Source organism: Ziziphus jujuba, chromosome 4, assembly GCF_031755915.1.
Source record: "Ziziphus jujuba cultivar Dongzao chromosome 4, ASM3175591v1".
Lineage (NCBI taxonomy): Eukaryota > Viridiplantae > Streptophyta > Magnoliopsida > Rosales > Rhamnaceae > Ziziphus > Ziziphus jujuba.
The window spans coordinates 6,008,057-6,080,145 of record NC_083382.1 but is presented as its reverse complement, the minus strand read 5'-3'; the positions used below and the strand labels follow the sequence as shown (position 1 = coordinate 6,080,145).

The window sequence follows — 72,089 nt, the reverse complement described above, 5'->3', positions numbered from 1 at the left end:
CTGAAATTTTGCACTAGCTTATTAAAATGGAGGTAAAAACACAATAGTATTGCCCCTAAGGTTGGCTCATATGATAAGGGACTCCATCAACTAATAGCAAAAAAAATGATAATCATAAAAAAATAAAGGTCTTTTATTGCTTAGAGATATTAAAAGATTCTTTAAAACATAACAAGAAAGTTATCAAAATTCTGGAATAGTTTTCATCCAAAGAGAAAGTCTTGAATAAATATTTCCAGAACCATAAACAAACATTGGTTTGTACATAATATGACAGATTGTTCACACAGCCACATCTGTAGACTGTAATATAAAACAGCCAGACTAGTTGCTTTGACTACATATTAAACAACTCAAAGCAATACAATTCAGTTCAACCTGAAACTATTATGGTTTGCCCACCTCTGGTAACATGTTGATCACCTCCATAATCAATTTTCCATTTGCCATATAGCTAGAAGTATAGATTGCTACATTTCTACACAGCTACCAATTGACTTTATGCTCTTGCACAATCATAGTATCATCATATTCCTTCCTTTGGCATCTACAATAATATCCTATTTAAAGACTGCTTCTGCAATTGTATTTCTTGCCAAAAATGTTCCATATGGATCCTTCTTTCAGAAGCTAACTCAGACGAATAGAGCAGAAACACAAAATCCAAATTCAGACATCTATTAGCATATGTTTTCCATTCTTATCAACATAACAGTCTTAGATAAATATGGGGTGTTCTTCCAGGTTGATTTAACATATCAAGTCAATTCACTCATGTTGTGTTCAGGAAGAGGTAGAATTAGCCAATATAAACCAATTATTAATGTTTTTATCAGTACCTAATTCACCTTTACAGAAATGCATGGTAAGAAACTAAAGAAATGCATGGTAAGAAACTAAGATAACTGCTTACTACAAAAGCATGTACACTGGGAGTTTAGTCACTTTTTTTTCTCACTGCAAGTTAAACCATTGCAAAACCATGTTGGAATCCTGAGAAATAATAACCATAAACAAGTAACTTTTATAGTATGTTGTTCTTACAAATGCCGATGAGCAATCAAGCGCTGGTAGTCTCGAAGCAGGGGCCCAAGCTCTTTAAGTGGTAAAGAACTTGGTGTAGATTTTCTCCAATGGTCGCGTAGCAACAGAGTTGCCTTTTTTCACCATAAAGAAAACTATTTAGTTAGAAGTAACTGACAGATCCATCAAAAAATATAGCATAGGTACCTGATTGTGCGAAAGCTGTCCATTACTAGAAACTGTTTCTCCAACCAAACTGGATGCTAGTTCCATAAATTCTTTATCTTCTGATTCATCTACGATTGGGATCCTTTTATCAGCAAGCGAAACTGAAATCCCTAATCTTTTCTGTAAATCTGAGACAGTAGATTTTTCTCTTTGGCCTTCCTGTTAAAGAGGATGAGCATCTTGAAAAATCTAGAACTCTATCGGTAAAGTATACTTAACGATAATTACAGAATCAAGTGAAATTAATGGACTATCAAGTTCAAGATCCAACTTCATGTAATGGATAACTAATTAGCAGACTTCTATGAATGTCCAAGGAAGCATTCAAACCATAAAATATGTATTTTTGTATTGAAATGTTCTTTTATCCTCTTGGTTCAATAACAAGCAATTTTTCTAGCACCTTGACCCCAGATTGGAAATAATCATTTTCTGATGCCATATCCTTATTTTGAGGAGGACTGACTGGTGATAATGTGGTCGGTCTCTTTGCAATTGGATCATCTGTAACACACAAAATGTGAAAATAAAAACATAAAAGAAATTTACAATTTAGCATGTAACTTAAGACTTCATGGGGCATTTTCCAAACATTTATTAAGAAAATATATAAATAAATAGATAAGCATTTTTCCCTCATGATCAACCAAAACATCACTAGGACTAGTTACCTCGCACCACACTTAATAATCCTTACAATATATATGCATACGTGCATGCATGTATTTTTCTTTCAGTTCTAAGACATTTCAACATATTCTCTTCACCCACAAAAAATGACCTCCTACCCTCTCTTTTTTCAAATTTCTTCACTCCATCTATAAGGTAGAGATGCTACGGAACCTTTCCATCACTATGAGTTAAAAGGATTATGGTCATAAAATTGTGGAAGAATCAAATTGAAAAGCGAATTTTTCACTTTATTGGGCAAGTTAGAAACCTAAGACCCATCCAGAACATTCACTGAGTAAAGCCTAAAGTATCAAGTCTATGCAGGAAATGATTCAAAAACTCATCCAAAGTAAAATTCAAAAAAAAAAAAAAAAAAAAAAGGACAACTACAAGAAACAAACCCGTACCTTCAGGAACCAACCACCACAAGTCACCAAATGTTGTCTTTCCATCAAAGCCCCCAAATAGTAGATAACGAGAACCTATACAATTCAGAGAATGGTATGCTCGAGCAGGAGGCAATTCAGTGCTAGTAGGCAAGCGCTTCCACTGTGCAGATACTAAATTCCCAGGTAAGGGGAAAAAAATAAAAAAATAAAAAAATAAAAAATAATGCTACAAATTAGTCACCAACTAATGTTGGTGAATAACGAACTACAATGTTGCAAAATCAAATTATGTTACAGGCTGTTGTTGAATCATAACAACTGTATTGAATGCAAACGAAACAATATTTCTACCTTCTAATTAAGAACTTACTCGTCTAGCAGTATAAATTTACAAAAGTAGAATAATTTTACATGCTAGTACGCCATATTTTTATTGGGCTGGACTCGCTAAGAAATTATCTTCACAAATTAACTTTTTTATCAGTTGACTGAGCTGTGCAAATAGTCATGTAAGCTTCACCACCGCAAATATCATGACAATACATCTAACAATGCTACTATATCTATATTGGCATGTATTAGAATGTTTCATCAAACTACAGGGGTGATTTTAGAGTATTGTAAGTTGTAACCACCAACATTCAACCAGGAACTGTACCATGATGCATAAATTTTTTCTACCCGCTTAAATTATTGCCAGCCTAAATTTTAACTAATGTTCCAAAAACTACTCAACATCTAGTATAAGTGTGTGCTGCAAACATAGGCTCTAATCATATGGACAATGAAGTTGCCACCAACACACACAGGAAGTGTCAACTCATTCTTGCCTTCCAATTTATTAGCTTCTTCTTCGTTTCCATATAGCTTTAACAATGGAGATGAAGATTTAAGCTCCACTTGCAACTTAAAGATGATTAACCATAACTTTTGGTAACATGGCTGCTATTTTCCCAATTGGTATAGTAACTTCAAGCTCTTTCAAGCAATGTTCCCCAACCTTATAGCATCATTAGCATATGAGTGAGTGAGTGTGTGTGTGTGTGTGTGTGTCCAATGTTCGACAATCTTATAGCATTAGTAGCATAGGGGGGGTGGATGGTGTGTGGTATGTGTGTGTGTGTGTGTGATGTTCACCAACCATATAGCATCAGTAGCATATGGAGTGTGTGTGTGTGTGTTGCTATGCAATGTTCGCCAGCCTTATATGTGTGTGTGTGTGTGTGTGTTGCTATACAATGCATGCCAACCTTATAGCATCAGTAGCATGTGGAGTGTGTGTGTGTTGCGATGCAATGTTCGCCAACCTTATAGCATCAGTAGCATATGTGTGACCTTATAGCATCAGTAGCATATGGAATGTGTGTGCGTGCGTGAGTGTGCATGCGTGCATGTGTGTGTGTGTGCGCCATATGATCTTCTCCTAGAGGGCTTAGTAAGCCTATGTAGTAACTTAGAAGGTTTACAATCTGAATTTTGCCATTTCACCATCAAAATTATCTCAGATTCAACAGATCAGATATTCAATATCAGAAGTCAACGTTGAATTATTTAACCCACATTGAAGAATGGTATCAAGCAAAAAGATTTACCTAATATACGGCTATTTAAAATTGTAATCCTGCACAAGTTAGCAAGAAGTATAACGGAAATATCGTAAAGGTACTCACCCCTGTCTAAAACAATGCAGTCATTGTAATAAATGTCATAACGACTCAACCAGCCACCAGTCCCATGGCCTCCAAATAACAATAGCTGCAAAAACTAGTTATGGTCAGGCAAAAAGTAAATCAACAAAAGGATGTCAGGATCCATGAGAAACAAATGAAGATACACCTTAATCATCATTAGCATTGCTCATATGATTTTAAGACCATATATAGTAGTTTCTACAGAAAAAATAAAGCTACATCCCACTTATCATGGCAAAAAGGAAAAACCATTCTTCAGAGTTACAGAAGATCATAGATATTTGCTCAAAGTTGTGGAGAAGATTAACATGTTTATCCAGCTAAGCATTATACCAGTGTTCAAGGTTAACAAATATATCTCTTCCTATAGCATTATGTATGAAGAAAAGTTAGAAGTGGATGACCATTCCCTAGTAATACAAACCTCTTGACTCAGATTAAATGTACTTATTATTTTTCTCATTTCTCCTTATCTTCCTTTACATGATTTTTTTTTTTTTTTTTTTTGGGGGCAATCATCATTGCATTGCAGACCCTGAGGAGTTGTAGGAGGACGTTATTCAGATTAAAAAGACATGAAAAATGTGTGAGAGAGAGCAGCACCCATCACACCTTACAATACCTATACCTAAATTTTGATTGCTCCCTCCTCATGTTACCAAAATTAAACTTGTTCTTAATATGTTTTCAACACAATCAACATAACCAAAATCAAAGCAATAGGAACCAAGAACCACAATTTAAGAAGCAAAATCAACAAAAGAAGTAACGGGCCTGGAGATGTCAATTACATGTAACCCTCCGGATGTGATTGTATGGCCGCAACATGGAGGAGGAGCTTGACCAGGAAGCTTCAATTGGGTCCATGCAGGCATTTCATTTTCTTCCTTCCACAACAAAGAGAAAACACAACTTAGTTGATTCAGAAACCATGTATTGCTATGAAGACAGAATTGATATATTACTTTTAAGTTAAGAATATATGCAGCCAGCACTAATCATGATCAACTAAACCATGAATTAAATTCAATTAACTTCATAACAGACAAAATGCTGTAAAGGGTGTATAATAAAAAGAAACATCCTCGAGTACAAGCCAACAACAATGCTCATGTTCAATGGCCCACACAAAACAAAAGAATATTGCATAACAAAAGAAGGAAAAAGAAAGAATATTAAGTAATAACCTTCTTCAATAAGACCCTTCAAAGCCCATAAATCACCCATGATTGGACCTCCACCTCCTACCACAGATAAAGAATACAACATCAACTAAAAAATACAATTTAAATGAAACCAGACATATTAGTCCACTCTATAAACGGAAGGTGTAATCCAAAACTACATTTATCAGCTAAAAGAAAATGGGGCAAAAAGAAACACTAGAAAGTTAAACAAAGTAAACTTAAGTCTGCGTATGATAGACACAATCGGGACCAAAGATATCATGTGCAAAAGAATATGCAAAATGTCCAATTTGACAGACATGTAATTTATATATAATTTCCACCTCTGAAAGATCTCGAACCTAAATTTGTCAGGGTGAATAGAACTTATTAAAAAATTAACAATAATTGCCCATTAGTTTCTACTCTAAACTCAATGCCACTCTTTCTTTTATTTTGCTAAAGTCTGTATATTAATGTTGACAGGTAAAGATCAAGACATTAACATGCTTTAACAATTTGGCACAAACAAGTAAAGAATAACATGTTAATGTAATTTTATGCCTTCTATCAATTTAATCATTTTGCATAAATCATATATTTACCAACTTTAAGGTTATAAAATGCAAATCTTATATTTGCATTTTCTCAATTTAAGCATACATGTCATGTACTTAAAAAGTCCTGCAAAAGACAGAGATTAAGCATATAAAAATTGAAACATTCATCCACAAAGAACAAAGTTTATATTTGTTTAGCTTAACAAAGCATAAATCCACTACATAATTTGATAGTATTTTCTCAAATCACTCCACTACCTTAGATGATTTATAGGATTCACTCAAACCCCTTAGAAGCCGAAGTTTTTTTCGTACTATAAGACCAACTTAGAAAACTCTCCTAAATATTTTGCATTAACAGTTAGGCTAACCAAAAACATTTTCCCTAAAGTCACAACGAAAACGTACCATATAAGACGTGAGAAATTGCAGAAAATGTGGGTCATGTTTTGGATGGATAACAGAAGGATTATAACGTGATAGCATGTGAATAAAAATAATAAATAACAATCTCATTAGCAGCATTCCCTTGCATTAGATCTCTTTCCATTCAATTTGTTGATCCATAAGCCAGCTATATACCAGACATAGTTATTGATGACGCAGCCAGGAGCATATTAGTTATATTGCTTACTATCTTGCCACATATGTAATCAGAAAAATCTATATTGCATAACAATTAGACGAATGGAGGCCCTCAAGTAAACACTTCTAGGAATAAGTCAAAGTAAGGTCTACTCGTCGTAGAATCGACCATAGATATCCTCTTTTTTCGGTATATTTGCATCAGGCTTAGACCCTACTAGTAAGAGAAGGTGTTCCCGAAAGGGAATGAAACCTGTCTAAGATCCTGTAAGGTCTACTGATAAAAAACAAGAGTCACTGAAAACCAATTAAATAAGGTTATGGTATACTACATCACCTCTGCCACCATATACCAGCAATCGTTTCTCAACCATGGTAACTGTATGGCCACATCTAGGCGGAGGTATTGATCCAGTAACTGACAGCTCTGTCCATTCAAGTGACACTGCTCAAGGAAGAAGACCAAGAAATATATCGTAAGACCATGTTAGCAGAATAATTAACCGAACCAATCACTATATATGCATTTTTTAGTGTCCTTGTCCAAAGCCTCAGAATAAAGAAGTTACTTGTGTCCATGACGTATACATCGGACAACCACTTCTTTCCATCCCAACCACCATACCTACAATCAAATTAGTCCTATTCAACAAAACATGAGAAACCCAACACCAAAAAATTAGCATTGCATCATTTAAATACCCACATAACGATTTTCCGGTTTCCAATAGCTGAAGCTGCTGCAAAGTCCCGTGGCGAAGGTAAGTCACCAAAACTGGTCAACTCTGACCATTGCCATATATCTGGAACAAGAGTCTCGGCATGTCAAATACTTAATTCAAACCAGCACTAAACCAAGGTTATCTAACATTATAAGCAAATGTACACTATGCTTGGTGCCTTTGAAAATTTGTTAAATTGATGCTCTTACCAGTATCTAAGACCCAAAAGTCGCCCAACCTGAGCACAGAATTTTCCATTAACGTTGGGTGTTTGAGAGTAAGTAACAATACTCATAAAGATATAAAGAATTGAGAATGCATATGAATATTACCTTTTGCTACCAGAACGGCCCCCAAAAATGAACATATTACAGTCAATTGCAACAGCAATGTGAAATGCACGCGGACTTGGACCTACTTGTCCATCAGAGCCACATCCAGAGCACTCTGGCTGAAACCATAATTTGTTATCTGAAACAATCAGAACCCATATTCAAACTTGTGCCAAAGTTTAAAAAGGAGACAAGTGAATTTCAAATTACAACAGCCTTTAAACAAACACATGTCTTCCATGATAAATGATACTATCGAAGCAACTGTAAGCACTAGAATTGCATACACAACGGATTCAGCCACAATGCAGTCCTTTTGTAAACTGCTCTGCCATTATTCCTAAAACAAAATTATGGTGTTCTTAAAATAAAGTTTTCTTTTTTCTGTTTTGTTGTATGCATGAAACCCAATATTCTCAATTGTAAAACAAAAAACAAAAAAAAGAAAACAAAAAAAATCAGAATATGGTCAAAATGATTACATTCTTTAACACCAGCAATCCATGACACTAAAAAATTTTGATAAAATTACAAAAAAACCCAGATGAAAAATATCAATTAGAAGTGCATATACGGGAAAAATCGATACAAAAGAAACAAATTGATGAAAATCAGAGGTACTAGGAAATAGAAAAACCTGTATCATAGACGACGATATCGCTGAGAAACTTCTTATCGAGGAGGCCACCGAACACAACAACCTTTGATTTCCCAATATTGACTGCAGTGTGACCACTGAGAATCCAAAAACAAAAAAATCAATACACAAAGGAAGTCTTGGAAATTGTAATTATACGAAAAAAATTATATTAAAAAAAAAAAAAAAGAGAGAGAGAGAAGGGGAATTGCCTGCGAGGTTGAGGAGGAGTTCCACCGAAGTCGGAGGAGGAAGCTCGAACCCAGTAATGCATTGTTTTTTTTGTATTTCTTCTGCTAGCCCTCTGCAGCTCTGCTTGATTTCTCTCGCACTAGTCCAAAAGAGTATTTAAGACAACTAAAAATAAATCTGCGTTTTTCTTACTGCTAATTGTTTTTCTTCTTACTTACTATTTATGGGTTTTTCATGAAAACTGAAAATGAGCCCAAATTTTTATTTTCATAATAATTTACCGATCCACAACAAATCATTTTACTTTTCAATTATAATAACTGTTGCATTTATATTTCCCAGAAAAATTGAAAAAAATTAAAAAATAAAAACTGTTGCCAATCAATTAATAGGCTTTTATTATAACTTTAATGAAATTTTCTTCCAAAAAAATATAATATAAATGTATATATAGAATAAATTAATTTGTAATTATCAAAAAAAGATTAATTTGCACTAATATTCTAAACTTTGTTGAGTTGAAATATCTTAATGTAATCAGGTTGAATATATATATATATAATGATGTATAATATTAATATATAGAGCTTATTTATGAGATTACCATATCAAAACGGTGTAATGATAAAGCTAGTTAAAATATTGATATCAATTCCATAATTGACATTCAATACAAAATATGAATTTGGAGAGAAGATGGGAAAGAAAGGTGATAATGATAAAGCTAGTTAAAATATTGATGTCAATCCCACAATTAACATTCAATACAAAATATGAATTTGGAGAGAAGATGGGAAAGAAAGGTGATGATGAAGAAATAGATGGGGTGGTGAAAGAAGTGGTGAAACTCCTAAGAAATAAGAACTACTTAAAATTTGTCTATTTGATTTTTTTTTTAATTATTATTATTATTTTTTGTTTTTGAAAGTTATTGAAGTGATTAATATGTTAATAACATTTTTTTTTGCCCTTTTGAAATATGTTAACAGATTAGCAGCTATATACAAAACTATATAATCAAATTTAAATTAAGTTTTTAATATTTAAATTAATGTTAAAATTTTATTTTTCAATTTTTAAATCCGATCAATTTTTAAATTGCATTAAATTTTAAAATTTAAAATTATATTTATTAAGTTTTAAAATTTAAAATTATATTTATTAAGTGTTGAATTTTTATAAAATTTATTTTGTTTCAATAGAATTTTAATATGCACAATTAATATTTTATTTGTTTTTAATTTTAAATTCTAATTTTTTATGTGCTCCAGAAACTATTTAAAAAATATATATCTAGTATTAAAAATATCAAATCGTGCTATCATGAGTTTTACTGCAAAACTGTGATCCCTATTGTTTTCAAATCATGTAGTTGACAAAATAGCTTGTAATCTTAAATGGTAATTAATATATTATGTAGTTTCTCATACAATTAATTAATTAAACAAATATGTTCGAAGAAGATTAATTATTTTGGCATCAACAAGCCAACTATATGAATTTGAAGGCCCAGGCTCCCATGGGCCCAAGAGCTTCAAAGTTAGTCTTTTTTTAGATCTTTTTCCAAATGAAGTTAATAGAATAGTCTATAAAAGAGACAAATTGAAAAGTATTTTATAGAATAGTCTATAAAAGAGGCTTACGATTGTCTTCCATCATCTTTTATCCACAACCAAAAAAAAATCCATCATTTGAATTTTATACACCATACAGAGTCATCTAGAAGGATGAATAAATCAAATACAAGGTAATTATAAATAATAATTTTGGTGATCTAATTTGAGATAAACCAAGCCATTTATTTCAAACGCATTCTATATTATTCGACCAATATATGATTTATTCTACTAAATGATTTACAGAAAAATTCCACTCTTATAAGCAAAATGCAAATCCATAAACAAAACATAAACTCATTAATTAGGGAATAAGATGTTAATGTTATTGCAAGAAGTAGCAGTTTGAATCTAAATGTTATAATTGAAGAACAAATTATATGACAATATAAACTATAAAATTTGTCTAAATGGAATAGCCTAATTGACTTATTAGTCCATCTTGTTCAAGGCCCATAAATCGGGTCGCATTCTATATATATATATATATATATATATATATATTTTATTTTTTTGCTTACTTATATATATGATTTATAATGGATGGAAAAATTTGAATTTAGATAATTATTTGAGAAAACGATCATTTTTATCTTTTAGTTGCCCTACGCAGATGGTCACATTTTATTTATTTGGTTTAATTTTTTGATCGTTTAAGTCACATTCTATGTTGGGATGACTAGCAAAACAATCGAAATTAAGATCACAATCAAATCTTAACGTGCCAAATGGTCCATTTCGTAAACATAAGGAACTGGCAAAAGACATAATGAGCTTTATATACAATTATGAAATAGGAGAAGAATATAAAAAGTCATCTTTGTCAATTACACAGTCAAAATTAATCGACATTTGCAGAAAACATTGATTTTTCAAAATCAAAATAAATTGTGAAGTTGTTAATTATTGAAAAACTTGAGTAAATGATTGTGACTAGAGCTGGCTCCAAAGATTTTCTATCAACTTATTCTTAAACCATCTCTGTATGTGTATTATTCCTATGTTCTTCTGTATCAATTTTCCAAAAATCGGGCTTAGTTTTTGGTTTAAAACTTTTTACCGGCTTTGGTTTTAAACTCCTTAGAAAATCTAAATTTAATCATTTAAAAAAAAAAAAGAAATTGTCAAAATGCTTTAAAAAAGTCCAGAAAAACAGCATATCGAGAGCTATCTCATACAACGTCTATCAAGAATTTGTCAATTTTCACCCAAAAAAAATAATAATAATAAAGAAATTGTCAATTGGATTAACGATGTACAATTATAGTGACCACAAACCAAGGTCATTCATAGTTGAATATATGGACTAGATCATTAATAACAATTCAAAGACTAATATGGAAAACTCTTTTTTACGTTTCCCAAGGAGAATAATAGCTAGAGATATTAAATTATAAATGGACCCATACTGGAATTATACTACTTTTTGGAATATTATTAGGATTTTATTACAATTATTTGATTATATGATTGCTTAGAATCTAACATGGGTAGGTGATATGTTTTTTTCCTCTTCTATGTTATCCACAAGGTTTGAGTAGTCATGACTGGTACGTTTGACAAATCAAAAGAAAAGATTAATGAAAAGAAATGACACTGAAATAATATAGCATAGCTATAATTTTATTTTTTACGTATATTTTCCTTGTATATTATGTATATTATATGCTTTTCTTTTAACGGTTCCGTTATTCCAAATCCTCCAAACCATCTTTTTTTGAAAAAATTGTTAAATAAATATATTTCCTATGTTTGGAAAGCCGAATATGTTCATATGATGAAAAAGATATAGTTGACTCTATCTCTCTCTAATATATATTCTCAGTTCTCAAGAAGAAGTGTTTTGCTAGTTATGATTAAACATATTAATATGGATTAAACACATACATACGATTTTTATACGACTTTTGATTCCATCTCTAAACCTGCTCAAAATAATTATAAAAATAAGAGTTGATCATGTATTAATTAATGAAATGGTACATATATATTTATATATATATATATATATACGGAAATTTTACGGTGAGAACGGTCCATATGAAAATCGCAGTATTAGTGACGGTTTTTCATAATATTAATGACGGTTTCTTAGAAAATCGTCACTAATATTATGAAAAATTGTCACCAATACTGTGGTCCGCATAAAGACCATCCGCACCATAGACAGACTGTATATATATATATATATATATATATATATATGTATATATAGATCAAAACTTTGTAACATTCCAGTATATTCAACAAATTAATTTTGATTTCCATCTAGCTTTATTAATGGTGAACCCTATCTATATATATATATATATATTTACTGCAAGGATATCCCTTTTAAGCACATGATGACTCAAGTATATTGATTTGTTTTTTTTTTTTTTCTTTTTTTTGGCATCGTGGATTAGGGGTTGTATCTGGAGAGTTGCTTTGGTTAATATGTCACGACATTCATATTAGACAAAAAGATAAACAAGTCATTGTTTTCTGGCTTTAAATTCATTATTCAGAAAAACAATAACTTTTAAATTGCTTCCATAAAAGGAAAAAAAAAAAACCCATATTAATTAAATTTCAACAATAAACAAACTCATGTAACACACTATTGGGTTTTTTTTTTTTTTTTTTTTTGAGCTGATGTAACCCATCATTGTTATTCAAATAGACTTAGCTGAAAAAGAAAATAGGACATGCTTACTTATATATTCTATAACGTCTACAGTTTTATTGGTTTTGTGAAAACATGTGATTAGGCAAGGCGCCGTTGTAATAAAAGAATGTTTTAAGGACCAAATGACCTATCTTCATATTTTGATAAATTTGTCATTTTAGGCACATTGATTTGTTTTAAACTTGCAAACAAATTTAGGATTAGACAGTACTCTTGGTCCAATAACTTATAAATTGCAATATCCACCTTTTTTATTCTGTGATTATTATTATTATTATTTTTTGGGGGGAAATTTTCTGTGTTCATCTATTGAGGCAAATTAGGGCCAGTTTGTGGTAAACCTAAGTCCAAAGCCACTTTTGAATATCTTTAATTTCTAAACAAGATTTATACTTAAAATAATTAATTACAAAAAATTAAATACCCTTGCATTGAAAATTGATTTTTTTTTTCAATTTTCATATATATATATATATATATATAAATTTTGCTGATAATGATGCTCCTCTTCATCAAGCTTGTGTTATGATGACATCGAAATTCTAGAAAAAAAGACATGTATAAATTCTTCTCCACATGAACATAATATCACATCTACAAATCACAAATGTACATAAAAATCAAAATTTCAGCCACCGTTGAATAAACATATATAAACTTGAAGTCATATTTCTAATACTTGTCAATAACTAAACTAATTGCATGAAAGCGAAAACTTTGGACATTGACCTCAAAGTCTAACAATTATATCTCTTCTCTACACGACAAATTAAATCAAAACAAGACTAAAATAGAGAGAAAATGTGTAGCCTTTATAGCTAGATGTTAAGTGAAATTATTTCAATATTACTTAAAAGTTTTAAACGACAAACATCAACTAAGACTAAAAGGAAGAAAAGAGACAAAAACTTGAACACTAATGGTAATGGAATGAACTTCTTTTAGTTCAAAATTTTGAACATGTTGCAATGAAACAAAAACACTTTATTCCTCACTTCTTGATGCATTCTGTTATACGTAACGAATTTAGAGGTACGACCGTGGTGAAAATGTGACACTAGTTGCAAGATTCTATTTTTTGTTTCTCTTTATTTTTTGTCAATATTTTATTTGTTTTTTCTGCATCGAGCATCTTGACTGCTTGTTATTTATATGTATATACAGCTAATATTCTACACCCAAAATAAAACAAAACAAAACCCCCCAAAAAAAAATAAATAAATAAATAAATCCATTTTCATATAAATTGTATATATAATAATCCATTTATGTATATCCAAGAAAGTTCATGTATTAATTGAAGAAACTTCACATTGGATAGAACTAGAACATGCTTCTGATGGCATATTTAGTTAGGCAAAATAAGAGATTTTTGTCTTACAGGCCGGGACAACCATTCTTCAAAGATATATATTACAAGGTCTGTTCGTAATTAATTAAGTAAACATCGGTTTTCCAAATGCAAATTTGGCCTCCAGTACTAAGCTATTTCATTGATTATATTAATTTATATTTTGGAAATATATATTATATTAATATAATTAAAACGATATATAAACATGATTGTAATTAATTTATACGATATCTGTCCTTGATTAACAGAGTTTTGCATCTCCTAGGTCAACGAGCTAATTTAGCCGTCACGAATAAGCAGCCTAAGCTATTGTATTGTCTATGAATCTATCAAGTTGAATAAAAGCTTATAATTAATTAGTCAATTCCCTATTTAACTTTTCCTTTATAATGTTCCCAGAAATATCATATTTAAGAAAATATTCCCCAGAAATATTAGATAATACGGACAGCGTAAGGATTTTTAGCTTATCAAAAAGAAGCAGCCAAATTTAAGACCATACAGCCAGTTAATGTCCATATATATTTAATTTTATACCAAAAAATAAAAAATAAAAAAGAATAACGAAAAAAAAAAAAAAAGATATATAATAAGCTTCTTTTCAAATTCTTATAATATATAACCCAAAGCTATATGTATATATAAATAAAAAATAACGGCCAATTTTTTTTCGGGACGAAAGAAAACCTCTTTATTATTATTATTATTATTTTGGGTCATAAGAAGACCTCTTTATTGAATCAATAAATCTTGAGACAAAATAGATATCTGCTTAGGTTGGTTTTCAGGAGTCTAGTTTAGTGGACGGCCATTTGAAGAGTTAGAGTTATGACACTTATCTCTGTATTAATGAACTTTTCAAGTCCAGATCTATGGTTAAAAAATCTGCTCTCCCAAAACAAGACAAAAACTAGAAATAATCAGTGAAAAGAATGTAAAATGTAGTGCTACATGTTTCATGAATCATAATCAACCGCAGCCTACTTATTAATAAATAATTCCAACATTTTTATAAACAAATAGGAATAAAACAAGTTTTCAAACATAAAATATTGGAACATCCATAAATTTGATTGAATGGTAAAAGTATTGAAAATACATCATTAAATATAGAATTCAAATCTTTATCTGGATGAAAAAATTTCTCCCCAATTTGTATTAAATATATATATTAATATTGATAACTGGCTTGCACAAAAGCAAAAGATATTAAAAATAAGATAAATCTTTTGGGTTAATTTTATTTATTTTTTGTGAAATTTGATTTAAATACAATTTCACCATCATAGTTTTAAAAATATCTTTTATCTCTTTTCAGATTGCAAATAGTTTTTTTTTTTTTTTTGTTATTTCATTTATACATTTTAAAAAAATTCCATTTACATTTTGTAAAAATGCTAGTTATAATTTTTAAACTAAATTAAAATTAATATACACCTCATGGGATCTAGATGGACTTTAAATTTAATTTGTAATATTGATCATTCTGTATATTTGCTGGTGCATATATACATATATATATATATATATATCTTACCATAATATACTATATATAGTAAAGTAAATGTAAAATCCTGTATTTCTTAAAGCTAGGAACTTCAAGAATAGAAACAACGTGTATTGCTCTTCAAAACCAGCATACATTAATTCGCATTCAAGTAAGCTCCTAGGTATAGTAACGCTGTAACAAAAAAATGATGGACATCTTCAATATTCTTCAATTCATTTAATAATATATAGATAATATTATATAAATATTAGTCATATATATATTATATTTATAGATATTCTTCAATTTTAGTCTTAGTCCCCACCCCTCACCGTATTTTCTGCAAATTTATACGCTGTAAATTAATTAAGGCTGCCAACAAGTTCCTATGAGACTCTGCTTTATACCGTCGCAATGTCCCCCTTAGCAGCCTTTCAAGAACGTCAAAATAAACAAAAATTAAAACCAACGACAAACTAATTACTTGTTTAATTGTCTTGAGATTTCAACGTTTTACGACATGTGGCATAACTTTCAATGACAACTTTTTTATTTTTTTATTTTTTTTGCCTTTTAGCAAAATAAAATTGTCTTAGAATCTCTTAATTTTTTAGCAATCTTTTTTCATTAAAGAAAAAAATTATTGCTTCATTTTTCTTTGTCTTCTGGGAGTTAAAGAGTAAATATTGGACAACTTTGCCCAAAATAAAAATCGGTTGGGTAATTTTAATGAGAATTTTTGTTTTTCTGTTAACTTTTAATTTTTATCCTTGTCATTTTTTTTTTGGTTATTTTACTTTATTTTTTTTGGTTCCCTTATGGGACTGAGAGTTAAGATTAATATGTTGGATGAGCTTTGCTTAGAAAGATAAAGGGCTGGAACAATATCATATATATTAATTTTACACATATTTATTTGTCCAAAATACAGGGCATTATAATAACAATGATATTTCTTAATCATCTATTAGACCTAATTTATATAAAAGGGAAAAGTGTGTATAATTATAATAGTAGTTATAATATTCTATTCATATTTAAGTTTCTGTTTGTATCTTTTCAAAAAAAAAAAAAAATGTTTCTGTTTGTTAATCAACACCATCCATTGCACTTGTCATTTCTTGCATATATAACCTTCATCATAATGATATAAAAAAAAAAAAATCTAATTTTTCCCCCCCTTTCTCTTGTGTTTATTTTCCATTACACTTAAATACTAATTATTTTCATTTTCTTAAAAATATTAGAAATTGGACCATTTTGCTTAGAACATAAGACTAGGTCCTAGGACCAAAGAAAGTAATTAAATTTTTTTTCTTTTTCATAAATCAAAATATAAATGTGGGCAGCATGTACTTCTTTGTTCCTCCCACAATAAATACATGTATATATATATATATATATATATATATTAGTAAGAATTTGGGTGTAATTTTGAAATTATTTATTATTATTATTTTTTAACTTTCCGTCAAGAGGATTGAGGTGTTAGAGAGAGAGAGAGAGAGAGAGAGAGAAATGAAAGTGGTATCTGACGCTTGAAACTGAAGCAAAGAAAAGGTTGATGAGGTGGAGCTTTCCGACGTCGAAGTTCGCACGTGTGTTACGCGTAGCCTCCAATGCAACACGTGTACACATTCACAAGCCAAAAAAATAAATAATAGTTCAAAACAATTATGAGTGATAACAATAAAAATTAAAAAATAATTATTTAAAAAAAAAAAAAAACAGTCAATTCCATCTGGGGGTGGGGGTTCTCATGATTTATATAAGTAGGTGGATTAGCTATTTTCTTCCCTGTTATCTGCATTTCTTTAGAGCTCAAGTCTCTCTTCCTCTTCTCCTCATTATACATATACATATACATACACATCCATATACAGAAGAGAGAAAAAGAGAGAGAGAGAGAGAGATCAGTATCTTTCTCTTTGTGTTTTTGGCTTTGAAGAAGAACAAAGTTGAGTGGGTTTTTAAGGAATTTGAGTTTGGGCAAAAAGAAAAAAAGAAATGGGAAGACAACCATGCTGTGATAAAGTTGGGTTGAAGAAAGGTCCATGGACTGCTGAAGAAGACAAGAAGCTCATCAACTTCATCCTCACCAATGGCCAATGCTGTTGGAGAGCTGTCCCTAAGCTTGCAGGTCCTCCATCAATCTTTTTTTTCTTCTACTTTTCTGCCACTGCATTTTCCTCTTGAGATAAAATAGAAAAAACACCTTCCAAATTCAAATCAACTTGAACCCTTTTTTGGTTTGTGTTTTTGGTTTTGTTTTTCTTTTTTTGGCTTCCTTGTGGGTTTCTCTTTTCATGAGAAGCAGAGCCATTAAATTTAACTTAGTACTCTGTTTTTGTATTCCCTCTGCCATTTATTGCTCAGTTCTTCTTTTATTGTTTTTTTTTAATTATTATTATTATTTTTTATTTTCTCTGAGATTAACTTGATAGGAAACCAAAAAAATTAAAAAAGAAGAACAAATTATAATTAAATGCATAGAGGGAAAACAGAGATAATAATTTTTTTATTGATGATGGTTATGGGTGTCTCTGCGGCATTGCAGGATTATTAAGGTGTGGAAAAAGTTGCAGACTGAGATGGACCAATTATCTAAGGCCAGACTTAAAGAGGGGTCTTTTATCAGAATATGAGGAGCAAATGGTCATTGATCTCCATGCTCAACTTGGCAATAGGTTTTTCTCTCTTTCACTTCAATATGTCTGCATTTTCCTGATCCATACCCAAAAAGGTTTTAGTTCAAGATCAATTTCTAGGCAATTCCTGAACCATATCAAAATTGAGCCATTCCTTTCACCAATTTTTAATTGCAAATGGAAGACTTTTAAGGATTGTAGACCAAGTCCCATATTTATCATTTTATTTTTCTAATGGAGCTCTTTGATTTTATGACAATAACAACTTTGAAAAAGCCAAAAACACAAAAAAAAACCCAAAAAAATAGACTTTTTTACTTATAACTTTCTAGTGGCCAGAAAGTCCTTCCTCCTTTGAACCAATCTGAAAGCCGTATTTTTACCCCCTTTTTTTTTTTTTTCCTTTTTATTTAATTTTTATTTTTATTTTTTGGGTATTTTTGCAGATGGTCTAAGATTGCTTCTCATCTCCCTGGAAGAACTGACAATGAAATCAAGAACCATTGGAACACCCACATCAAGAAGAAGCTCAAGAAAATGGGAATTGATCCTCTGACCCACAAGCCAATCGCTACTGTCAATGAAAAACCAGAACCAGAAAAGAAAGAGCAAGAACAAGAACAATCTTCTGAAACCAGAAACACATCTGAGATTGATCAAAGCAAAGAGACAGAGACATCTTTTCAATCATCTTCCATAACTGAAGCAAGAGAGGAAGAGAAAAGCATGACAAGCTCATTTGAACCAACAACAACAACACTGGAGGTTTTGGATGGGTTTTGCACAGATGAAGTTCCACTGATTGAACCCCATGAAATTGTTGTCCCTTGTGCTCCTTCTTCATCAACAACTTCAACTTCTTCTTCTTCTTCTTCTTCTTTTTCATCTTCCAATTCATCATCCAACAACTTTCTTGAAGACTTGGAGCTTCCTGATTTTGAATGGCCAAGTGACTACAACAACAACAATAGCAACAATAATACCAACAACAACAACAACAATATCAACAATATGTGCTTGTGGGATGAAGATTTCAACATCTGGGATTTGCTTATCAATGATGATCATATTGATGGTGGAGATAGAAAGCAGAGTGGTCATGATGATCTTCCTCTCAATCAGTGCCAAAGAATGGTTTTGGATCAAGAATCTTGGGCATTTATCTTGTGAATTTGTGAAAGTGGAAACAAAATTTTCAACTGGGTTGTCTATTTATTTTGTCATTTGGTTGTTAGTTTTTTACATCCAAGAAAAAAAAAAAAAAAAAAACAACACTGAAAAATAAATTTCATGGATCATGGGTAAGTAAAAAAAAATCCCATTTAGCATTTTCTACTTTTTCTTTTACTCTTTTTTATTTTGAAAAAATAAATAAATAAAAAAATCTGTACATGGGAATGATGGGTTTGTTGTTTAATGAATATTTCTGTGGGCTCTATGTTTCCTGGTGCAGATTAAATTTTCTTATCCTCTGAGTGAGGGATTTCAGTACAGCTTTTTGTGGAATCCCATTGGTGGAAATTTAGATAATTATTTGGGTCCCTTTCAATTCTTACTTTGTAGTGTTCAAATGTGTTATAATATTTAATCCACAACTGCGTATGGAAACGCTTTTTGTCAATGGTGCTTTTGCAAACAATAGCTACTGAGCATTAGGCGTCTCTGCTTCGCTTTATCCAGTCCAAATGCCATTCACAAAATGAACGATGACCATCTGTGGACCTATAATTTATGCCATTCGTTGTTTTTGAATGGATAATATAATAGTTATTAGAAAGTAAACTATTGAAAAGTAAATTTAATATGTACATGTTACGCTAATGGTTATGTCTAGGCAGAATTAGGACTAATTCCTTAAATAATAATATGCTTTGAAAAAATGAAACAAAATTTAATTGATAGTGTAACTTATTTTATGGGAAAAAGGGGGGTTAAGTTTAAGATGTCTTGCAAACTAAACATTTTACTTTATATAAATAATTAAAAATCTTTTTTGTTTTTTTTTTGAAAGAAAATTAAAATGCATTAAGAAATAGAAAAGTCTCTCATATCATCTTGAAACAAAGGAAACAACCACTAAGGAACCTCCTCTATCCAAGGCTCTTAATCAACAAGAGATAATGTATGATAAGCAAGTCTATGAGCTACCCAATTAGCATTTAGAATTTCTACATTAAAAAAGAAAAAAGAAAAAAAGAACAACTAAAATTATCAGCAATACTCAAAATATTTCTAATTTCATCTACCATAAAAAACATCAAAACGAAAAAAATATTAGAATCTACCATCATGTTCACAGCTATTTGTGACTCACTGACTAATTGAACTTACTAAAACTTAAGATCCAAAATTTTAATATCAATGAAAATATTAAAGATTTAAAAAATAGAAATATCATAAATTAATGAACATCAATAACTCATAAAAAATATATAAATTTATTTTAAAAATGAAAATTTTTAAACTTTAGACTTATTTAATCAATTAATTATCAAAATAACAATAAATATTACAAAACTATTTAATAGATATTATATTTTTATTAATCATTTTATTTATAGTAAACGCTAATAGTCTCAAATATACTATTATTAATAAAAATATCCAAATATATATATATATATTTGATAAAAATTATGTATTAATTAATATGTATAAAAATAATTATTATAATTATATTATATTTTATAAATATTATTTCAATAGTATATAAAATTCTAAGTAGTTGAAAAATTGTTGGTCATTCTTTCATTATGATTTAAAGATGTGAAATGTGAAAAATAATTATTAAAAAATATATTTTTTAAATAATTTTATATATAATTATTAATATATCAATCACATGATTCTTGTATTAAATATATTTGTCATTTAGGATAATTATTATAATATAATGGTTGACTCTATGCATAACTATTGTTATTTGATTGGTTAATTTGTAGAGAATATATTACCTATATATTTTTCAATTTTTTTCTACATTCTAAGTTTTATTTACTTTATAATATTTATAAAAATATAAATTTTATAAGTGTAAAAAAAAGAAAATCTAATAATAGATAGGTAGATTTGTGACTTATCACACCAATTTATTCTAAGAGTGGGATAGGTGTTGTTTGGTGTAATTTTAGGCATCGTTTGTAAAATAGTGAATTTTTATTTTTATTTGCTTATTTTTGAAAAACAATTAAAAAGTAAATTGAAAAAAATATATCAATAAGTTTAATTTAGCAAAAAAATTTAATAAACATCAAATGTATTTATGAATTTTTTAATTAAAAATTTTAATTTAATTGATATTTTTATAATTTTAATGAAAATTTAGATAATATCTAAAAAAAATTATAAATTTTTTGATCAAATTGTGAAAGAATTAACGTAAATGTTTGATAAAAATTTCTATAAAAATTATAAAAAAAAAATCTACATAAATATTATAAAAATTATAGTTATTTTTTTAAAAGCCGAGTTTCATTCCTATCCATTGAAAAAAATATACAAAAATTTCAATCATATTTTCAATTTTTTAAACCACGTGAAAAAGCCGAATATAACTAAACAGTGGCCCCTCTCTCAAGTCAACAACAACTCGGCAGTCAAAAAAAAAAAAAGAAAATTCTCTACATTAATAATCATATCAAATTTAGTTAATAAAAAATTGCTCAAACTATGAGAGGTTAAATTATCTGTCCGTCACCATTAAAGTTTGGTGAGAAAAAAAAATGACTTACAAATTGATAACATTAAAGTTTGTCTCTATAGGATCCTATATGGATAAAAAAAAATAAACTTGGTAGTTTGTCGGAAAAGAAAAAAAAAACCCGGTGGTCAAAGAAAATCTCTACATTAATAATCATATCAAACTTAGTATAAAAATATAAATAAAAATTGTTAAAACCACCCAAAGTTTCCCTCACTGAAGGTTAAATTATCCATCCGTCACGATTAAAGTTTGGTGGGGAAAACAAAAAGACTTACAAATTGTTTTACATTAAAATTTGGCACTATATGGGATCCTATATGGATAACAGCAGTTCCAATTAATTAAATTTTTGCCTAATTTTTATACCAAAATTAATTTCCACAGTTATAGACTTTACCAAATAGCATTAAAACACAAATTGGGTCATTAGGTAATAATTTTTGTCTTGTGTAGAAATAAGGTTGTAGAAAATGAGACTAGGATTGATGATAATTTATTTATGTTCAACATGATGAAAAAAAATAATAATAATAACAAGAATTTATTTTATAACTCAAATAATTACAAACTTTGTATACAATAAGGCTTTATTTTTATTTTTTATTTTTTGATCTTTTGTGGCTAAGCACATGGTTTTTGGTTAATTTATTACGAAAATTTCTCAATTTGATTATTTTCCTAATAAAATATATGATCAACTGGTCAAAGCTCTCTAGTGGATCAAATTGATTTTCTGCTTCTCAAGTAAGGAACTTGTTAATGTTTCATCAAATATAAAAAGAAACTGACACTGAAATATCCAACAGTACTGCTTAGTCATTTTTTATCATATGACTGCAACCACATATATCTAGCCAATAAAAAAAAAAAATGTAAATATCAATTTATATAATAGACAAAAGTGTCTTGTCCAAATCAAGTGCTTAAAACCAAATTCTTTAAAACATATTTTTATTATTAAATTACAACAACGCCCCTCTTGTGCACGATTTTTTTTAAAAAAAAATTCATTGTATTTGTATAAAAATTAGGAAACCTTCAATAAGTTATAAACAAAAATTGCGACATTGCAACAAATTAATGAAATTTAAAAAGAAGCTTATGTTAGTTTAAGAAAAAATAAAAAAAAAAAGAAATCTTCAAAACTCATAAAAAGAAAATTATCTATGCCACCATACATAAAATTCTCAATTTAAATTTAATTTGAAAATTACTTTTAGCACCAAGACCAGAAAATTATATAACAATATGAACTACTTCTCGATGATGGTAACCCCTTGACTAAGACACACTTGCTAATAAATAAAATAAAATAAAAAAGCAATTGGGGATGGCTTGTTCAATTCAAAGCAAGCAGGTTTTATGTCAGATCGTATAAAGAATTCATAATCTTGCGCTGAATCTCAAAGTCAGCCTTCAAGAAAATACATTTATATTTTTCATTTTCAAGATCCTGTTTGATGTATGAAGATGCAGCATCAATGATGTAAGATCGTATATAATTAATAAATTCACCATAAAAATTTAATAAATATACATGTACATCAAGGTGTAGTCCCTAAGTATTGGACGACGTCGCTCAATTAATGCTGGATGTGATTTTCAATTATATATAATTTATTAAAATTTTTTGTAAATTTTTATATTTTTCTCTAATTTTGTATAATTTATTTATTTTAAATAATTATAACTTTAAAAAACTAAAAATTGCAAAATTTAAATTTATATTCAATTTGAATTTAGATGAAAAAAATATATGGGTATATTATATATAGACACACACATACATATATATCTATATATATATATAGATATATACACATATATATAACGTGGGAAGGATTACAAAGCTTGCTTTGTCTTGGGAGTTAAAATCGTATGCTACGAGTAACAATGACAAGGGTCCAACCGTATAAATATACCATTCGCATCACATGGGACCAGCTATGATATTCATTTGGTAACAATACCCAAAAAAAAAAAAAGGCTCCAAAATTCCCTTGTTTTGACTTGGTCGACGAGATTGGGACATGTACTACTAACCAATATATTTAATCTTTTATCCTTTACCACCAGCATAGGCATATATGGAATTTTAATATTATGTTGTCTTTGTCCTTAATAGGTGATAGCTATTTATACCATTTTGTAGCTACCTCATTTAATATTTCAGTTTAGTTATGGCTCTCAAAAAAGAGTATTATAATCAAAGCCTTACTGAGAAAGTAAACTAAGTTAATAATATTTTAAGGGTCCACAAAAGTTGAACTTCAATAAAAGTTATAATTGAATTAATTAATCAAGGCCTTAAGACTATTTATATATCTTATCATAAAATACTTTCAAAGTGAAGCTGATGTAATAGCAATTGCCTCACTGTACTATGAAATGAAATTTTCATATGCTTTTTAATTTTTTGTTTTTCCTTCTAAGTTCCTTTGGTCGATTAAATACATTGATCTAGTCCCACAGTAACCCAAAATGTCTTTTAATATTTTACCACAATTTAATGGTCAATTAGGTTAACATGAGTTTCCAATCAAAGAAAAGTAAAACCAATAAATTAAGAAGATATATTGACCACTAAATTAAGAAAAATATTATTTATTTATATGATCAATAGGACTTATACATCAAAAAACAATTTAAATTATTACCATTAAATTTTTAAATTTTTAATAGAAAATAATAAAATTAAATATTTTCAATTAAAATTTATAATATAAGGTGATGATCTTACTAATAATGATAAATAACAAGACTTATAAATTAAAAATAAATTTTAGTATTTTTATTTTTTTTTGGATAAGTGATTGACTTTGTTAAATAATATTTTTATTTTTTTGAAAGAAAATAAGATTTTTAATTAACCGATCAACATTTATTTTTTTCTTAATTATTGCAATGTCTTTTTTTGAAAAATAATTATCGAAATGTTTAAAAAAAATTAATTGACCTTATAAGGGAATAGAAAAGCAAATGCTAGGCTGGCATATCCAAATTTATTTAATCCGTACACATATATAGTCAAAATAAACTTTCGTAGTAATTTGAAGGTCGTTTACGAAAAGTACATTATACTTCTTAGAAAAATTCTACGCTTGGATGTCATTGATATATAAAATAAACTTCATTTTCGTTGACCATGGAAAATTCAACACTTGGGAGATTAAAATAAAAAATAAAAAATTAAGTGCTAGTAAGTTACGTATATATTTTAACATGGCCATCCTAATTTCCAAGCAAATGGGACAATATCACGAATAGATTAATTTTGAACAGTTGTATTCTTTTCTTTAAATAAACTTAAGATCAAAGTAATGCTAATACTAATTAATATTGCAATGCAGGTTGTATTATTTATATATTTTCATCATAATGATAATACTACAAGCTAATAAATATACCGTTGAAATTTGAATATGATATAGAATCTCATAGTAGCCCATTAATTGATAATGTACGTGTTGCTGTTATTGAGGAAAAAAAAAAAAAAAGATGTTGAATCGTACGTGCATTCAAATTTTTGATTTTTTTTTTTGACAATTTAATAAAAACGAAACCATATATATATATATATATATTGTTTTGAAATTAAAAAGTGTCGAATTTTTGAATGCTTTTTGTTTTCACCCTAAGAAAAAGCATAAAAGCAAACTCTTTAATAAATTTCAAACAAAAAGCTAATTTAACCGTTTGGCTACTTTATTTTCTTTTGCAATATTTTCTTGCCAAAAAGAAAATTCACAATATGCCAATTAATTAAACACACTAACCACATATAGACTACTTTGGATATATCTTTGGCGGCAGGTTGTGTGTGGCTTTTAATGTGATTGATTTTCACTTCACTTTTATGGGTTAGTGATCAATATAATTTACCCAGTGAGCATTGAGTACGTGCAAGTTTGTCAAGCCAATTGAAGCACTTTTTATCTTAGGACATGAAAAATCATAGTACTTTAATATATAATTTTTCCCACTAATGCTTGATTGCAAGACAGACAAAGACTGCATGCCATAAAGAGAGAATTAAGACTTCAATGTTTTTTGGATGATAACCCATCCAAAGACAATGAGTTGTGGAGTTACAATTAGGAGTTGAATTCAAAGTCTCTCATTCATGCCTTTGCTGACATTATTAGTGTGAAATTGTGAATATATATAATAAGTACTATTTGCCAACTTTTACGGACCAAACCCATATATTTTGGTGTCAATCTTTCAAACCCTATCAATGCTTTTCACACTCTTTTTGGCTCCTCTGGTTTTTGTGCCCGCACAATAAAAGTGACACTTCCCTATACCCAAAATGCCAGCAATTTAGTTATAGGACAATAATAATTATATTTATGATGATTTTCCCTGGGTTTGAGTTCATGAGGTTTTTGGTCGAAATTCAAACACATTATTATATGCTAAATAATCAAATTGGGGTGTTCTTTAATTAAGAAAAAATGTTATATACAACTATTGTATGGATACATACAATGTTATGATAAAACAAGATAACTGTGTATAATTAAATTTTTATGAATAATCTAACTACAAAATCATTATTTTTTATGAAGTTAAAAAGACATAATCATAATAAAATGGTTAATATATATATATATATATATATATATATATATTATTGTTGTATAGATAATATAGTATAAATTGACAAGTTTATTTTCTCGTTAAGATGATCATACACTAAAACCTGTTAGGCATATTTTTTGTTTCTATTCCTACTTTTCTAAAATACTAATTGAAGAGACTATTCTTTATCGGTTTTGATTAAAAGGCTCTACTAAAAATCTAAAGCACTTGCAAAAATTGTCAAAACACTTCCCAAAATAGTATTTAAGGTTTAAAAATTGTTTTATATGCTTTTCAAAAGCTATTTTAAACATGATCTAAGAGTAACGATGAATGAAGCCATCGCATTATGCTTATTTGGTCAGTGGACCACTTTAATTGGTGTGCAAATTTTGTGCAATTTATAGAAAGAACAGCAAAATCACTTCAATTTTTCCTCCCCGGATCTCTGGCTAGTCATATATTACTCATTCAGTTAGATACACGTGGATTGGGGGATGTAATCTTTGTTTCTTTGGGATAAAGTTGAGCAATTCTTTGTGAATATTAATTTTATTGACCAATTTATGAGTCGTCATTATGGAAAAAAGTAATGATTCAAATGCTATGAATGAGTAAAGAGCCAAAGCCTGGTAGAAATTAGTATAACTAATGCCCAAAATATCGTGGACAACAGCTCACACTACGCGTTAATGTGATAGTGCATTGCTGTTTCGAATGGAAATTAAAGATGAGTCACTGATATACCAGGGAAAAAAAAAAAGTTGACTAGCAAAATAAGAACATAGATTATAATATTAATATTAATAATCATATTAATTAGTGTAAATGTTGCTCAACTCGAGTAATTAGTCTCCATAAAAAAACAAAAAAAATGTATTTACCCTTTACTCGTATGATACACAAAATGGAAAGCATATTACAGATATATATATATATATATATTATATCAATTAAAGAAAAATCATGAGTCACAAAATTTAATGATTATTTTTTGATTGACATTTAATTGCAATCGAAATTGAAAGGGTGAGCAATGAAAGATAACTTGCACTTGGGAAATGGATATTGGAGGGCCCACAAAATTTTGGTGACTAGCAACTCTCAAATCACAAAAGATGGTGGAATGCTCAATTTCATTCTCTATTCTCGTCTACATGGCACATAGATTCTAATTCAAATCCTCGTTCACATACAAATTTCCCAAAATACGACAAATGGCATGCCACATGGCTTTCGATACCACGTGCATCTCCTAATTGGGCTGGGACTCTTTGAAAGTCAAAATAGCCTTCTTCTATACGTAGCTTGCCTTAAGGTTACAAGTTGACGCCGTTTGTTCGTACCATTTCCCAATTCCAAAACCAGATTTTGTGTTTGAAATTATTTCTTTCTTCTTTTCTTTTTTCGTTTTTTTTTTTTTTTTTTTTTTTTTTGGTATTAACAGTTGGAATGTATCCCCACTAATTTACAAGCACCTTGATTAATTCTTTTCTGAACGAGTTTAACGCTTCCCTAAAAAATTGAATCTTTTTAGACAAAAACATTAAGTAACTCGAAGGTAATGTATTTATCACCATGTTGAAAATCTGTTAATAAAAGAGATATTTCTGGATAAGTTGCATTATTAATATGTTTATAAATTTTACGAGAAATTTCAAAATAACCCCATTTATTAGTCATAATTTTTTAAATTTGATACATTTTTAATGAAAGAATATATTTGGTATGTATAAATTGTCAAAATTTTTATTAAATAAGGACTCCATGTTTAAAATTTTGCTAACCTCGTTTAACTAAATATGGGTTAAAATTAAAAGATTAAAAGAATTGAAATGTTGAATTTTTTTTTTTTTAAGAAAATGAAGAAATGTTTTACTGCTATTTCTATGACTTCTTCTCTAACCATAGAATTAAAGAGTGGGTTAGAGTGAATTAATTATTACTATAGTCCATGTCTTGTTTACTTTAACTTAGTTGGATCAAGACTTGTGCTTAATGCTCTTAAATCCCTTAATTTAAAAAAAAAAAATTTGAACAAATTAAAATAATTATTTATTTAATTTCATAAAAATTATTTTGAAAAATATGACATTATGATGACGAACGTATACAAGTGTAAATTACAATGTGTGCCATTTTGTTTTGAAGTGGAAAATTTTTGAATTTTGTAATGCTTTTTTCTCATAATAAAAATAGTACAATATACTAGAGTCTGGACCGCACACTATCGGTGCGTGTGACAGGGGCGCGTCGGGCTACCAAACACCTTTCAATTGAGAGAATTGAGGTTGATTATACGGCTCTGACTTTTTGAGCTCAAACACGCGGGGCTAAGATGACAGTGAAAGTCATGGTGGAATAGCGGTCATACCAATCGGCGGTCAACAAGTGGAATGCAAAAGGACGTGGTACCAAAATACCGAAGAGAGAGAGAGATAGAGGATAGTGGGTAGTGCCGGACAACGTGCACTCTCACTGAGGTCTTCCTTGTCGGTATCAGGATCTGATTCTGAGTCTATTGCTAGTCAACGCGAAAATGGTGATGTAGTTGTTGACGTCACGGTTACGTTAATGTGTGCCCGCACTTAAATCACCATCGCAGTCACTTATGATTAACATCATGTTTTTTGTCGGAGTGTTTAGGTAGTGTTACATTTGTTTGCCTTTTGATTTTTGTTTGGTTTTTATTTTTTTATTTTTTTGTTTTTTTTCGGGTGAAAGCTTTTTTATCATTTTGGATTTGAAAATGGGTGAGGAAGTGAAATATTTTTGATAAAATAAAGGATTTTATTATCCGTTTAATAAGTTTTTTATTTTTTATTTTTTATTTATGTCACTTATTCATGAATGATAAATGATTATTATTGTTGTCAACAACTAAAATGAGATTGTCTTTAAAAAAAGATCGGGATGGTTTTTCATATTATCACTATTTTTTGGTCCCTTTAAAATTATATTATAATAACTAAATGAGAAATCAGAGAAAGTGTAATTTTACATGCTCGTTCTAAAAAAAAAAAAAAAAAAAGAAGAAAAGAAAAGAAAAGAAAAAAGTAATTGTTATAATTTCCAACAATTCCATTATTATAAATTGTCCTTTATTAAGAATATGAATGTTGCAAAGTGGTCCATATAAACAACTATCCTGACGAGTTGCATTGATAATATCGATGAAATGCTTACGTATTATTATTAATTTTCTAATGGATATATTTAGCTCCAACTTAATTCATCTTGCTTGGAACTATGTTTGTTAACTTAGGAGAGAATAAAATTTAATTTATCCGTTTAGACATTCAGGTCTTGTGCTAAAGTAAAGTTTTGGGAAAATGGTACTAATAATACTTAATAAAATGATTGGTAAATCTTGATAAAAGTGGTTTTTTTTTGGTGTAATTAAAAGAAAAAAAAAACCTGAAACCTATATAAATATACGATAATTAAGAATATTTGTTTGCTATATATAAGAAATTCATAAAAGCACAAAGTTGTATGCTTTGGGTTCTTAATTAAATTAGTCATTTGTTAGGACCATTAAAAGGCATCCACTAACACATGACACATTCATGGATGAATATGACCAATAATTATGTACATATTTTGGTGTGGTGTAGTCCACTTACTCTAGAATTTGTCAAACAATTTTGCTTCGTTACTTATAAAATATTATATCGACAAACTAAAGGGTTAAAAGTATAAGACAAAAATTATAATATGGTAATTATATATATGCCAGTCCAAGAAATTGTATCCCATTTGGATATATATGTACTTAAAATTTCTTTTATGCCTTAAAAAATAGTAAACTGAGTCTTTTCTCTCCTTTCATTTTTCTCCTTTTTTTTTTCTTTTTTTTTTAATATAGTGTTCCATTAAGCTTGTACTTTTGAACCATTAATACGCTAAACACATCCTCCAATCCTTTCTACAGCCCACATAATTTTATTACTTTAAATTTTTTTAACATTCATTACGTTAATTTGTTTTTTTATTATTGTTATTTTTAATGTTCATGCGTATGGTAAATAGTGATAAGATACAATATAACGTAGGACATCATAAATTCTTCTCTTTTTCTTTTCTTTTCTTTTTTTTTTTTAAAAAAAGTTAGAAAATGTGTGATAATTCATATAAAATCATAGGGAGTTGTCTATTTCCATCTTTCTTTACATTTTTAAAATGAACATCCCTAATCCCCACCTAAATAAAAAATATTACACAAAGAAAAAAGGAAAGGATAGAAAAAAGCATTAAACAAACACACAAAACTAATAAAGAGCATAAAGTGTATAATACAAAATTAGCCATGTGAAAAGAAGAATCTCCTCCCTCCCTTAACAATGATTGCCTCCACGCAAAGAATAATAAAAACATATTTTGACAAATAGAAAAAATCGTAGTGGAAGAGTGAAATGGATTGGGAGAAAAGCATATGGAAGAGAAACCAAAACAACGAAGATGAAGATGAAGAAGAAGATGCTAACACATACGCCTATGCTCTTTTTTTCTTATACATTAATTTTCTTAACAGGAAGAGAGGAACAAAAAGTTGGCAAAAAGTGCTATAATTTTTTATTTTTTTCTTTTTTTGGAGAAAGATAGAGACTATACGATTTGTCAGCATCACATTTTATTTTCTTTCACACAACATTTAAAAAAAACAAAAGAAGAAAAAGAAAGAAAAAAAAAAACACTAACTTTATTATCAAAGATAGATAGAGGGCAATGTGTCAATGATCAAGAAGCATGGGGTAGAGAGTGCACGCTGGAATACATCCTAACTGGGGCGGTTGCCGAATCACAGGGGCGGTCGCCCCACGCGCACAGTTTCTATTGGTGTCTTTTAGTGGTTTATGGGGCCCTCTAAACCTCCCCTCTCTTATAAATAATGCTTTTTTTTTTTCTTTCTTTCTTTTTTTTTTTTTTTTGGATGGAATAGATAATGCTTTTTAGAAGAAGAAGAAGAATAAGGAAGCAAGAGGGTAACTGGCATTTTAATTATGAACCATATGAATCAATGCTCAAATGAGTGCATATTCACTACTATTTCGATTATATATATTCTTTCTTTAATACTCTTTTTCCTCATCCAATTATACCCCACATTTCGAGTTCAAATTCTCCAAGCTTTTTCATACACATGTACCAACACTTTTTTTCTTTTTTTCTTTTTTTTTTTGGGGATCAATTACCATGTTTAATATGACTTAAGCAACCGACTAAGATGACATAAGACTACTAGACTAGCAGATGCCCATGGTTATTGTAATATGTATATATTTTACTACTAAAAGAGTTACTATTTCAATCAAAAGTTTAAGACTTGCCCCATGTACCGAGTATTTGTTTGGTTTTTTGCATGATAAATACGGTTGCTTGCTACTTTGCCTACTATACATGACCACTTATTCATCAATGTAGGTATAAAGTGAATGAAGGTCGCCCCAGATCCAAATGTAGGTCATCAGCTTGGGGATAAGCCTAGCTAAATGACAAGTTTATTTTACAGCTATATATTCCATGCCTGTCTGTATTCGAGCATGTATACAAATGAGGTGGTTAGCTATTGCTACAGCAACAGAACTTATAAAATGTAAAATGACCATTTTAGAGGATATATGAACAAACCCCACTAGCACAGATGTGAAAAGGGGAAGACATAAAATATATATCTATATCTATATCTATATATATATATATATATATATTTGTAGACTTATATACAAGTAATATTTTGAAAAGAACCTTTTGTTTCAATTTATTTATTCACACTTTCTGAGCTCATGATGATGGTGGGATGTTCAAAAGCTATAGTAGCATTTTATTATTCCACCTCTTCATGGTAATGCCCCATCCAATATTATACAAGTCCTTATCTTCTGCAACAACATGCACTATATATATATGTATATATATGCTTCTACATTTTTCCGGAAATGTGCCAACGTGTACCATTTTGGAACTTGGGGTCATTAAGATTAGGAAAGGGAGACATTATGTTTTGGGGGGGCACCCATTTTATCATTTTGCTTTCATTTAACAAATATACTTGGATGAGTAGCACTCAGACACATAATCCCTACATTTTTATTGGACTTTTTCCATAAGTCTAGAGAGATGATGATCAACTAGATTTGATGGTGACCGACCTGTCTCAATCAGTTTTAACCACATAAGTTTGCTCTTTTTACGTTCGTTAGAAGAAGATGAGACAAGCTTGGTTTTGCCGGAGGTTTTCATAAATTATTAAACTTCTTAAACAACACCCAAAAAAAAAAAATTAAAATTAAGGGGTTGAAAAGTAAGATAAATAACATCCAACTATGTTTACTACTAAAATTTATATGGAAGCAAACTTTAGTGCAAAAAGTTGTGGTTGGGAAAGCCTTCTATAAGAGCCCAAGAGGCTTGTGGCTAATTTGACTTGTATACAAAGGAAGAAAAAGACAAGCTAGACTTTTAGCGTTCCCCAATCTTTGAGTAAAGCCCATGCCAGTCCAAGTTTCCCATAGGCTAACCTATAATATCATTTTCTCACAGGAAAAATAATTAAAATAAAATACCCCTATCTTTGGAAAAAAAAAAACAAAAAAAAAAATTCCAAATTATTGGAAAAAGAAGCGTCATAAATACTGATATTGCAATCTGGGTTTTCAAGTCGGTATCATGGGCACTATGAGGAAGGGAGAAATAAAAGGTTGAGATAAATACAGATGTCAAAAAAATGTCTTTCAACCCTGCCTTTTAGAATAGATTTGTGAAATATCATATTTAACAGGTTTTGTTGAAATACTATTTATTTTAAAAATTTAAATTGATAAAATATGAATTTTTATTTAATTTATATATTTTTTAATATTTTTTTCAAATATAATTTATATTTTTTTTAATATTTTTTTCAAATATAGATCCCCTTTTTTTTTGAATTTTTGGATCCTTACATTTTCTGTTTTTTTTGGGCTTTTGGATCCTTACATTTTTTTTTTTAATGGAGTTGTTGAGTTTTAAATTATTTATTTATTTATTTTTAAATTTTAAATGGAGCTGTTGAGTTTTGAATTCAAATTAGATCTCTGATATCATGTTGAATTATCACTGATTCTAAAAGCTTAAGCTGATGAAATATGATATTTCGTTTGATTTATATTTTTCTCTAATAAATTTATGATTCAAACATGAATTCTATGTAGTCATTAGTAAAAGAAATTTTGGAACCTCTATATATAATAAAAGCATTTGGTACCTAGAAGAGTGACTTTTGAATAGGATCCTACATATTTTGCATATCCCGGAAAGGATTTTAGGATGAAGCTAGTCACCTTTTAATCAATCTCTACAGCAAATGACCATTTGCGTCTTGTTTAGACCAAAAGCCCTCAACTAGCATACTACATAAGAATTTTTATGTTTGTTCTTTTCAGAATTATCTTTTCAATTTATAATAAAAGATATAGGTGACACCTCAATCTAAAACATGTAATTTGGAATATGACGGCCTTTAAGTTGTGAAATAGTTGCAAGAGTTCAATCAAAACTATACATATAGGAATTCTAATTCGTAGTTTGCAAATTGGTCCAGTCTATAAAACTATGAAACTTTGCATAAACCATTGAGCGTTTCGTGGGCTTCCAGCCTCCTTGTCAAATCTTTGGCTTTGGGGTCTCAAATTGAAAGAGAAAAGCAATTTATGGATTAGAAGAAAAAGATCGGTTTCTAATTACCTGAATTTAAAAAGTTTTCTAATCGATTATACGGTAAGATATTTAATTTTGATTTTTGGGCGGCGTAGTTTGTTTATTTGTTTTTGTTTTTGTTTCCAAAATATTAATGTGTTATAGCTTCATTGCTAATAAACATAAGCTGTGTATTGTCTCGAATCATGAAAGCACTAGTATACTAAAATAGTAAAACAGAGTAATTGTCGATCGTTAACGTAGTAAAACAAGTTAATTAAACATGGGCTACATTAAAAGGAGTTTTATTTATTTATTTACTATTATTATTATATCGAGATGCGAAAATTAGTGTCAATGTAAACATGTAGCACTCTATCTTCAAGGAAAAATGTCAAATTTTGTCACTGGTTTGTAAAAATGCTACAGTTGACATTTTGAATGGTTAAGTCGTGCTGTAAAATGATATTTGTAACAATTTTCAACAATTTTCATGCATATAATATTATAGAACAAGTGGTATTAAAAGATTATTTGTAATATTTAACATGTCATTATAAAAATACTATGAGAGAATAAAATTTTTTATAGCCTAATGGCATACATCTTGCATGAGATTTAGGTCCGTAATAATAAACTATCATGGTATTTTTAAAAATGCAAATTTATATCTTTTATAGCCTTTTGGATATGCTGTAAAAAAACAACTTGTGTTTTCATGCTAAAAATGTAATGGAAAGTGCATTTTTCTTTCTTTTGATTGGTATGTCAAAATTTGGAATGCTAGATGACAAAAAAGTCAAGATTTATAATTTGATTTTAAAAATGTTAGTTGTCCTTCCCTTGTTTGGTTCTGAAATAAGAGAGGGAAAAAAACAAGAGAAGAAAGAAAAATTGAAGTGGAAAGTTAAAAAAAATATTGAAAATTTTGTTTTGACTGTGATTTAGTCAAATTTGACATCTCTTGTGCACCTTGATCTTTCTTATAACTCTTTCAATAACTCAATACCCAGCTGGTTGTATAGTTTTAAGCCTTTTGAAAGATCTCAACCTTGCAGGTAATCAATTGACAGGTACAATATCAAGCGGCATAAAAAAATTTTACATCTATCATTACACTTAACCTGTCATGGAATGAGCTGCAAGGAAAGTTGCCAATATCATTCAATGCTCGACTTTGCAACTTAAGGCAAATTTATTTGTCCAAAAAAAACAAATGGAGTCAATCCGTACCCCAAATCCTAGATAGTTGTTCGGGATGTGTTTCTGGTCGCCTACAAGTTTTGGATAATACACGATGGTCAAATATCTGGTCATATAGCCAATCAAATTGAGCAATTGAAAACTCTAATCAATCTTGATCTAGCTTTATAATTCAATGACTGGCCTAATTCCAGCATTATTGGGATCTGTCCTCTTTGATACATTTGGACCTTTCACGTAAACTTTACCTGAATATTTGGGTTGGGGCAACTCGTCAATTTGGAATGCTTATCCATCTTCAATACACAACAAAATTAAGGTATTTGGGTGCATTGGGTGACCCATTAACTTTGAAAGTAGGTGGGGATTGTGTCACGGACTTGTTTGTTTACCCTTCAAGCCGTGCGGCCTTAGTTGCTATTCCGACCCTTTGTTGCAACTAAGTAAGCCTTTTGCCCACTAAAAGAGAAAGCTAAGCAAAGAAAGCTAGAGCACAAAGAGAGATTGAAAGTATATTACTTGAAAGAGAGCTTTACAAGTATAGATGAGATTTCTTGGATGGTTTGGCCAAATGAGGCCTCCACCTATTTATAGGCATACAATGCTTAATCCTACGGCTATAATTGCTTTAATCCTACGGTGGAGAATGGTTCCCACCTACTTCCCACCTACTTTCCCACCTACTTTACATAAAATATCTAAAGAAACATCTAGAATGGATATGTACATGGCTTGGCCCATTGTAAGGCCCAAAATAGGCCCAAAGTGGATTATAAGGCCCATAATGGATTGGAAGGCCCAAAATGGAGAGAATGCTCACCAAGTGTTTGATGAAATGCTTCAACCGTGACATTCTCCCCCACCTATGCCGTCGACGTCCTCGTCGAGCTTGCTTCATGGAACCTCTTGATAGCAGGTTCCCAACTTGCTTCGCTAGCGGGAAGTCCTTTTTCACGGGACGTGACACTCTCCCCCACCTAAACTCGCGACGCCCTCGTCGCGCCTTCTTCCTTGCCCGCCGAATGTGATCTTTGAGTTGCCGTTGTGTATCTTCGTGCTCCCCAGTTACTTCACCATCCGGCAGGTCCTTCCCCTTCACCAAGTATTTGGTGTAGTTGGGTATGCCTTTATGTTGACCGACTCGACCCGCAGGTGTGGCTTCAACACTCTTGGCGGGTGAAGTCACTATCGTCGAGGGTGCTCCTCTTGACTTACCTTTCGCTAGGGCCTCCGTGCCCCCTTTCCTTGCAATGGGAAGTGACTCTTCATAGCGTCGTGCCTTCCCGTCATGTACCTCGTTTTGTTGAGGTGATGGTTTGGCTAAGTTCCCTTCCTTAGCCTCTTCGTGCTGTCTCTTGTCGTTTCCACAACTTGAAGCCAATGCACGCAAGTTCCCTTGGTGCAACTCCTTTGGCATAAGTTGTACCTTAGGAGATGTCTTGGCATGGTTTGAGGCATCCTCACTAGGCTTTTGGGCAGCAGCCAAGTTGATTTGCTCCTCCCTCTCAACTTGCAATGCTGACAAAACCTTGGCCTCCCGCTCGCTAGCTTGTTCCGTAGGCACCATGCACGTCGTTCCCCCATCCATGATGCATAACTTGCTTGCAAATGGGAGTGGGAAAGCCTTTACTTGGTTGAAGAAGTCCATACCAAGGACAACCTTGTAGTCATCCATGGACACAACCGTTAGATTCAATTGGCCCTCCCAATCGCCGATGGTGGTTTGCACACCTCTAGCAACTCCTTGGAATGGCTTTGCATCCGAGTTCACCGCCTTTACGGAGCCCCTTTCTTTGGTTGCCTCGATCCCAAGCCTTTGCGCCTCCTCCACCGATAGGAAATTATGTGAGGCACCCGTGTCCACCAACGCCATGGTGGGCACCCCATTGAGTTTTGCCTCCACGAACACTAGGCCACTCTTCTTTGTCTCCTTAGGAGCAGCCTTGATAGCATTCAACAGCTGTGAGGAACCTATTTGTGTGTGCTCGTGAGTTTCCCTCTCTTCGAGCATGGCACTTAAGGACTTCCTCTTCGGACAATCTCTAGCCCAATGGGGACCATCACATAAGAAGCAATCTCTCTTCGGCTTGAATTCGGGCTTGCCTCCTTTCTCCCAATCTTTGCTAGGTAATGGTGGCCTTCTTTGATGTTCCTTGCTTTGGGGAGTTTTATAGAACTTGTCTCCCCCACCTTTAGTATAATTATTCTCATCTAATTGAGCTTGCATAAGGGACAAGGTTTCAATTACCTTTGTTTGGAAAGCTTGGCTTTCTTGACGCCATGCCTCGGTGTTGGCCTCGTTGGTGCTTTGCATGGTACCTCTAAGCTCCCCCACTTGGCCTTCCACTCGGCCATCGAGCTCCTCCATGCCTTGCTCCACACAATCAAGCCGCTCCAACATGTCGGCAACGGCCAACTCCATCTTGACCACCTTGGTCCCCATGGCGGTGAGAACGTCCTTCGACTTTGAACGCCCACGTCCCTTCCTTGCAGCTTCGGGGATGACCTCCCTTCCCCTTGCTTCTTCAATCATAACCTCTGAGGAAGACATGTTGCTCTAGATGCTAGCTTTAACCTTGTCTCTGATACCACTTGTCACGGACTTGTTTGTTTACCCTTCAAGCCGTGCGGCCTTAGTTGCTATTCCGACCCTTTGTTGCAACTAAGTAAGCCTTTTGCCCACTAAAAGAGAAAGCTAAGCAAAGAAAGCTAGAGCACAAAGAGAGATTGAAAGTATATTACTTGAAAGAGAGCTTTACAAGTATAGATGAGATTTCTTGGATGGTTTGGCCAAATGAGGCCTCCACCTATTTATAGGCATACAATGCTTAATCCTACGGCTATAATTGCTTTAATCCTACGGTGGAGAATGGTTCCCACCTACTTCCCACCTACTTTCCCACCTACTTTACATAAAATATCTAAAGAAACATCTAGAATGGATATGTACATGGCTTGGCCCATTGTAAGGCCCAAAATAGGCCCAAAGTGGATTATAAGGCCCATAATGGATTGGAAGGCCCAAAATGGAGAGAATGCTCACCAAGTGTTTGATGAAATGCTTCAACCGTGACATTCTCCCCCACCTATGCCGTCGACGTCCTCGTCGAGCTTGCTTCATGGAACCTCTTGATAGCAGGTTCCCAACTTGCTTCGCTAGCGGGAAGTCCTAATTCCAGCATTATTGGGATCTGTCCTCTTTGATACATTTGGACCTTTCACGTAAACTTTACCTGAATATTTGGGTTGGGGCAACTCGTCAATTTGGAATGCTTATCCATCTTCAATACACAACAAAATTAAGGTATTTGGGTGCATTGGGTGACCCATTAACTTTGAAAGTAGGTGGGGATTGGATGCCTCCTTTTCAACTTGGTTCATCATATATGGACTCTTGGCATTTAGGGCCCGAATTTCCATTCTGGCTACGATTACAAAAGAATCTCTCTTATTTGGGCTTGTCCAATACAAGCATTGAAGGTGTAATGCCTTCTTGGATTGACTCTTTGGAATTGAAGACTTTGGATGCTTCTCATAATCAAATGCATGGAAGCATTCAAAAGATTTCAAATATTGGCTCCCATGGCATCTTCAGAAAAATATAGACCTCAGTCACAACAGTTTAGATTGGAGAATTTCCATTGTCTTTACAAAATTGTGGCAAGTTATTCACTTTAAACCTTGGTGAGAATAATTTTAGGGGAAGCATTATTCCTTTTTTGGGATTGGAATGAGACTCTTAAAAATGAGGATCTTTTGCCTTGGTTAATGGTCATAATTCTTTACAATGGTTGTAAGGAGATCTGGTAAGATCATTACACTAGCGATGAGGTTGAAGTGCCATCAATTAGTAAATGGTATAGTTATATATCATACCTAATGCCTAATGGGGTCCTATATAAAGAGGATGTGTACTTGGAACTTGTGACGAAAAGGTCATTGTAACTTTTTGTTAGGACAAATTTCCTATAGAGAATTTACTAACCTCTCAAATTTGGAATCATTGATCTTGTCAAATAACCTTTTCATTGGTGAGATTTCTCATGAAATAGGTAAAATAGGGAGCTATTAGAGTGTATTGACTTATCTGGGAGCCAACTTTCTTGTGAAATTCCTCCCAAGTGTATCGAATTTTGAGTTTTTTTGATCTATTTGAACTTGTCCTACAACAACCTGAAATTAAGGAAGAATCCCATTAGGTACTCAAAATTTTTACTTGGCCATGGGAGTTGGATTTGCGGTTTGGGGAGTTTGTGGTGCCCTTTCCTTCAATCGAACATTGAGGCATAACTGTTTTCAGCTTTGTTGACTACATGAGAGGGAGAATATATCTATGTTGCTTATGGCGTAATTAACAGTAAGATGGCTCACAACAATGTTAAGAAGCTACCATCGAAATCAATGAATGGTGCACAATAATTTTCTTCAAGGTATTGCTTCAAATTTTGTCTTTAATTAATAATTGTTAATTTCTTCTTTCTTATATTCATGTTTTTGCAAAACTTATTTTTAGTGCAACTTTTCTAAATATCAATTTATAAAAGGAAAATAATGTATTGTGGCACAGTGGATTCTATTTTTTTATTTTTATTTTTAATGGAGGTATGGGATAATGCTTCAGATGTAAAGGTGTTTCCTTGGTCTATGACTGAAGAGATAGAGCACTTGACACCAGCAATCACGTAGTTTAAACACCGGGGGAAATTTGGAAAAAGTTAATTCAGAGAGTCCAAATTCTTATAGTTGTTCAAGAAAACGTATTTGATTACATCATTTGAAATTATGGAGTTAAAAAGTCAAAAATAAAAAAAATTGTTTTAAAAAATTTAGGAAAAAAATTTGGAAAATTTTTAACCATTTGGGGAAATTTGAAAAACTATTATCCAAATTCTTATATTTGTTAAAGAAAACGAATTTGAATATATTATTTGAACTTATGAAGTTCAAAAACCACAAAAAAAAAAGAAAAAAAGGATAAAAATAATTTAGAGAAAGAGATTAGCAGTAATATTAAACATTTTGGAAAATCTCAAACATTTGGTGGAATTTGAAAAACCTATATAAAAGTTAATCTAAAGAGTCCGAATTATTATATTTGTTTAAGAAATTGAATTTGAATACATTATTTGAAACTATATAAAATTTAATTTAGAAAAAAAAGATTTCCGGAAATTTTAAACATTTATGAAAATTTAAGTTAAAGAGTCAAAATTTTTATATTTGTACAAGAAAACGAATTTGAATCCATTACTTGAAACTATGGAGTTCAAAAAACCAAAGATAAAAAAAAAAAAAAAGGATAAAAATAATTTAGAAAAAAGATTTGGTGAAATTTCAAACATTTGGGAAAATTTTAAAAACCTTTGTAAAATTTAATTTAATGAGTTCAAATTCTTATATTTGTTTAAGAAAACGAATTTGAATATGTTATTTGAAACCATGGAGTTCAAAAACCAAAATTAAAAAAATTGTATAAAAAATATATAGAAAAATGATTCGGAAAAATTTTAAACATTTGAGAAAATTTAGGTATTAGGGAAAATTTGTAAAATCTTTATAAAAGCAGATTTAAAAAGTCCAAATTATTATATTTGTTCAAGAAAATGGATCTGAATAAATTACTTGAAAGTATGGAGTTCCAAAACCAAAAATAAAAAATAAAAAAATTGGATAAAAATAAGTTAGAAAGAAGATTTTAGTGAAAATTTAAACCTTTGAAGAAATTCAAAAAGCTTTTACAAAAGTTAATTTAAAGAGTCCAAATTCTTATTTTTTTTCAAAAACACGAATTTGAATACATGATATGAAACTATTGAATTCAAAAACGAAAAAAAAAAGGATAAAATAATTAAGAAAAAAGATTTGAAGAAATTTTAAACATTTGAAATTTTTTTAAACATTTGGAGAAATTTGAAAAAAAAAAAAACCTTATGAAAGTTAATTTGAAGAGTCCAAATTCTAATCTTTGTTTAATAATCGAAATTTAAATACATTATTTGAAACTATGGAGTTCAAAAACTAAAATAAATAAATAATTTAAAGAAATATATGGAGGAATTTTAAATAATTTGTGAAATTTCAGACATTTGGAGAAATTTAAAAGACCTATATAAAAGTAAATATAAAGCATCTAAATTATTAAATTTGTTTAAGAAAACTAATTTGAATAGATTATTAGAAATTATATAAAATTTAATTTAGAAAAAAAAATTTCAGGAGATTTTAAGCATATATGGAAATTTGCAAAGCCTTAATAAAAATTCATTTTTAGAGTTCAAATTCTTAAAATTGTTCAAGAAAACGACTTTTTTACATTAACTGAAACTATTGAATTCAAAAAATAAAATAAAATAAAATAAAAATTGGATAAAAATAAATTAGAAAAAAACAAATTGGAGAAATTTTAACATTTAGGGAAATTTGAAAAACCTTAATAAAAGTTAATTTAATGAGTACAAATTCTTATATTTGTTAAGAAAATGAATTTTAATATATTATTTGAAACTATGGAGTTCACAAACAAAAAATAAATAAAAAATTGGATAAAAGTAATTTAGAAAAAAGATTTGGAGAAATTTGTAAAGCCGTTGTAAAAGATAATTTAAAGAGTCCAAGTTCATATATGTTCAAGAAAATGAATTTGAATAAACTACATGAAACTATGGAGTTTATAAATCAAAAATTAAGAAAAAAAAAATTGGATGAAAATAATTTATGAAAATGATTTTGGTGAAATTTTAAACCATTGGGAAAATTTGAAAAACATTTTTAAAAGTTAATTTAAAGAGTCCAAATTCTTATATTTGTTCAAGAAAATGAGTTTGAATACATGATATGAAACTATGGAGTTCAAAAACCAAAAATAAAAAAATTGGAAAAAAATATTCAGAAAGAAGATTTGGAGAAATTTTAAACATTTGGAAAAATTTTAATAATTTAGAAAAATTTGACAAACCTTCATCAAAGTTAATTTTAAGAATCCAAATTCTAATATTTGTTCAATAAAAGAATTTGAATACATTATTTGAAATTATGGAGCTTAAAAACCACAAAAAAAAAGGGAAAAATAATTTAGGAAAAAAGATTTGGATAAATTTTAAACGTTTTGACAAATTTTAAACATTTGAGAAAATTTAAAAAACTTTTATAAAATTTAATTAAAAGAGTCCAAGTTTTTATATTTGTTCATGAAAACGAATTTGTATACATTGTTTGAAACCATGGAGTTTAAAAACCAAAAATAAAAAATGGTAACATAAATTTATTGAAAAGATTTGGAGAAATTTTAAACATTTGTGAAAATTTTTAAAATCTATGGAATTTTAAAATACCTTTACAAAAGTTAATTTAAAGAGTAAAAATTCTAATATTTGTTCAATAAATGAATTTGAATACAGTATTTGAAATAATGGAGTTAAAAACACCCCCCCCCCCAAAAAAAAAAAGAATTGGATAAAAATAATTTAGACAAAAAGATTTGGATAAATTTTAAACAATTTGGAAAATATTAAACCGTTACGGAAATTTAAAAAACATTTATAAAATTTAATTTAAAGAGTCCAAATTCTTATATTTGTTCATGAAAATGAATTTGAATACATTGTTTGAAACTATGAAGTTGAAAAACCTAAATAAAAAAAGGTAAAAGTAATTTAGAAAATAAATTGGGGAAATTTGAAAACCTTTTATAAAAAGTTAACTTAAAGAGTCCAAATTCTTATATTTGTTTAAGAAAAGAAATTTGAATATCTTATTTGAAACTATCGAGTTTGAAAACCAAAAATAAAGAAATTGGAGAAAAATAATTTTGAAAAAATATTAGGAAAATTTTAAAAAATTTAAGGAAATTTTAAGCCTTCGGTGAAATTTGGAAAACTTTTATAAAATCTAATTTAAAGAGTCTTAATTCTTATATTTGTTCAAGAAAACGAATTTGAATACATTATTTCAAACTATGGGGTTCAAAAATCAAAACCCAAAAAAAAAAAAAAATAGAATCAGATAAATATAATTTAGAAAACAGATTTGGATAATTTTAAACATTTGGGGAAACTTGAAAATGTTTATAAAAGTTAATCTTGAGCGTCCAGATTCTTATATTTGTTCAAGAAAATGAATTTAATTACATTAATTGAAATTATGGAGTTTAAAAGCCAAAAATTAAAAAAAAAATTGGTTAAAAAAATTTAGAAATGAGATTGGGAAAAATTTGAAACGTTTGGGGAAATTTGAAAAACCATTATAAAAGTCAATTTAAATCGTTTAAATTCTTATATTTGTTCAAGAAAATGAATTTGAATACATTTTTTGAAATTATGGAGCTCAAAAACAAAACAATAAATAAATAAAGGATGAAAATAATTCAGAAGAAAAGATTTGGAGAAATTTTAAAATTTTGGGAAATTTGGAAAATTGGAAAACCTATATAAAAGTTAATCGAAAGAGTCCAAATTATTATATTTTTCCAAGAAATCGAATTTGAATACATTATTTAAAACTATACAAAAGCTAATTGAGGAAAAAAGAATGTAGAAAATTTTAAACATTAGAAAAAATTTGAAAAACCTTTGTAAAATTAGTTATAGCGTTTAAATTCTTATATTTGTTTAAGAAAACGAATATGAATATATTACCTGAAACTATGAAGTTCAAAAACCACAAGAAATAAAAAGAAAATTGGATAAAAATGAATTTAGAAAAAATTTAATTGTGAAATTTTTACCATTTGGGAAAATTTGAAATTTTTTTTATAAAAGTTAATTTAAAGAGTCCAAATATTCTTAAAATTGTTTAAGAAAACGAATTTGAAAACATTACTTTAAACTATGGAGTTTTAAATTTGGGAAAATTTGTAAAACCTTTATAAAAGTTAATTTAAAACAGTCCAAATTATTATATTTATTCAAGAAAATGAATTTGAATACATTTCTTGAAACTAAGGCATTTTTTTTTTAAAACCAAAAAAAATAAAAAAATAAAAAAATGGATAAGAATAATCTAGAAAAAAGATTTTGCCGAAATTTTAAACTTATGGAGAAATTTGAAAAACCTCTATAAAAGTTAATTTAAAGACTCCAAATTTTTATATTTGTTCGAGAAAATGAATTAGAATATATGATATGAAACTATGGAGTAACTTCCAAGGAAATACTAAACATTTGGGGGGAAAAAAAAAATCAATTTAAAGAGTCTAATTCCAATATTTATTCAAAAGACGAATTTGTAAACATTATTTGAAACTATGGAGTTCAAAAACTAAAAAAAAAAATAAAAATAAAAAGGATAAAAATAATTTAGAAAAAAATATTTGGCTTAACTTTATACATTTTGGGAAATTTTAAACATTTCAAAAAATTTTAAAAACCTTTATAAAATGAATCTGAATACATTATTTAAAACTATGGAGTTTAAAACCCAAAAAACAAAAAAGAATAAAAATAATTTAGAAAAATAAATTGTGGAAATATGAAAGACTTTAATAAAAGTTAACTTAAAGAGTCGAAATTCTTATATTATCCAAGAAAATGGATTGAAATACATTACTTGAAATTATTGAGTTCAAAAACCAAAAATAAAGAAATCGGATAAAAATAAATTAGAAAAAAGATTTGGTGAAATTTTAAAAATTTGGGGAAATTATAAACCTTTGTTGAAATTTGAAAAATCTTTATAAAAGTTAATTCAAAGAGTCTAAATTCTTATATTTATTCAAGGAAATGGATTTGAACACATTATTTGAAACTATGGAGTTCAAAAACCAAAAAAAAATAAAAAAAAATGGATAAATATAATTTAGAAAAAAGATTTAGATTAATTTTAAACATTTGGAAAAATTTGGAAAACCTTTATAAAAGTTAATTTAACGAGTTCAAATTCTCATATTTGTTCAAAAAACGAATTTGATTACATTTTTTGAAATTATGGAGTTCAAAAACCAAAAATAAAATAAATTGGTTAAAAAAATTTAGAAAAAATATTTGGAAAAATTTTAAACATTTGGAAATTTTGAAAAAGAAAAATAATGTTTGTCACTAGTAGTAACTATTACCACTATATATGGCAATAAATCTCATGTGTTTAGATAAGTAAAAACAGTCTACATAGAAATGGGTTTCATATTATATAAAAGTACTATAAATATTGGATTCACTGTCATGTAGAGTGATGACAATCATCATTGGTAACATATAGTGGTATTGTTTGAAAAATATTATAAAAGTTAATCTAAAAAGTATAAATTCTTATATTTGTTCAAGAAAACAAAATTGAATATATTATTTGAAACTATGGAGTTCAAAAACAAAATAAAAAGTATAAAAATAATTTAGAAATAATATTTGGTGAAGCTTTAAACATTTGGGGAAATTTCACATATTTGGGGAAATTTAAAAAATCTATATAAAAGTAAATCTAAAGGGTCCAAATCATTTTATTTGTTCAAGAAAATAAATTTGAATATATTATTTAAAACTATATAAAAGTTAATTTATAAAAAAAAAAAAAAGATTTGAAAATTTCAAACATTTGGGGAAATTTAAAAAACCTTTGAAAAGTTAATTTAAAGAGTCCAAATTTTTATATTTGCTCAAGAAAATGCATTTGAATAAATTACTTGAAATATGTAGTTCAAAAACCTTAAATAAAAAAAATTAGATAAAAATAATTTTAAAAAAGATTTTATGAAATTTTAAACTTTTGGGAAAATTTGGTAAACCTTGATAAAAGTTAATTTAAAGAGTCCAAATTCTTATATTTGTTGAAGAAAACGAAAAGGTCATTGTAACTTTTTGTTAGGACAAATTTCCTATAGAGAATTTACTAACCTCTCAAATTTGGAATCATTGATCTTGTCAAATAACCTTTTCATTGGTGAGATTTCTCATGAAATAGGTAAAATGGGGAGCTATTAGAGTCTATTGACTTATCTGGGAGCCAACTTTCTTGTGAAATTCCTCCCAAGTGTATCGAATTTTGAGTTTTTTTGATCTATTTGAACTTGTCCTACAACAACCTGAAATTAAGGAAGAATCCCATTAGGTACTCAAAGTTTTTACTTGGCCATGGGAGTTGGATTTGCGGTTGGCTGTTTGGGGAGTTTGTGGTGCCCTTTCCTTCAATCGAACATTGAGGCATAACTGTTTTCAGCTTTGTTGACTACATGAGAGAGAGAATATATCTATGTTGCTTATGGTGTAATTAACAGTAAGATGGCTCACTACAATGTTAAGAAGCTACCATCGAAATCAATGAATGATGCCCAATAATTTTCTTCAAGGTATTGCTTCAAATTTTGTCTTTAATGAATAATTGTTAATTTCTTCTTTCTTATATTCATGTTTTCGCAAAACTTATTTTTAGTGCAACTTTTCTAAATATCAATTTATAAAAGGAAAATAATGTATTGTGGCACAGTGGATTCTATTTTTTTATTTTTTTTTTTAATGGAGGTATGGGATAATGCTTCAGATGTAAAGGTGTTTCCTTGGTCTATGACTGAAGAGACAGAGCACTTGACAACAGCAATCACGTAGTTTAAACACGGGGGAAAATTTGGAAAAAGTTAATTCAGAGAGTCCAAATTCTTGTAGTTGTTCAAGAAAACGTATTTGATTACATCATTTGAAATTATGGAGTTAAAAAATCAAAAATAAAAAAAATTGTTTTAAAAAATTTAGGAAAAAGATTTGAAATTTTTTTAACCATTTGGGGAAATTTGAAAAACTATTATCCAAATTCTTATATTTGTTAAAGAAAACGAATTTGAATATATTATTTGAACTTTTGAAGTTCAAAAACCAAAAAAAAAGAAAGAAAAAAAAAGGATAAAAATAATTTAGAAAAAGAGATTAGGAGTAATATTAAACATTTTGGAAAATCTCAAACATTTGGTGGAATTTGAAAAACCTATATAAAAGTTAATCTAAAGAGTCCGAATTATTATATTTGTTTAAGAAATTGAATTTGAATACATTATTTGAAACTATATAAAATTTAATTTAGAAAAAAAAAAGATTTTCGGAAATTTTAAACATTTATGAAAATTTAAATTAGAGAGTCCAAATTTTTATATTTGTACAAGAAAACGAATTTGAATCCATTACTTGAAACTATGGAGTTCAAAAAACCAAAGATAAAAAAAAAAAAAAGGATAAAAATAATTTTGAAAAAAGATTTGGTGAAATTTTAAACATTTGGGAAAATTTGAAAAACCTTTGTAAAATTTAATTTAATGAGTTCAAATTCTTATATTTGTTTAAGAAAACGAATTTGAATATGTTATTTGAAACCATGGAGTTCAAAAACCAAAATTAAAAAAATTGTATAAAAAATATTTAGAAAAATGATTTGGAAAAATTTTAAACATTTGAGAAAATTTAGGTATTAGGGAAAATTTGTAAAATCTTTATAAAAGCAGATTTAAAAAGTCCAAATTATTATATTTGTTCAAGAAAATGGATCTGAATAAATCACTTGAAAGTATGGAGTTCCAAAACCAAAAATAAAAAATAAAAAAATTGGATAAAAATAAGTTAGAAAGAAGATTTTAGTGAAAATTTAAACCTTTGAAGAAATTCAAAAAGCTTTTACAAAAGTTAATTTAAAGAGTCCAAATTCTTATTTTTTTCAAAAAAACGAATTTGAATACATGATATGAAACTATCGAATTCAAAAACGAAAAAAAAAAGGATAAAATAATTAAGAAAAAAGATTTGAAGAACTTTTAAACATTTGAAATTTTTTTAAACATTTGGAGAAATTTGAAAAAAAAAACTTTATGAAAGTTAATTTGAAGAGTCCAAATTCTAATCTTTGTTTAATAATCGAAATTTAAATACATTATTTGAAACTATGGAGTTCAAAAACTAAAATAAATAAATAATTTAAAGAAAAGATATGGAGGAATTTTAAACATTTTGTGAAATTTCAGACATTTGGAGAAATTTAAAAGACCTATATAAAGGTTGATATAAAGCATCTAAATTATTAAATTTGTTTAAGAAAACTAATTTGAATAGATTATTTGAAATTATATAAAATTTAATTTAGAAAAAAAATTTTCAGGAGATTTTAAGCATATATGGAAATTTGCAAAGCCTTTATAAAAATTCATTTTTAGAGTTCAAATTCTTAAAATTGTTCAAGAAAACAAATTTGTTACATTAACTGAAACTATTGAATTCAAAAAATAAAATAAAAATTGGATAAAAATAAATTAGAAAAAAACAAATTGGAGAATTTTTTAACATTTAGGGAAATTTGAAAAACCTTAATAAAAGTTAATTTAATGAGTACAAATTCTTATATTTGTTAAGAAAAGGAATTTTATTATATTATTTGAAACTATGGAGTTCAAAAACAAAAAAATAAAAAAAAATTGGATAAAAGTGATTTAGAAAAAAGATTTGGAGAAATTTGTAAAGCCGTTGTAAAAGATAATTTAAAGAGTCCAAATTCTTATATGTTCAAGAAAATGAATTTGAATAAACTACATGAAACTATGGAGTTTATAAATCAAAAATTAAGAAAAAAAAAATTGGATGAAAATAAATTATGAAAATGATTTTGGTGAAAGTTTAAACCATTGGGAAAATTTGAAAAACATTTTTAAAAGTTAATTTAAAGAGTCCAAATTCTTATATTTGCTCAAGAAAATGAGTTTGAATACATGATATGAAATTATGGAGTTCAAAAACCAAAAATAAAAAAATTGGATAAAAATATTCAGAAAGAAGATTTGGAGAAATTTTAACATTTGGAAAAATTTTAATAATTTAGAAAAATTTGACAAACCTTCATAAAAGTTAATTTTAAGAATCCAAATTCTAATATTGGTTCAATAAAAGAATTTGAATACATTATTTGAAATTATGAAGCTTAAAAACCAAAAAAAAAAAAAAGGGAAAAATTAATTTAGGAAAAAAGATTTTGATAAATTTTAAACGTTTTGACAAATTTTAAACATTTGAGGAAATTTAAAAAACTTTTATAAAATTTAATTAAAAGAGTCCAAGTTTTTATATTTGTTCATGAAAACGAATTTGTATACATTGTTTGAAACCATGGAGTTTAAAAACCAAAAATAAAAAATGGTTACATAAATTTATTAAAAAGATTTGGAGAAATTTTAAACATTTGTGAAAAATTTTAAAATCTATGGAATTTTAAAATACCTTTACAAAAGTTAATTTAAAGAGTAAAAATTCTAATATTTGTTCAATAAATGAATTTGAATACAGTATTTCAAATAGTTGTAACACCCTGTACCAAAAAAAAAAATATATATATATATATATACATGATTAAACAAGTTTGACCAAATTGATTAAGCTTGACCAAGTGAATAATATATGGGTTCAAGTTGACTTTTTCAATAGCCAATATTTTTGGTTTGACTGAGGTACTATTGTATAGATCTCGTTGATACGAGTTCACAGACTGGCGGCATGCCAAATTCCGAGTTACGGATAAAAAGTTATGGTTCTGAGAAATTTTAAACATAAGTTTTATATCAGTGTCCAAACCAGTCTCCAATTTTTGTCTGTTAGTGATTTAGGCTGTATATAAGCCTCGGTAAGTGTGCCAAATAGGAAGAAAAACCCAAAAATAACCATTTCCTCTCCAAAACCCGAGAAAAACACCCCAGACCCATGGGCCTGAACCGACCGTTTTTACCTCCTGCCGGGTTTACGCCGTTTGACCCATCTCCGGCCACCACCTTGCTACACACGCCGGTCAGAGAGGAGTAGGGGATGGAGGCGAGCTCGGCCGCACCAAGGTAAGACCACTGGTGAATTTTTTGACTCTTGGGATTTCCGTTGACTTATAATTTGTGAATTTTGGAGGTTCTGGGAGGGTTCTCGGGGCGGGTCCTGTCATAATGGAGTTAAACCCCCCCCCCCCCCCCCCCCCCCCCCCCCAAAAAAAAAAAAAGAGAATTGGATAAAAATAATTTAGACAAAAAGATTTGGATAAATTTTAAACAATTTGGAAAATATTAAACCATTACGGAAATTTAAAAAACATTTATAAAATTTAATTTAAAGAGTCCAAATTCTTATATTTGTTCATGAAAATAAATTTGAATACATTGTTTGAAACTATGAAGTTGAACAACCTAAATAAAAAAAGGTAAAAATAATTTAGAAAATAAATTGGAAAAATTTGAAAACCTTTTATAAAAAGTTAACTTAAAGAGTCCAAATTCTTATATTTGTTTAAGAAAAGAAATTTGAATATATTATTTGAAACTATCGAGTTTGAAAACCAAAAATAAAGAAATTGGAGAAAAATAATTTTGAAAAAATATTAGGTGAAATTTTAAAAAATTTAAGGAAATTTTAAGCCTTCGGTGAAATTTGGAAAACTTTTATAAAATCTAATTTAAAGAGTCTTAATTCTTATACTTGTTCAAGAAAACAAATATGAATACATTATTTCAAACTATGGGGTTCAAAAATCAAAACCAAAAAAAATCAGATAAATATAATTTAGAAAACAGATTTGGATAATTTTAAAACATTTGGGGAAACCTGGAAATGTTTAAAAAGTTAATCTTGAGCGTCCAGATTCTTATATTTGTTCAAGAAAATGAATTTAATTACATTAATTGAAATTATGGAGTTTAAAAGCCAAAAAATTAAAAAAAAAAAATTGGTTAAAAAATTTAGAAAAGAGATTGGGAAAAATTTTAAACGTTTGGGGAAATTTGAAAAACCATTATAAAAGTCAATTTAAATCGTTTAGATTCTTATAATTTGTTCAAGAAAATGAATTTGAATACATTTTTTGAAATTATGGAGCTCAAAAACAAAACAATAAATAAATAAGGATGAAAATAATTCAGAAAAAAAGAATTTGGAGAAATTTTAAACTTTTGGGAAATTTGGAAAATTGGAAAACCTATATAAAAGTTAATCGAAAGAGTCCAAATTATTATATTTTTCCAAGAAATCGAATTTGAATACATTATTTAAAACTATACAAAAGCTAATCGAGGAAAAAGAATTTAGAAAATTTTAAACATTAGAAAAAATTTGAAAAACCTTTGTAGAATTAGTTATAGCGTTTAAATTCTTATATTTGTTTAAGAAAACGAATATGAATATATTACCTGAAACTATGAAGTTCAAAAACCACAAGAAATAAAAAAGAAAATTGGATAAAAATGAATTTAGAAAAAATTTAATTGTGAAATTTTTACCATTTGGGGAAATTTGAAATTTTTTTTATAAAAGTTAATTTAAAGAGTCCAAATATTCTTAAAATTGTTTAAGAAAACGAATTTGAAAACATTACTTTAAACCATGGAGTTTTAAATTTGGAAAAATTTGTAAAACCTTTATAAAAGTTAATTTAAAACAGTCCAAATTATTATATTTATTCAAGAAAATGAATTTGAATACATTTCTTGAAACTAAGGCATTCAAAAACCAAAAAAAATAAAAAATAAAAAAATGGATAAGAATAATCTAGAAAAAGATTTTGCTGAAATTTTAAACTTATGGAGAAATTTGAAAAACCTCTATAAAAGTTAATTTAAAGACTCCAAATTTTTATATTTGTTCAAGAAAATGAATTAGAATATATGATATGAAACTATGGAGTAACTTTCAAGGAAATACTAAGCATTTGGAAGGGGGGGGGGGGGGGGGGGGGGAGACTTTAAAAAATCAATTTGAAGAGTCTAATTTCCAATATTTATTCAAAAGATGAATTTGTAAACATTATTTGAAGCTATGAAGTTCAAAAAATAAAAAATAAAAATAAAAAGGATAAAAATAATTTAGAAAAAAAGATTTGGCTTAAGTTTATACATTTTGGGAAATTTTAAACATTTCAAAAAATTTTAAAAACCTTTATAAAATGAATTTGAATACATTATTTAAAACTATGGAGTTTAAAAACCCAAAAAACAAAAAAGAATAAAAATAATTTAGAAAAATAAATTGTCGAAATATGAAAGACTTTAATAAAAGTTAACTTAAAGAGTCGAAATTCTTATATTGTCCAAGAAAATGGATTGAAATACATTACTTGAAACTATTGAGTTCAAAAACCAAAAATAAAGAAATCGAATAAAAATAAATTAGAAAAAGATTTGGTGAAATTTTAAAAATTTGGGGAAATTATAAACCTTTGTTGAAATTTGAAAAATCTTTGTAAAAGTTAATTCAAAGAGTCTAAATTCTTCTATTTATTCAAGGAAATGAATTTGAACACATTATTTGAAACTATGGAGTTCAAAAACCAAAAAAAACCAAAGAAAAAAGGATAAATATAATTTAGAAAAAAGATTTAGATTAATTTTAAACATTTGGAAAATTTTGGACAACCTTTATAAAAGTTAATTTAAAGAGTTCAAATTCTCATATTTGTTCAAAAAATGAATTTGATTACATTTTTTGAAATTATGGAGTTCAAAAACCAAAAATAAAATAAATTGGTTAAAAAAATTTAGAAAAAATATTCGGAAAAATTTTAAACATTTGGAAAATTTCAAAAAGAAAAATGGTGTTTGGCACTAGTGGTAACTGTCATAATCCTACATGGCAATAGATCTTATGTGTTTATATAAGTAAAAACAGTTTACATAGAAGTGGATTTCATATTATATAAAAGTACTATAAATATTGGACTCACTGCCATGTAGAGTGATGACAATCATCATTGGTGATATATAACGGTACTATTTGAAAAATATTATAAAAGTTAATCTAAAAAGTACAAATTCTTATATTTGTTCAAGAAAACAAAATTGAATATATTATTTGAAACTATGGGGTTCAAAAACAAAATAAAAAGTATAAAAATAATTTAGAAATAATATTTGGTGAAGCTTTAAACATTTGGGGAAATTTAAGATATTTGGGGAAATTTGAAAAATCTATATAAAACTATATCTAAACGGTCCAAATTATTTTATTTGTTCAAGAAAATAAATTTGAATATATTATTTAAAACTATATAAAAAGTTAATTTATAAAAAAAAAAAAAGATTTGAAAATTTCAAACATTTGGGGAAATTTAAAAAACCTTTGAGAAGTTAATTTAAAGAGTCCAAATTTTTATATTTGCTCAAGAAAATGCATTTGAATAAATTACTTGAAATATGTAATTCAAAAACCTTAAATAAAAAAAATTAGATAAAAATAATTTTAAAAAAGATTTTATGAAATTTTAAACTTTTGGGAAAATTTGGTAAACCTTGATAAAAGTTAATTTAAAGAGTCCAAGTTCTTATATTTGTTGAAGAAAACGAATTTTAATACTTTATCAAAACTATGTAGTTCAAAAAAACAAAAGGATAAAAACAATTTGTAAAAAAAAAATGGAGAAATTTTAAACATTTGAGGAAATTTGAAAAAACCATTATAAAAGTTAATTTAAAGTGTCCAAATTCTTATATTAGTTCAAGAAAATGAATTTGAATACATTATTTGAAACTATGGAGTTCAAAAATTGAAAAAAAAAATGATAAAAATAATTTAAAAGAGAAATTTGGGGAAATTTTAAGCATTTGGGCAAATTTTAAACATTTGGGAAATTTTGAAAAACCTTTTGAAAATTTAACTTGAAGAGTCCAAATTCTTATATTTGTTCAAAAAAAATGAATTTGAATATATTATTTGATACTATGGAGTTCAAAAAAAAAAAAAAAAAAGGGGATAAAAATTATTTAGAAAAAAGATTTGGATGGATTCTAAACATTTAGGAAATTTTAAACATTTATGGGGTGTTTGGGTAGTGATAAAGTTAGTGGGAATCTAAAATTCTTTAGGAAAGTGAAATTTTTTCCTGTTTAGATAATTTTTAAGATAAGAAATTTATGGGTCCCAGTGGAAAATAAATCTCGTAATCTGGGAAACTGATAGAGAAAGTGGATCCTACTAAAGAGGTGTCATTCTCCAATTTCCTGAGAAACTGATATTACGTATTTTTTTAAATACAATTTTATTCTTTAATTTTAATATATAAATTTATTTAATTATTTGTAAGTCTTATTTTCTTCCATAATTAATCAAACACTATAAAAAGAATACTAAAAAAACTCATTCTCAAGAAACTGAATTCCAAGAAACTAATTTCCAAAAATCAGTTTTTTTCAATATTTTTCTTTTTACTAAACACCCCATTAAGGGAAATTTTAAACATTTGGAAAAATTTTAAAAACTTTTAGTTTCAAATAAAGTATTGAAATTAGTTTTCTTGAACAACTATAAGACTTCAGAGTTTTGAAATTAACTTTTATAAAGGTTTTTCAAAATTTTCCAAATGTTTAAAAAAATTTCAGATCTTTTTGTTGTAGATCATTTTTATACATTTTTATGGAGATTATGAATTTTAATGTTTCGAATAAAGTATTAAAAATGGTATTCTTGAACAAATATAATAATTTGAACTCTTGAAAATAACATTTACATAGGTTTTAAGAACTTTCATAATTTTCTTAAATTTCGTGAAATCATTATTCTAAATCAATTTTATCCAATTTTTTGGTCATTTTTTGAACTCTATAGTTTTAAATATGGTATTCAAATTGGTTTTCTTAAATAAAGATAAGAATTTGGAATCTTGAAATTAACTTTTAAAATTTATTCAGATATTTATTTTAGATCATTTTTATACACTTTTGTGGAGACTAAGAATTTCAAAGTTTCAAATTAAGTACTAAAATTGGTTTTCTTGAACAAACATAATAATTTGATCTCTTGAAATTAAGGTTTATATAGGTTTTTAGAAATTTCCCAAATGTACAAAATTTGATGAATCCAAAATTTCATGTGTCAATGCCAATTTTTTTTTAAAAAAAAAGACGAATTTACCATTGTCATTATAGTAATCTGATCTCTAAATGAATTTCAAAATGACAAGCCCAAAATTTAGAATCTTTAGCATCTCTGAATTCAATCAGTGCATACTGGTAATCTCTAAATTCCACCTAGTGCACACTTCCAATTGAAACTTACATATTACAAAACTTTATTCATAGATTAAAATAAGTATAACTTAAGTACTCCATTTCAAAAGTTTCCAGGGAAGGTGCACACCAAACAAAAGAGTCCCTCGTTTCTGAATTTGTCCACAATGCATCATTGTCCGTCTTCACCTTCAAATGCTTCAGAGTAGGCAATGATCGACAACATATATTTCTAACATCCTTCAGAATGATAACATTCTACCCCCAAAACCCCCAAAAAAAAAAAAAAGGGTTAACCACGACAAGTCTTTAAAAAAAAAAAAATGGAATTCAATGTTTAAAAAAACCCCCAAAAACAAACAAACCGTGCAAGAATGAAATATAAATACCTCTTGGAAGCAAAAACACAGCGTCATCTTCTTCAAGAATTTAAAATATGAAAGAAAAAGTATAAGAGGAAACCAAGTCCTATTATCCAAACGGGTATCAAGCAGTTTCAAGGTGGCTTCTACTAGGTTAGGAGCATCGAAAACCGATATGTTTGACATAACTAGACCTTCAAAAACAAAACTAACTAGATTTGGTGTCATAATTTTAATCTCAATGGGACAATCATGGGCTAAGAATAAAGATTTGAGGCTATCACTCTAGATGATAATATGTTTCAAATTAGAACAGGAACGTATAGTCAATTTCTCAAGCAGAGGATGTCTCCAACCTAGGTCATCCACCATCTCATCAGTAAGCCTCAAGTTCCATAATGTGAGATTTCTTAGTGTTGCACCAGCAACAATATCTTTACTGAGTTGAAAATAAATATCTCTAAGACACAAGTCCTCGATAATAGGGCATCCAGAAATCAGATTTTGAAGCGAAGTACGTCCATAAATATTCACTCTTTCCAAACAAAGAACTTTCAAAGATTCAAGGTTTACAGGAAAACTGTCCTCCAATCTAAATCCTTTCAACTTAAGGAGTGTTAACGATCTTAAATTGACAACCGACCGAGGTACAAAGAAGATTCTTTCGATTTCGAGATAACATAAATGGGGTTTGATTCAGAGTTCTAACTCCTTCAAATCACCATTATTAGCAGCATTACTCAGCCAATCATTTATTTCTCCTTAAATACTTCCAAAATATGTATTTCCAAATTCCATGTGGAGCTTAAATCTAGTTATGAATGCTGTATAATAAGAAGAAAGATTGCGGTGTTTCAAGCAGTTGCTCACAAAATCGACCAAGTACATGCTCCTATCACTTATTGACATCTTTCGAAAATTTCCATACTTGAAGTCTTCGAAATGTAAGACAGAAGTATAAATCCACATGTGTCTCCAACGCTTCGAAACAATGCTCATTCGAACCGCATAAAAGGTTGGAAGGAATGAGAGGATGTGATATATGAGAGGATCTGGTAATTCTGATATTCGATCTATGCCTTCCTTTCTTCTACAATGCTTCTTTGCTACTTTTGTTGCCATAATCAAGAACCAGCTAAGAAGTATTTTCAACCTTCTTTCTCAGGAATTGTATATATGGTTCTGCAGTATATAACCTATAAAAAATGTTGAAAGCAATAACAAAAACAAAAATTGCACTGCAGGTTAAGTAACTTGCTGATCAAGTAATATTTTTTTTCTCTTGAAATTTCAAAGAATCCTCTAAATTTTTTTTTTTTTCCCCTTTTCCATGATTCGAAACAGAATTAAAGTAGAGCAAATATACAAACATCTTTCAAAAATAAAAAATAAAAAAAATGAAAATAAAAATAAGTGCCTGAAACACGCCACAGGTAATCTAGCACAATGAACATAATAAGGTTCAGAGGCAAATTAGAATTGAACGAATAAGAGAAACCATAAGAGAAGAAGAAGAAGAAGAAGAAGAAGAAAAAACCCTAGTAATTAAATGCTTGTGTTAATTGGTTTAATGCAACTCCAGTAACATGAAGTAATAATTCTGATTGGTTAAAACTGAAAGAGACAAAGCATGATCTCGAATTCCTTCAATAAAGACCCCAGTAATGCCAGAGTCACATTAACTTTGTATGCGTACTTGTTTACCTGTGAGAGTTTGCCGAGCTTGGCAAACAGAGGAGAAAAAAAGAAAAAAAAGAGCTAAACAAGTAAAATAAATCTGATATTCTGTTTAAGATGAATCAATAATCATCGATTCATCTTCAATTGTGTCTGCTGCTGGGAATTGATGTAGAAGCTAACTTATTAATTTGTGCACGAAAGTAGCAATTGGGTAAGCCATATATTAATTAGTTTCCAAGGGCCCGACAGAGGCCATAAACCTTGTGGCTAATTGGACTTGTCTTCTGGGTTTGCCCAAGTTTCCAGTGGAGCCCATAGGCAGACCTATAATATCATGTTGTCATAGCAATAATAATAACATTAACAATAATAATAACAACCATATAATGAAATATCATTTGGAAGAATTCCAAATTTAGTGGAAAAGAAGTCATAAATAGTGGGTGTGTGACGTGTCCCTTACACCCAAATTAACCTTTGAGATTTAGGAAGCCTTGTGGCTAATTTGGAGAACAAGAAAAACTAGACTTAAGGGGTTCCCCAAGTGTGTGTTTCCCATAGGCCTACCTATGATATCATTTTGCCATATCAAAGTAATAATTATAAAAATACCTATTGTTAATATAATTTGAGGGAGAAAAATTCAAATTTAGTGGAAAAGAAGTGTTATAAATAGTGAGATTGCAAGTTGGATATCTGGGTTGAGCATGCATAAAGGCACCATGAGGAACATAGTAATAAAAGGTTGAGATATGTCACTCGGCCTCTATTTTAGAATAAGATTTGTGAAGCATCATATTCAAATGTTCAAGCCATTGAGCATTGTTCCGGTAATAAGTTATTTATAACTCAATAAGCATAGTGCACAACTTAAAAAAAAAAGTCCTGAATGGTTGAAAAGACGTCTTAAACCAAAAGGGGTATTATACCCAATGAAACCACATTACAATTTCCAATGGACTAATTCAATAAATGTAACACAAACATCTTCCGTTTCAATCAGATTACAAGACTACACCAAACGATCAGAACAACATACTTCCTGCACCTTTTTCTTTCCTTCTCTGTTTAGTGACAAGTTCATTCAAAAAAAAAAAAAAAAAAAAAACACTAAACTTTGGTTTAGTAAGCAGTCTACTGGTATAAGTTAGTTTCATTTCTATACAAATCTGTAGGCACTTTCAGAACAAGATAAAACTTTAACTAGAGCTCTAATTTTATTTGGGTGTCTTGAGCATCTCTATTCTCCATAACCTTCATCGGGATGTCGGTTAACACCACTGTTCCACCATTATAACCATCCATTAGCAATTTTCCTATCTTTGATCTCCACTCTGAGATCTCCTTTTCATTTTTCCGGTCATGTACCACTCTATTGCAGTACTTAAGCATTGTTCCCAAGCCGCTATTAGGTACCCAACCGTATTCCATTAACACCTTTGCCTCGCCTTTGGTCAAGTCTTCTCCAATCTTTTACCAAAGATTAACAGGTGTAAGAAAGAAGAAATTATTACTGATAATGTACAAATGATAATGCTATGACAGTAATTAATTAGAAAGTATAAAATTGATACAGCCAAAAAAAAAAAAAAAAAAAAAAGGGAATTATCACCAATAATGGTCGGTTCTCAATTAGAGAAATCCTGCTGCAACTGGTAAGCTTCATGGCAGTGACCAATCGCTTAATCTGCCAGTCAAGGGGTAAAGAATCTACTAGCTCAAAGAAGTATGTCGCATACCCATATTCAGGACGTTCCAGCACAAGTCTGCAATTAAGAAACACCTTCATGTCAAACCCATCTAGTTGAAATAAAGAAAAAAATTTATAACTTATTTTCCAAAAATAATGCACCTGTTATGCCTCTCAAAGACAAATATAAATGATTGGAGATCTCGACACCAACCCCATTCAACAGGCCATTTCCTAAATTGCAGATACCTTGTCTGTGCAAATGAGAAATACAAATGGGACAAATTAGGACAAGAAAGGTATAGTATAAAAACTAATAGGAAAATACACAAGTAAAGCAAGTAAATTAACAAAAAGAAGTATCGTGCTCACTGTAAGAAAGTTACAGGTTAATAAACGAAACTTGGTACCTGCTCCACAAGTGAGAGTAGACAAGCCAAACAATAATTGGCTCTTGCTCCCTTAGCATAATGCAGGGGAGCAAACTTTAAAAAGGAGTTGCGCTGAATGAAAAGCTGTCACATAGAAACTCAAATTAGAGGCATACTAATGCTTATGGAACAAATCAAATGTCTTAGTTAAAAAAGTCAAAGTGATAACAAATCTAATAATTGCTAGACTTTTCTCAAAATAAGAACATAAGTTCTCCAAGCACTGAGCCAACCTTGTGTAAATTAAAAATGAGAACACATGCTACTCATAGATTCTTTAATAACCAAGGAACAAAATAAAATCACTGAATTTCATTACCATTACGATATTTCTTTTTGCATTTTTTAAAATTCTTTTTACATTCTTTTGGGGGACAAGGAACTAAACTTAATTGACAAGAGCATAACCATTCAATCTGTGAATAATATTATAAAAAAGATGTATTATCCACATGATTATTAAAACTTTAAAACCTCAGAGGCACAAAATATAATAACCTAATCACAAAAGCAATCCTGCATCAAAAATCAATCATAGTGTAAATAATGCGTTGTTACTACGTTTCACAACAGGAAGCAGTTTTCAAGGGCACATGCAACATATAAATAATTGAAAGTAGTTGAAATATTATTTAAACCTCAAAGGTCGCGACTTAAAGTAACCTAATCATAAAAGCATTGTAATTCAAACATCAGTCACAATGTGCATCATGAGTTATTCCTCTTTTTCCAAATACAATGCAGTTTTCACATAAACATACATAGAGTCAAAATGGTTTAAAGTTCAGTTACAGAAAAGCCACTTACTAGAAATAGTTGCTACAAGACTGAGATAAGAAGAAGCAATATCAACATCGTTGCTAACCTTTGATATCACAGCCTGAAGATCTGTAAAACTGTCTTCACTAGAAGACTCATCTATAGCTTCGTCACTCTCCATTTCTCCATAGAGCTTCATCTCATCAACTGATACTCCTTTGTCAACTAAGACCTGCTAATTCACATTTGAATGAATCTTGATCTGTATCATACAGGAAGTTTAACAGAAGCAATCTGATGGTACCTGCAGGAGTCCAGGAGCATCTTCCTCCAGAGCTGTTTCAATTGAATCCCTGAAATAATTTGACCTAGAGACCATAAATCCTATTGGAATGAAAAAGCATACAATAAGTGAAAAATATAACAAAAATCATTTTTACGTGGCAGTCTTCTTCCTTTTTTGAGGGCGACCAAAGCTTGTTGGTTTAGCAGATTCTGAGCCAATTCTGCTATAGTCTGTGACAGAAGGCACATATTTCTTCAAGCATTCATGGTCCTTAGGCATATTTAGCTCGAAATCATCTCTTGACCTGAGTAGCTTTATTCGATCTCCCAGATACATATGATCCACCTCATCTCCATTAATTTCATTGGAGATTTCTTGTTCAATCTTTACAGGAAATTTGCTAATGGAAAAGTTACTCCTAGCATCCCTATCCAAGTTGTTGATGTTACTATCATCAGAAGGTTCATCTTTGATTTTAAAGATGGTTGACAAAGATGAACCATTGGTATCATTTGTGTACATTGGCCAATTGTGCTGTCCCTCACAAGAATTTAACTCCATGTCCTTTCTTTCCGATAAGTATATGCTATCATCACCTGGAACATCACTATCATAAGTTTAATTGCATTTTAAAGATTTATTGATCACTCGTCGAAGAGAAACCAACAATAATACCATTGTCAAATTAAATAACGAATTTTTACAAAGAAAGGCATATTTCTCTCAAGAATATCATAAAACTGACCTTTGGCCAATGAAAATTCTCCATTAACATTATTATTTTCTTCCTTTCCTTTATCAGCATGCTCTTGTGTAAGGTTTTCCAACAAGGCTACAGAGCTACCCTGTGTAAGCAAAGTTACAAGCAACTCACTAATAAGAGATAAAGGCATACAACTTATAGTAGACACCTACTTTTTTCTACCAAGTTGATATAGACACATGTAAACAACACCTAAAAATTCTTAAAGGAAAGTAACCAGATTCCAAAGGCATAATCTAGCATGCTGCATGATCTGCATAAAAATGAGCTTACTTGAGGTATAAATGAAGATGTTTATTTAGAGAAGTTTTATAGAAATAAAAGGAGAGGGTATTACCTCAAGAACTGGTTTTTTCAACCCCAAATATTTCCTGCAGAATAAAATTTCAAAATAAGATTCAAATGTTTGCTTGGCTTGTAATGCATGGAAAGTTATTTACATGTTACATACTGCAAAACAGAAGATCCAATACTTATTTGTCGCCAGAATGATGTGTGATGTGCAAGAAGAGTGGAGAGTCTGCGAAATATTTATTCCTTCATTTTGATGTGGCTTCTCATCAGAGATGTCATAGGTGAAAGAGGCTGATTTTACTTGGGAGTTCCCTCAATCTTGTCACTTGGTTTCAACTAGTTATTTTAAGGGAAAGAGGCAACATCCTTTGGAAGTGTGCAATGCTGGGTTTGCTGGACACTTTGAATAAAACATATTGAAAGGATTTTTGAAGAACAATACCAAGATATGCTACTATTTCATGATACAAGTAAGTTTTTGGCTTCCTACACTCCTTATGGGCATCAATATAAAGAATTTAAGAAGATACCTACTTTATGATACATTTGAATAGGAAGAATATTTTGAATTTCAGTTTCATTATTTTACTTTTGATAAATAAATGACAGATAATTTCTCAGACTCTTTCTCTTATGTATAATTTATACCTCTTATTGATCATATTATAAAAAATAAAAAAAATAAAAAAATTCCCTTTCCCATCATGTGAAATTTTTCCAATAGTATTAGTTGCATAGAAGAAATATAAGCCCGCATTTGGGAAGATGCAGGAGGACATGAATTTTAAATGAAAAAAATGGAGAAAATAAGGCATGTATAGACAACACGGTTTTATAATTTAGATCATGGAAACGGCTATATAAATCATGAACGACAAAACTGCACCTCGATAGCAGAATCATCCTTTGCCGCTCTTTCAGTATAATGTGATCCAAATAATCATCATCATCATCCAACTGATCAGACTTAAACCCTGGCACATCAGCACCAGAAAAGCTATTTGCACCATCTCCAATTGAACACAACGGTCCGTCAGGATTTTCAACTTTTACATCCTCGAGAACCGCTGGCATTGTTGGATTTTGGGGCAAAGCCAAAACACTGGTATCAACCTTCCCTTCTTCTTGAGCAACATCATCATTACAATCAGTATGCAGTATCTGCTCTGAACAGTCACTCATATTTACTTTACTTACATGAAAGTCACAACCTACAAACATGCCCAAATATTGGTTAATTTCCATCATCTATCTAAACACTGATCAGCTGAAGATTTCCTCCATAACTTTACTATTTAAAACTTTTTTTTGCTCTGCCAATAGTACAATTCCTACTCACTGCCACAAGAAGCAGAGGCAAATGCCCTGCAATACATTCATATTCTATTAAGAAGATAAAAAGTAAAAGAAATCATAAATAAATAAAGAAAAAGTGAAACTTTAATTATATATATATATATACACATATACATATACATATACATATAATAAAAAATAAAAAATAAAATAAAAAACAGTTGCCCTTCAAGCTTCTCGAAACAGAGCAGTTTTCAAAAAACTGTTTTCTAATAAATTTTCATTATCCATTCCCACCGGACACAAATTTTCAAGTTAATGCCTTTGCTATCATAAACGTTTCCACTTGTAAAAATTACCCAAAGAAAATACCTCAAAGCAATGCCGGAAAATGCCTTGTTGCAGAATTTGACAAAGGGTCGAAGGAAATAACTTTGCTGGGTATCTAAAAAATCAGTAAAAATGGGAAATTTATCGGAAAAAATTGTAGGGTTCGGTGAAATTTGGGAAAAATTGAGAATTTCCATGAGAAATCAGCGAGACAAAAGTCGAAGATAGTTTCAGTAGCAAAGGGAGAGAGAAGAAAGAGAAAGAGAGAGAGAGAGATAATTTACAGTGATAGTGTTGTCGCAGAGCTGAAGAATATGTTTGCTGTTTGCTGGTTCTTGAAGAAGCTCCAACTGCTAATTGGATTCGCAACTAATTTCCAATTTTTCTTTTTTTTCTTTTTTTCTTTTTTTTTTTTCGTTTTTGCAAATCGGTGGATACCCAAAAAATTTGTAAATAGTTTTTTGGGTTTTAAATTTTGGGATAAAATACAAAATTCAAGGACTTTTTTTATTTAATTTTAAAGATCCGTCTTTTTTTATTGTAGTTCATTCCAAGTATGTATACCACTTATTTTTAATAAATCCATTCATTTTCACAAAATTTTGCCTTAAAAAATCAAAATTTTGAAGAAGTGTAATTAAATTCATTGCAACAGACGCTTTAAAATAAACCCCATCTTTTAATATAAATAATAAAATTTTAAATTGTTTTTAAACAGTACATTTCATTCATGCTCTTTATAAATATTTATTTTTATATTTATATTTTCTTTTTATTTATAAATTATATTTTAGATATTATACAAGTTTTCGTACATTGAAATAATATAATATTAAAAAAATAGAAATTATTCTTTTTTTATATTAAAATATCAAAAAAATTAATTCATTGAAGTTTTTTGAAAAAAAAAATTAAGGTTAAATTTTTAAATAAAAAATATAGAATAAGTAAAGAGTATTTATGAATATTTTAACATTATAAATATTTAAATATTTATAAAAAATATTTATTAAATAATAAGTATTAATATATATATATATATATTATTAGTTTATATATTTATATAGGTTATAGATGAATAAATTAACCATTAAATACATAAGTATATAAATAATTAATTAAATATTTTTATAAATAAATTTAATAGATATTTTAGTAATTTTAGCATTATTAATTTTTTTTATCATTTATAATAACTTTTTTATTCTAATCTTAAACTTATAATATATCGATATAGATATGAAGATTTATCAACTAAATCAAATTAAATTTAACAAATTTAATAAAAATTTATTTTTATTTGATGAAAATTAAACTAAAATAATAATAATAAAAAAAAAGCGCTTAGAAGGCAATGGAAGGCTTTTTTTTTTTAATTTTATTTTTAAGTTTGGGAATAGAATTTTGAAATGTATATAGATGAGATAAAACGTAATTTGTTATTTTTCTGACAAATTTTCAGTTGTAAACAATAGTGACAAGAAGGTCATATTTTATAAACAACGTCAGACCATGAAGTTTCTATATTTTTAGTAGTAATATATATATTTGCATCAATTTTATTATTTATTTTTGACAGCATCGATTTCGATTTTATTAATTGAATCATTCAAATCAACTTTGATTATTGTCTTAAAAGATTCAATTTTACATTACCAAAAAAGAATCAACTTTAGTTATTGTACTTAACTAAAAACAATCTGTTGTCAAAAGAAAAAAAAAATTAAAAACAATCTCAATTATTCATCTGATTCAAATAGTGACTAAATATTAACATTATCATATAAAATATTCTTCTTCATCTTCCTAGTTCCTACAAATTTACTTATCAAATTGACTAGATATATAGATTACATAAAAATATTGCTAATGCATCCATCAAAAAGTGATGACTAATGCTATTATGAGCTAACATAATTACTTAAATAATATATTACTCCCTCTAGAAGGTCTAGGTATTTGACACATCGATGTCCTAAGAGATAATAACCAAGAATATCAAGCAAATAATAATAATAATAATAATAACCAAGAATAATTAAAAGACGCTGCATTTGTTTTTTCAATTCAAGGATTTTTTTTTTTATTTTTTGGGTTGGGTCCTCGGTTTTGAAAGGAATTAACTAGCTATCAGGATAGGAAAATCAAACAAGTTGAGAAAAAATAATATATATATATATATATATATAATAAATGGAACAAAACAGAAAATATGAGCATGAAGAAGATTGCTAAGTATCATAGCTACAAAAACACAAAAACTTGAAGACTGATATGCATCGTATCTAAAAATTTTGATTATTTTATAAGTTAGTTACATTATTTTTTTAATTATTTTATAAGTTAGTTACATTATTTTTTAAATCAATCATATTAAATTGATTTATTATTTGTTCTCCTATTATATATTCTCTACATCTACAAGTAAAGATACTTGGAAATATAAAATGATAGAAAATATAATAGAAAATGCAGATGAAGACAAAGATTTTGAGTTTTAATTTATAGATAAGAAGGTGATCAATTTAAGCAAACTAGGTCAACTATATATATACGCGTGATTTGTATTTAGATGGAGATTTGACTATTAAATAATTAAGCATGGAAAGCATGCATAGTTAAAACAAAAATACAACATAAATTATTCTACTTTGCAAGAACATTAGTGAAGCAATCTTCTCATATCTCGAGCATAAATGTCGTTTTTTCAACTGAAGATTATTTAGGATTGGAGTGTTTTTTAGTTGAGAAGATTAAAAATAAATTAAGTTGTTTTAGAAATTTTAATTTAGAGAAACATGTAAAGCCCCTCATGAGTAAGCTAAGTATGTTATTTAGAGTGATATCATTGAAATATGGATGGAAAACGGTCCTGAGTGGCTACAATCTTTCATCCAGATTGAAAGTTATAATCATGTTTAGAATATTATAAAAACATACTTTATTTCGGGGGGAAAAAAAATAAAATAAAATAAAAAGAGTACAAGGAAGTGTTTCAACAAAACCTATACAATCTACCCTGAAAAGTAGCCAACATTACAAGAAAAACTTAGCTAATTAAAAAGAAAAGAAAGAAAAATACCACATTTAAAAATTATTCTATTTTGGAAACCATATTGATGAATAATTAATCTTCTCAAAGTCCAGGGAATCGGAAGTGTTTTAATTTATTCATTTTTCTATTATATACTTATGGATATATAATAAACGAATATAGAGTATACTTACACACCACAACAACAACAACAACACACATACACACACACAACAAAACAAAAAAAAAAAAAAGAGGGAAAAGCTCCATAGCCATTTTCTTTCTCAAAATACAAAGAAAATCGATGACGATGAGGGACATGAAGATAGAGATCATTGGAAGTGTAACCATAAAACCATCATCTCCAATTCCTCATAACCACAAAACCTTAAAGTTGTCTCTTTTTGATCAGCTTGCTCCTCCATCTTATGTCCGATTGATACTTTTCTACTCCATTAACAATAATGATGTGATCAAAACTACCACGGATCAACATCATCATCAAATTACAAGCCAGAAGCTGAAGAAATCTTTGTCTGAATCCTTAACTCTCTTCTACCCATTTTCCGGAAGAATCAAAAGTAGCATATCAATTGAATTAGGTGATGATCATGAAGATGACATTGGAGCCTATTATACCGAAGCTCGAATCCATTGCACTCTCTCAAGCTTCCTTGAACAACCTGATATAGAGGTGCTAAAACATTTACATCCAATTGATCAACCTCATGATCATGATCATCAATTTTCCAAAGATGCTACATCAATTCCTTTGCTTCAAGTCCAAGTCAGTTTCTTCGAGCGTGGTGGGTTAGCAATCGGTTTGAGCATGTCACACAAGTTGACAGATGCAGCAACTATCAGCAAATTCATTAGTGTTTGGGCAGCAATAGCTGTTGGATATGAAATTCCACTTGTGGATTTTGGTGCAGCTTCCTATTTCCCTCCAAGAGAACATATCTCTGCCTTTCAACCCCCTAGCATGATTGTCAAAGGTCCAAATAAGTGTGTTGTTAAAAGAAGGTATGTGTTCGACGGGACAAAGATCGAAGCTCTTAGGGAAAAAGCTATAAGTCAATCTGTGCAACGACCTAGCCGCGTTGAGGCTGTCACAGCACTCATTTGGAGATGTGCCATGGCTGCAGCATGGAAGAAATCAACAACATCACTAAACCAAAAAGATGCAGGGGATTCTTCGAAGAAGAAGAAGTCGATAATTATCCATCTCGTTAACATACGCAAAAGGGTCAAGACACCCTTTTTGGAAAACACTATGGGAAATCTTGTGCAACAATTTGCTGTAATGACAGATGAGAGTCAAATGGAGCTGCAAGATTTGGTTGCTCAGCTCAGGAAAGGTAATATAGAATTTGGTGAAAATATAGATAAGCTACTTGAAGGAGACAGATTGCTCGAAATGATTGATCAATATAGGAAAGAGAAAGAAAAGAAAAGTGGTACTAGAGATGTAGATGGTGAGGAGATGATGAAGCTGTATTCTTGCAGCAGTTGGTGCAGGTTTGGATTATATGATATTGCTGACTTTGGTTGGGAGAAGCCAATTTGGATTAGTAATACTGGTAGTACCAAAAACAATTTTTTCTCGCTGATGGATACCAAAGGAGGTGATGGGATAGAGGCTTTGATCACTCTAAGTGAAGAAGAAATGGAATTATTTGAGAAAGATCCTGAATTTCTTGCGTTTGCTTCGTCAAATCCAAGAGTGTTGTTATAAGAGAATTAATATGAATTTGTTTAACAAAAACAATTGTGGTTGATGAACTTGGTTCGATTTTCTAATCAATCTTCTGATCAAGCTTTTCATTATGGATTTTAGTCATATGTTGGTATTGTGATTTAATAATTATGCTGTCTTGTCTTCTAATTAGAACTCAATATAATAAAAGACTTTATAGATGTCTTCCAATTCCAATGCATGCTTTAATTTGTAAAATTAGTTTTGTATTCAAAGTCTCGAAAGTTTGAACTTGGGGATGTATTTATAGAATAATATATTGAAGTTACCAAATAAATATATCAAAATCTATATCAAATGTTACATGTTAATATTTACTGGATTATATTTAGTTATATATATATATATATATATATTTTTTTTTTTTTCAAAAATTCATTTATTTATAACATTAACAAATAAAATACTAACCTATAATATTTAATATATATTTTCATAGATTTATTTGGTAGGTCCCTCCTTCGTTACTCATTATTAATTAGGCCTTGAAATTAGAGCATGATGCTCGAAGGGAAGGCCGAGCTATATTGGGCTGATACTACACCGGATGGTCCAAATGGGCAGCATGGCACAGGTGGGTCCATGCGACTCCCATATGTAATGTTTAATACTTTCTTCCAGAGTATTTTGTTTAATTTCTTCTTCTTAATTTAACAATTTATATTAAAGACAAGAAAATAATAATAATAATAATAATTTCTATTGTTTGTTTGTTTTAGTTATTTGTAATGGTTTGACATATTAAAGTCACTACTATGGTAGTCTAGCTATTAATTCACTATCCTTTTTAGTAGAAGACCAAAATTCTAATAACCTCACCATTAATATTAAAAAAAAAAAAAAAAAACAGTTAGTGGTGTGTGTACATGGATGTCTAAAGCCCTTTTGGCTTTTTTTTTTTATTTTTTTTTTATTTTTTGTGGGCCAACAATATTGTAGCTCATTGAGGTTTATATTTCTAGGAATGGCAGTGGTGGTAGTGAACCAGTGCTGGTGCACATCGTCTTGTTCGGCAACCGCGAGGCAAGAAACCACCTGGATTTTGTAGAGCAGTGGCTTGTCACACCTTTGGGTTAAATGGGGGATTTCATTTTTACATACCCCAGTGATATGGGCCCTCTAAAAGAGTGAAAGCCTAAAACATGCACTCTCGGATCTGTCTTGGATGAGACGATTGCATTGCCCTGCATCTAAAACCAAAGCAGAAAGTGAAATTTGCACTTTATGTTTACCTATAGTCTATAGATATGTTAGTTGGATTTAGATGGCTCTGATTGTTACATAATTAATTAGCATGGAAAGCATGCATAGTTTATTATAAAATTACAACATAAATTATTCTACATTGTAAGGTTAAGCAGGGAAAAAAAAAAAAAACTTGTACTTTTTAGCATACCTATAGGTATGTTAGTTGGTTTTAGATTGGAGATCTGATTATTGCATAATTAGCATGGAAAGCATGCATTAGATAAGATATAAAAATGCAATAATAAACTGTTGGAAAATCAGAACAAACAAACAACACAAATCTTATCGAGGTTCGGCCAAGATAGCCTACGTTCTCGTTGCTCCGGCGAGAGCTTCTGATCTCTTATTAATCTTGCAGCAATTACAGAAAAAACAACACTTGTACACAATCTGGTTTTCACACAGAAAACACAACCTAAACCCGAAGCCCCTTTCTACACCCTTTCTACTTTGTGTATTCAATTTAATTCACTCAGAGATTTTTCACTAAGAAAAATGAATACAATAGAAGAAAATGTAGAACACGAATCTTGGAGCTCCTCTCTCTTTCTCAATCTTGAAGAAAAACTGGTATTTCTGTTACTTAGCTCGAAGAGGAAGAGTTCTGTGTATATATATTACATAACAGCTTCAAAACGACGCCGTCCAACTTATTATGAGGAGTCACTCAGATTAAGACACGTAGCTTGTAGTTATTCTGTTATAATAGGTTTGAAATGACCACTTTGTCCTTCTTTATTTCCAAGTAAATGAAACGATGCGTTTTGCCCTTCTGCAACTTATCCATCGAGTTTGAGAAATCACACCAGCTTAAGTCTTCTCCAAGTGTTGACCATACACACCAGAACTTTGCAAGATTGAATTTGTGGATTAAATCTTCACATATCTCCACGTAATCCTCAAATTCAACAAAACACAGAAGCTCATCACCATCTTAGCAAGATTTCTTCACAAATTAATCAGCCTGCTCCTATTCGAAGCAGGTTCTGTTAAACTTGCCAACAGTAAGCACTTTTGTTCCCATATCTGAAGGATTAAACTCTGTAGGGATCTTCTCCAATCTGATTACTTTCTGAGCTGTCATATCTCGAATGAAATGATATCTAACTTGAATGTGCTTAGATCTTTCATGAAACACTGGATTTTTACACAAATGTATTGCACTTTGACTATCTAAATACAAAGTAACCTCCTGCTTGAGTGCTTTAAGCTCTGTCAGTAGCCCTTTAAGCCAAATGGCTTCTTTTGCAGCCTTAGTTGCTACCATATATTCTGATTCAGTCGTTGACAAAGCCACCACAGGCTGTAACTGAGATTTCCAATTTATGCAATTTCCACACAAGGTAAATGCATAAGAGGACATTGACCTTCTCTTATCCCTATCTCCTGCATAATCAGAATCTAGATATCCATTTAGCTCCACTCCACTTGAATCCCTCTTATAAATCAATCCTTCACTCGCTGTATGTTTCAAATACCTTATAAGCCATTTTAAAGCTTCCCAATGATCTCGGCCAGGATTAGCCATAAATCTACTCAAGACACTAATGGCATGAGCTAAATCAGGCCTAGTTAAAATCATCACATACATCACTGATCCCACAGCATTAGAATAAGGAACTGCTATCATGTCTTCCTTCTCTTGCTCAGTTGATGGGCATTGTTCACTTGATAATTTGAAATGTCCACCAAGAGATACACTTGCAGGCCTTGCACCTTCCATTGAAAACCTTGAAATTACCTTCTGGATATATGAAGATTGCAGCAACTTCATTTCACATCTTGACCTATTTCTCACTATCTCTATTCCCAAAATCTTCTTGGCTGGTCCAAGATCCTTCATTTCGAACTCTGACTTTAATAAGTTCTTCACAATTTGTATAATTCTGCCATTTGGTCCAGTTAGAAGCATGTCATCTATATATAACAGTAGATACACTGCTTTATCTATCATAGGGTCTTTAAAATATAAACAGCTGTCAAAATTACTTCTTTCAAAACCAGATTTCACCACAAATGAGTCAAAACGTTTATACCACTGCCTTGGTGATTGCTTAAGTCCATACAGTGGCTTCTTAAGCAAGCATACCAAATCTCCACCTTTCCCTTTAATCTCAAAACCTTCAGGCTGCTTCATATATATTATTTCTTCCAATTCACCATGGAGAAAGGCAGTCTTGACATCCATTTGTTCTAATTCCCATTCAAAATGAGTCACTAATGCCAACATGACTCTTATACTTGTATACTTCACAACCAGTGAGAAAATCTCATTGTAGTCTACTCCTTCCACCTAAGTAAATCCCTTGGCCACTAATCTGGCCTTGAACCTCACTGGTTCAGATTTAGACATGCCCTCCTTGACCTTGTAGATCCATTTACAATCTACAACTTTTTGATTTGTTGGTGTGGGTACTAAGTCCTAAGTTCTGTTCTTATGAAAAGATTCCATTTCTTCCTTCATGGCTTCTTTCCATTTTGCTGATTCCTTAGATTTCACTGCTTCTTTGTAACTCCTTGGCTCATTATCAGTGAGCTCTTCGAATGCCACCAAGGCATAAGCTATGTAGTCTGCATAATTGTACTTCCTATTTGGTTTCACTTTCCTCTTCGCTCTATCTCTTGTCAGCAAATAGTCAAGTGATGCTATATTTTTGTTTCTTGTACTTGGTGACTGCTGTTGAGTGTGATCATCTTCAGAATCTTCATCAAACTGTGCAGGTGTTAGTTTTTCTGGTTCATCACCTCTTGCAGGTTCATTTACTCATTCTGAAGTTGGCCTTCCATCCAAGTCTTCACTATCTTGGTTTTCCACCTCAGGAAACAGATTTAAACTTCTTGTCTCCACTTTGTTGCTCATTTCATCACCTGCACTATTAGTATCTTTGCAAGGCATAGAATTTTCATCAAAAATGACATCTCTGCTAATAATGACTTTAAAACCTTTACTTTCTCTATCCCAAAGCCTATCGCCTTTAATTCCCTGAGGGTAGCCTAAGAAAATACATTTCAAACTCCTAGGTTCAAGTTTCCCTTCAGATTGATGGACATATGCAGCACAGCCAAAAATCCTCAACTTGCTATAATCAAGCTTCTTACCAAG

General features: G+C 29.4%; 4 protein-coding genes across 8 annotated transcripts in view; 2 read left to right on the top strand and 2 right to left on the bottom strand.

Moving 5' to 3' along the window:
• LOC107434919 (protein GLUTELIN PRECURSOR ACCUMULATION 3) overlaps window positions 1-8,403 on the bottom strand; it is a 9,691-nt gene extending 1,288 nt beyond the window's left edge. Inside the window, exons 1-15 of one of the 2 annotated variants that reach the window (XR_007240335.2) lie at window positions 8,218-8,403; window positions 8,006-8,103; window positions 7,369-7,507; window positions 7,246-7,274; window positions 7,021-7,117; window positions 6,884-6,939; window positions 6,652-6,759; window positions 5,191-5,247; window positions 4,795-4,886; window positions 3,983-4,067; window positions 2,331-2,483; window positions 1,655-1,755; window positions 1,231-1,410; window positions 1,045-1,157; window positions 914-957 (exon numbers count right to left, since the gene is read on the bottom strand). Coding sequence is in view for 1 of the 2 variants with exons in the window: in XM_016046437.4 (XP_015901923.2) it covers window positions 1,045-1,157; window positions 1,231-1,410; window positions 1,655-1,755; window positions 2,331-2,483; window positions 3,983-4,067; window positions 4,795-4,886; window positions 5,191-5,247; window positions 6,652-6,759; window positions 6,884-6,939; window positions 7,021-7,117; window positions 7,246-7,274; window positions 7,369-7,507; window positions 8,006-8,103; window positions 8,218-8,279 (1,370 nt within the window). In the remaining variant the exon portion in view is untranslated. The remainder of the gene's footprint in view (window positions 1-913; window positions 958-1,044; window positions 1,158-1,230; window positions 1,411-1,654; window positions 1,756-2,330; window positions 2,484-3,982; window positions 4,068-4,794; window positions 4,887-5,190; window positions 5,248-6,651; window positions 6,760-6,883; window positions 6,940-7,020; window positions 7,118-7,245; window positions 7,275-7,368; window positions 7,508-8,005; window positions 8,104-8,217) is intronic. The other variant, XM_016046437.4, reaches the window with a different exon arrangement.
• Window positions 8,404-17,067: 8,664 nt separating this feature from the next.
• Window positions 17,068-19,410, top strand: LOC107434917 (transcription factor MYB20). The gene is made up of 3 exons (XM_048471145.2): window positions 17,068-17,464; window positions 17,882-18,011; window positions 18,419-19,410. The coding sequence occupies exons 1-3, from the start codon at window positions 17,332-17,334 to the stop codon at window positions 19,140-19,142; spliced, it is 987 nt and encodes a 328-aa protein (XP_048327102.1). The 5' UTR covers window positions 17,068-17,331; the 3' UTR covers window positions 19,143-19,410.
• A 38,595-nt stretch (window positions 19,411-58,005) lies between these two features.
• LOC107406577 (uncharacterized) lies at window positions 58,006-63,426 on the bottom strand. 4 transcript variants are annotated; one of them, XM_048472002.2, is made up of 13 exons: window positions 63,233-63,426; window positions 62,991-63,063; window positions 62,209-62,533; window positions 61,366-61,399; window positions 61,246-61,281; window positions 61,011-61,110; window positions 60,420-60,861; window positions 60,284-60,332; window positions 60,086-60,211; window positions 59,200-59,304; window positions 58,952-59,043; window positions 58,712-58,865; window positions 58,006-58,569 (listed from the first exon to the last, which is right to left on the bottom strand). In XM_048472002.2, the coding sequence occupies exons 3-13, from the start codon at window positions 62,502-62,504 to the stop codon at window positions 58,303-58,305; spliced, it is 1,701 nt and encodes a 566-aa protein (XP_048327959.2). In that variant the 5' UTR covers window positions 62,505-62,533; window positions 62,991-63,063; window positions 63,233-63,426; the 3' UTR covers window positions 58,006-58,302. The 4 variants fall into 4 exon arrangements, with proteins under 4 accessions (XP_048327959.2, XP_048327958.2, XP_048327963.2 ...); XM_048472001.2 differs by lacking the exon at window positions 62,991-63,063 and having other exon boundaries at window positions 63,233-63,425; XM_048472006.2 differs by lacking the exons at window positions 62,991-63,063; window positions 63,233-63,426 and adding an exon at window positions 61,480-61,715 and having other exon boundaries at window positions 62,209-62,349.
• A 2,812-nt stretch (window positions 63,427-66,238) lies between these two features.
• On the top strand, window positions 66,239-67,717 carry LOC107406575 (stemmadenine O-acetyltransferase). The gene has a single exon (XM_016013719.3). The coding sequence runs from the start codon at window positions 66,287-66,289 to the stop codon at window positions 67,715-67,717; it is 1,431 nt and encodes a 476-aa protein (XP_015869205.3). The 5' UTR covers window positions 66,239-66,286.
• The last annotated feature ends 4,372 nt before the right edge of the window (window positions 67,718-72,089 follow it).

What these genes read in the sequence shown, in the direction of transcription:
- LOC107406575 (XM_016013719.3), top strand. Translation starts at nt 66,287, where the DNA reads ATGACGATGAGGGACATGAAGATAGAGATCATTGGAAGTGTAACCATA.
- LOC107406577 (XM_048472002.2), bottom strand. Translation starts at nt 62,504, where the DNA reads ATGAGTGACTGTTCAGAGCAGATACTGCATACTGATTGTAATGATGAT. An exon ending in AAAAGGAAGAAGACTGCCAC is followed by an intron (nt 60,333 to 60,419) that starts GTAAAAATGATT and finishes AAATTATTTCAG; the next exon opens with GGATTCAATTGAAACAGCTC. An exon ending in TACTCTCACTTGTGGAGCAG is followed by an intron (nt 59,044 to 59,199) that starts GTACCAAGTTTC and finishes TCATTTGCACAG; the next exon opens with ACAAGGTATCTGCAATTTAG.
- LOC107434917 (XM_048471145.2), top strand. Translation starts at nt 17,332, where the DNA reads ATGGGAAGACAACCATGCTGTGATAAAGTTGGGTTGAAGAAAGGTCCA. An exon ending in AGCTGTCCCTAAGCTTGCAG is followed by an intron (nt 17,465 to 17,881) that starts GTCCTCCATCAA and finishes GCGGCATTGCAG; the next exon opens with GATTATTAAGGTGTGGAAAA. An exon ending in CATGCTCAACTTGGCAATAG is followed by an intron (nt 18,012 to 18,418) that starts GTTTTTCTCTCT and finishes GTATTTTTGCAG; the next exon opens with ATGGTCTAAGATTGCTTCTC.